This window comes from Myripristis murdjan, chromosome 5, assembly GCF_902150065.1.
Source record: "Myripristis murdjan chromosome 5, fMyrMur1.1, whole genome shotgun sequence".
NCBI classification, from domain to species: Eukaryota; Metazoa; Chordata; class Actinopteri; order Holocentriformes; family Holocentridae; genus Myripristis; species Myripristis murdjan.
Window position 1 is genome coordinate 16967517 of NC_043984.1, and position 71050 is coordinate 17038566.

The window sequence follows — 71050 nt, forward strand, 5'->3', positions numbered from 1 at the left end:
CTCAAGTTGTGTGCCCACAACAGAGCCCACAACAGATATGTTTTGTTATGTTTTGACAGAAGATTTAAGACTTCAATCTCTGCACTCACATGCAAATGAACTTTGTAAATTGCTGTTTGGGGGACATGTGTGAAGTTAAAGATTGTAATACATTAGGGAGCAATAAATATATACAAATACAATAATAATATGTACAGTATGCTTTGAGTATTAATATACAAAGGCTGTGCAGGGAACTCATAACATTTTGAAGGAGATAATGAAGGCACAGACAAATAGTGTGATGACCAGGTGATCTTTTTCGGATCAGTGTGAACACCAAAGGGAAAAAAAAAAAAATCAATTGTTATCTCTGATTTGGGACACATTTCTATGTAATTTTATTTCCAGTGCATACCAAGTACATGGCAATGCAACCTGAGTCTTACTGGTCACATTTGAATTGGTGCACCAAAGAAAAAAGATGTCACATAATCCTAGTCTCTCTCTACCATTTACTTGACATTTACTCTGCCATTTTAACTAGTCATCATCCATGGTTTGCATCTATATGTGTCCTTACCCTTATTTGCCCAGTCTTAGAGATGCACAAAAGGACAGAGGCAAAAATTCAAAATGTGCTGTTTCTACACTGTGATTGCAATGATGTCCAACTGAAAATAAAGTTCTGTTTTTCTTAAAATAGCTACCCTGGTATTTTTCAAACGACTATGATGGGAAATTATCAAAAGAAACAATCAGACATATTTGGATGCATGCATTTATTTGACTACATTTATAATTTTAGAAGCATTTATAAAATATGTACAATGATGACATAAAATTGGCCAGCAAAATAAATGCTGACCCACAAAAAAATAAAATGCCAACACAGAAGAACAGAGCTTTTTAAAATAATTTTCATACTGTATTGTAGTGGTATAGCATACAAGCCTGCTATGAATATACATGTATCATCAAAATACAGGAAACACCAGGATAAAGGCTTCCTTTGCTTATGGTGGCTCTGTGATGCTGCGTGGTTAGTCTGAATATTCTCTACAGGGCAAGTTAGTGGAATCACTACTAATCTAAATTCTGAGTCCTTGTGCTGGTGGTGCTATTAGGGCTGATTGGACTCACACTCAGGTAACACACCCCACATTTTATAGAAGCATAAGAGCCTCTCACTGATGTTGGATTTGCAAAGGTGCTTCCTTTGTTTTGACAGTACTGTGAAAATTGCTCTCCTTCTCTTGAGGTGTTCCAGTGATGCAGTAGCAGCCTGTCGTAATCTGATAGAAAGTCCTTGAGATCCAATAAAGAGTGATGTCAGTCTCTGTATTGAAATGTTAAATGTCCATGTGAAAAATCCATCAGAGTTGTTGTGAGTCTTCTAGGCTTGAGAAACAGAGGACACTTCTGTCTTGCTGGCTGATACTGAGGTCTCATCCTCCACCATGCCACCCATTCCAACAGTACTCAGCATGCAGTTACGGAACTGGAAACAGAGCATATAGTACAATCAGATCATGAAGAAGCAGTGCACTCACCAAACAAAAAAACTTTACATTACATAGAAGGTACTGTAGTAGATCCTGGGTGCACAGGATAAAATTATCCTCCGGTGAAGAAGCATTTTGTTATCATGTAGAACAAACTAACCTATCCTCCCTAAAGGAGCCAAAGGTTTAAGTCAAGCTTGCCACTGTATTCTACACTCAGCAGGTGAGGATCTGCCTGCAAGCCCTCTAGAGATGAGCTGCAGCATATCTGTTTGCTCATCAGCACATAGATAATAAGATTGGACAAAGCTGTGCTCTTTAAGAAAAGGGAAGCAGGTGTGGCTGAGAATGTGACTCCCTTGCTAAAGAAGATCCATGCAGCAAAGCTGCATCACGGTCCAGCCAACGAGGAAGCCACTACCATCAAGGTGACATACATGTAACTTTAATTTCATTTGCAAATGAATTAATTAATGATTTTAAAGCTGAATCTTTGCGTCCTGACCCTTATCTTAACTACAGCCATAACCAAGACACACCAGACCAAAACCACAGCCTGGGAAGCAGTGCTGTCAGTCAACAGTGGGGGCAAAAAATGAAGAAAGCGGCCACTGGTATCCACGCTTCTGTCCTCCTGCACATCGTCCACTGAGCACTATTCACAATTTAACTCCAATTACTCCATTTAGTTTGTTGATGTTACAACGTAGATCCCAGGCGTTAATGCAATTAATGGTTATTACTGAACACTAGTAAAGCAGACTGATACATAATAGGAAATTGAGCCAATCAGATTTTACCACCAAACAAACTGCTGTATAAAGTACTCTCAAGTAGTCTTCTCACTTCTGAACCATGAATTACAATCAAAACCTGAGCACTTTGTCTTTTGTTTCCATCTTTCTCAAATGATAGTGTTTCAAGCTAAGATATTCAATTTATCCCTGCTGTGGGAGCTGCTACAGCAATAAAATGACAAACAACTGACCTGTTTATTCATCAGCACGTAGATGATAGGATTAAACAAGGCAGAGCTTTTTGAGAAGAAGGCAGGAATAGCCATGGCTGTGGCCGAGAATGCGGCTCCCTTGTTGAAGAAGATCCATGCGGCAAAGCTGGCATATGGGGTCCAAGCTACCAAGAATCCCAAAACCATCAGGAAGCACATGCGTGTCACTTCCTTCTCAGCCTTCTGGGTGGATGCTGAGTCTTGTTGCTGAGCTGCAGCCTAAAATGTGTTCAAATAGACCAGCACAGAGGAGGATAGTTAGACTGACAGGCTCACTGTTTTGGGCAGTGTATTATAAAGTCTGGGCTGCGTCCTGTGATTCATTTGTACAAGTTCTATGGTGTGTTGCATTAAAATAAGGATTCGGTGAAAAATCAATCAACATTATAGATGATGTGCTCTAAAGCTGGCATATTTTAGTAGTGGCACTACAAAAAAAGAATTCTTAGTAATGCAAAGGGATCAATCTACCCTGTACGTTGTAATAGGGAAAGCTATAAAATAAATAAATAAACAAATAAAAAACGAGCCAGCTGTTTGACAGCTATTTGCTCAATAACATGATCTGAGCATCCGCACTAAACTTTAGGTCATTTTTATATTCCTAATTTTCCTATAATATTTATTATAAAGAATAGCAGCCTTACAGCTTTGACTGTCAGCACAAGGCTTCCATAAGTGAAGAAGATGGTGATAACTGGAACACAGAAGTGGCAGCTGAACATGTACATGACATATGACTCATTGTTGAAGCCTGGGGCCAGGGTGTAGTAGTCAGGTCCACAGGAGCACTGCATTCCTTCAGGAATATACCTGTTTGAGAATTCAGAGGGACAGCAGAGAGAAGAGATCAGTGGTCACAAATACGCTCAACAAAGGAGCTCTGAGAATAAAGCTATGCATGAACAATGTGTTAAATTTAGAGGCAGCTGAAGCTGATACCTGGACCAGCCAACAAGTGGAGGAGCAGCACAAGATACGGCCATGATCCAAGTAAAAACAACTCCAACTCCAGCATGAGTTGCAGTGAACTTGAAACTTCCCATTGGTTTGCAGACCACAATGTATCTCTCAATGGCCAGCACTACCAGTGACCACAGAGAGACTTGACCTGTTGATAAGAGACAGAACAAAAGTTATGTTGAAACACCATAAAATCATGCCATGCATTGCACCTGCTTAAGCTGATTAAACTGTAAGGTAGATTCAACCTTACAATATTACATTCTAGAGTCATAGAGAAGTTTATTGTGATCAGTCAAGCAGCATAAGCCGTGCTTTTTAAATGCAATAAAAACTGGTAATAGTGATGAATAATGATCCTTTTTTTCCAAAGCTTACCTCCAATCGTAGCAAAGAAGCCTTCAATAGCACAGGTCATTGGCCCCAAAGAAAAGTAGCCCATCAAGGAAGTATATAAAGTGACTGTGAATCCAAAACACACCATAACCAATCCAGCCACAGCCAGGTTGACCAGGATGAAGTTTAGAGGTTGCCGGAGCTTCTTGTTCTGAGCTGTGACCACCAGCGTCAGAGCGTTGATAGGAAAACCAGTGCAGATCAGGAAAAACATGTAAGCAGCGAGTAGTTTGAATTGCCATGGATCTGCCAGGTAGTACTGTGGATATTCATAAGGACTCCTCACAAGCCCTGTCCTGTTGTTCATGGGAATGTAGAAGTTCTTGCCCTCGGTGCCGTTCTCCATTGTCCTTGAATCCAAAGACAGACTCTGTACTGTTTTGCTCGTGCAGTGATGAGGCGCTCTATAGATGCAGTTACAGTAGGTGTTAGTTTTATACCTTTTCAAAAGTGGATTACATGAGGATTAAGGTCTGAAGTTTAAGTCTAGCAGTTAACTCAATTTAATCCCGGATGAAAGAGCCTTATATCATGACCCTCTTGACTTCTGCGATGAAAAAAAATATTCTACGACCCGGCTTCTTTTTGAAATATGGATGAAATGGAAGGAACAGGCATTTCTTTACAATTTTTAATCACAATGATGAATTTTATCCTGAAAATCAGGATTTCAATTGTCATTGTCAGGTATACCATAACATTTCTTCTAGTAAGTTAATTCATATATTGGCACTGATTATTGTTTTCAATCATCAGTTTGAATTATAAAATATTGACATTTTTAATACAGATTTTTCACACTGTGTCTGTAAATTTAGGAGATAAACAGATGAAATATTGTAAATATATTTGAAGTTTTATTCTTGGGAGGAGCTGAAACTATTTTTTCTTTGCTTTGAGATTTTTTCTACGTTTGTTTCAACATATAAGAAATGTTGTCTAGCTCCGAATGAAATATCCTGGGGTGCTTGTATTTTCTGTGCAATTAGATAGATAGATAGATAGATAGATAGATAGATAGATAGATAGATAGATAGATTGACTGATTGATTGATTGATTGACTGATAGATAGATAGAGTTGCTTGTTGCTGTTGCTCTCGCACTTTCCCCTACATTTCTTTGATCTGTCTTATTTATTTTAGATTGGCTGTGTAACTAATTAGGTTTAAAGTTGAACTGTCCATTGATCGTGCGGTTTGAGGGAGTTTTGACCACTTTTCCAGTTGTGAGAATACTTTTTTCCCTTTCGTGATGTCGCCGGCGCAGAACCACTCCGCTGGCACAGACATTGTTTAGAGTCGGTATCAGCTCATGGGGGTACGACCGGCTGGCATGGCCGACCACACCCACCAAATCCCCGAGGAGATTAGGGGAAGAAGGGGTAGGGGATGGAGGACGGGACAGCGGAAGGCAGCGGCACGGAGGGAAGGGAGGAGATGCATGCCATGTCCCCCCTCTCTCATCATGGGCAATGTGAGATCACTTGCAAATGCTGTGGACGAGCGAGGGGGATAACCAGGAATCAACGGGAGGTCCGTGAGTGTAGTTTTACGTGTTTTACTGAGCCGTCGCTACACCAAGACATCCCGAACAACAACGTTTCCATCGACGGCTTTCAGACCGTCCGGCGCGACAGGGACTGCACTGAGAGCAGATAGCGGAAAGGTGGGGGCTTGCCGTGCTCATAAATGGTGCAATCCTGGATACATTAAGGTCGAGGAGTGTATTTTTTTTTTTTCAGGACAACTGGCTCCCAGACTACTTTTCCACTCCAGCATGACAACTCCAACCACCTCCCTCACCTACCCCCCACCCCACCCCCCAAGTGAGGCTCCCATTCATTCCCCCTCTGGACCAACTTTGGCAGGTCCCGCCACCCAGTACTGGGCATCAACTTCAGAGGGTCCCCATGCTGTGGAAGACATCCTGCCTCATTCATGTGCCTAAGACAGTGCATCCCAGCAGCTTAAAGGACTGCTGACTGGTGGCACTGACCTCCCACATCATGAACACCCTGGAGAGTCTTGTACTGGAGCCACTGTTGGACCTCCTCCCGTTTGCCTACCAGCCCCAACTTGGAGTTCAGGATGGCATTATTTACCTGCCAAACGTCTGGACAAACCAGCAAGCACGGTGAGGGTCATGTTTTTCGACTTCTCCAGTGCTTTCAACGCTATTTGGCATACCCCCTGTTTACATCCAGGGGGTTAGTGTGGACATCATGGAGGACTACAAATATCTGGGAGTGTACATAGACAATGAACTGGACTGGGCTAAGAACACTGAAGCCCTCTGCAAGAAGGGCCAGAGCCGGCTCTACTTTCTGAGGAGCCTGAGGTCCTTCATCATCTGCCAGATGATGCTGAGGATGTTTCATGAGGCTGTGGTGACCAGCGCTGTCCTGTTTGCTGTGACGTGCTGGGGCAGCAGGTTGAGGGCAGAGGACAGCAACAGACTCAACAAACTGCAAGGCTGGTGACGTGAGGGTGGAGCTGGACTTTGGCAGTAGTGTCAAGATGCACGCACTTCATGGCACACTGGCACAGGAGTGCCTTCAGTGGAAGACTGATCCCACCATGCTGCACCATAGAGCACCACAGGAGGTCTTTCCCTCATGTGACCATCAGACTTTTCAGCGCCTCCCATGAAGAATCAGATAGTAAGAGTTAAAGGACTATTATTATATAAACTATTTATTTAACCATTTAACTGTGCAATAATTTATACCTGTAGGATTTGACAACAATATATACACACACACACACACACACACACACACACACACATATATATGCTCATTTTCTTATTTCTGTATTTACTGTAATATTTTGTAGGATTAATGCACATATTTAGATTTTATGCAAATAATCCACATACTTTTGATACAACTTTATACATAATGCACATATGTTTTTACAAAGTTGTAATGTACATATTTTTATATTTCTTATTTCTTTTCTATTTCTTGTAATTTAATTTAATTTTAATTTAATTTCTCTTGAGAATTGAGGAGCTGCAACTAACCCAGTTTCCCCTCGGGGATCAATAAAGGATTTCTGATTCTGATTTGAGATATGATTGTTCTGTGTATAATTAATTTCTTGTAAGCAATTCTGGGCATCTTATTATTCCATAGAATCAAATGAAAAATGATTTAGTGTTTTCAAAACCAATTTTTAGCAAATTTAAGAGGGATACATGAAGTGAGGAGGTATAATGCCAATTCCTGGATATTTCATTCCATTAGTAGATATTTCACTCCATAAAATAACTAAATTCAGAGCAGCGGGTATAGAAGCTGCTGGCTTCCTTAAGGTCTGCAAAGTATCAGCATACACATTCAATTTAAAATTGTGTCCATGGAGGGCCACTCTATGAGAGCAAATAGTACTACAGTTTTTCTCGATTGCTAAGACACATTTCTCGCAAGTTGCTCTCCTTTTCTCTAAACTGTGAACACAAAACTCAATTTTCATGCTACATTCACAAAATCTCAGACTCCTCTTGCAAAACCAAACTTTCACCTCAAAACAGTTCAATCTGTGCTCAAAACTGAACTATGTTGTCAAATTGTGCCCCGAGTCAATCAAAATTACAGTTTTTTTTTAAATTGCTCATTTCAAACACATTTCACAAAACTTTCCTCCATTTTCCCAAAACTCTAAACACAACACACTTTTCTAAAGCTACATACACAAAACCACACCTTCTCTTTTCAAAACTCAAAGTTTCACACCAAAACAGCTGTTCAAAGCCTGCAAAAATTTACAGTTTTTCTCAATTGCTAAAACACTAAACCCTATTGTCTGAACCAAATGCTCCATTGCCTGAACCCACTGATTGAATCACTCACTCTTTTGGCAAAACCATAAGCACGTTTCACCTGTTTAGACACAACTTACCAACACATTTTCATTGTGATGCACCTGTGTTGCATAATGTTGACCACTGGTGGCAAAAGTCAAACACAAGTAAAGCACTGGTGTCACTGGTTGAACACAACAACTCAAAATTGATTACACTTGTGGCTAATGATGTGAGGGAACATATATAAGCCAGTTCAGAGAGCACTGCTGTGTGAGGCACTACAATGGATAGAAATCTGAGGGGAGGAGTTTGTGTGAGAGGTTGTCGAGGAGGTCAAGGTGGTCGAGGAGGTCGACCCAGTACGGAGAAATGATGCTGTGGCTGAGTAATGCACTTCTCATTTGTATATTTTTGTACTTTATTTTTACGTAGGCTTACTGTATACAAGTGATAAATGCACACAATTTCTGTTTGTTTTTGTACTGTGCAAGTGCTACGTGTAAATGCACAAGATTTCTGTTTTTTGTACTTTTTTTTTTTTACTATGTACAAGTGCTAAATGCACAGGTTTTTTGTTTTGCAACATGCATTTAGCCTACAGTGAACAATAAACATTTATTTCTACAGCTTCATGTCCTGAGCATTGTGTTTTCTATTTTTCTATGTAGTATTTAGTGACTGCTCAGTAGTGTTTTTAATTTTGATTGACTCAGGACACAATTTGACAACATAGTTCAGTTTTGAGCACAGATTGAACTGTTTTGAGGTGAAAGTTTGGTTTTGCAAGAGGAGTCTGAGGTTTTTGTGAATGTAGCTTGAAAATTGGGTTTTGTGTTCACATGTTAGAGAAAAGGAGAGCAACTTTCGAGAAATGTGTCTTAGCAATCGAGAAAAACTGTAAACACTGTACGCATCATTACACACTACAACAAAACAACTGAAAACAGTGTTCAGTGTGTGAGAATGTTCTTTTTACATTTTTTCACAACTGCCAAAGCACATTTTTAGAAACCTTACAGTATCTGTTCTCAAAATATATTACTGTAGAGTATTGGGCATTCATAGATTTCTGTGTTTCATATGAACAGTATGTAAATCTACAGAAAATACAGTATGTACACTACTGTACTGTATCACAACTCAATGTAAACACTATAGAGGATCCATTGCACACAACAATACTCGTTGAAAACACAATGTTCAGGGTGTGATTGTTTGTTTGTTTGTTTTTTTGTTTTTTTTTTTAATTTATGGAACTATACCACACACACACACACACACATACACACACACGCACATCACAATCATTGTGCGGCATCACGTCATCAAGCTGGGTTGGGCCACAGGACCTCATCTACATCACAGGCAATATTGTCCCTTGCCAGGCAACGTGGGAAGAACGCCCTGGCATGGCGGATCCAGCCTTGGAAGACCTCCACAGGCACATTGTCACAGGCCAGGTCCATAGCCCTGAGAAGGTTCTCTCTTGTGTAAGGCTGGCAGTCATACACCTTCCACCTCCATGTGGCATTCTTTCAACTCTAGAGGAACAAATATGCATTACAGTACTGACTTGTATGTACTCTGTTGTAAAAACAAAAACAAAAAAAAAAAAAAAAAAAAAAAACATGCATTCAATAGAAGCATCAATGGACATGTTTTGCAATATCGCAAGGATACTGAGATGAAACCAATTGTACTCCACTATACTGTAAAAATCTCCTGTAGTGACCAACACAGCAATACAGTACAGTACAGTACCTGTTGCGTTCTCTGAATGCCTGGATAATGGTGGCCAGTTTGGACGGACTCTTAGTGCTGCTTCAGCCATTGTCATGCCATGGACAATGACATGGTCAATGACTGTTGCTCGCATCTTGTCTGTAATGACGGTGCGAGTTTGTCTTGCTCTCCCTCCTTGGCCTGCTCCTCTCCCTCCTCTGACTTGAACTCCTCTTCCTCTGCCTCTGTCCATTGTGGTGTACGTTTGGAACCTTCAGCAAACTGTGCACTCTGAACTGGCTTTTATAGGTGTGGTCACATCATTTGCAACAAGTGTCTTCAATTTTGAGTCGTTATGTTTATGAATGATGCCAGGTGTGTTCGTTGTGTTCAAATTTTGCTGACTGTGGCAAGCATTTTGCATGACATGAGCTTTAATTTGAGAATTTGAGCAGAGTTTTTTGCAACTTGTGTTTTAGCAAGACAAAGGCTACGTTTACACGTAGAAACAAATATTTCCCTCCCTCCGTTTTCCAAAATAACATCATGCACATGGCATCGTTTTCAAAAAAATGTATGTTTATGTGACAGGGTCAGAATTATGGCATGTTGTTTTATTGCATGTTGTGTTATTTTACCTGAGTGCTGTGTTTTTATTATGCATGTAGTGTGTGTTTTACTTCGTTTGCTGTGGTTATCATATTTTAATTATTGGATTGTTTTGAGTGTATTTATTTATTAAGTATGCATGCTGCTTTTACTTTGAATGACCCCTGCGAAGCCCCACCCCCAATTACGAACTAATCAGTAAACAAGCCACAGGTGTGGGACGCTGAAAACAAAGGCACGGACACTGCTTTTATTGACGGAGCGAGCTGCGGGAAGGGAGCGAGCAACGACGGAGCAACGAGCGAGGAATAGCGGAGGGTCGACAGAGCGGTTCGGCCGAGAGAGGGAACACGCAGCGGTTCGGCGAAGACAGTCTACCACCTGACGGAGCGGTCCCCCAACGTGAGGACGACGGAATAGTGCCGGGAAAGGCGTGCGGTAGCCTAAAGTCCGCCACCGCTAATTTACTCAGGCCTGGGCCGGCAGTCCACTAGCTGTCGCCCGGGACAACCGTGAGTATACCCGACTTAATTCGTGGCGGACACGGGGGCTATAAGAGGGTCGTCAGTGGAGTAGCTAAGTTGTAGTTGAGCACCACACTCGCCAGGTTTTCCTGTGTTCCCCGCAGGGACGAACGGAGTGAGGGAGACCCGGCAGCTGGTGCGGGGAGGCTACGAGCTACGTGGAGGAGCCGCAGGGATACGCGTGGACTGAACTGGCTAGACTGAGCTTTTTACCGTTGAGAAGCAGCATTTTTATCCTTTAATTTGCATTTATTTTTATTATTTTATTGTGTTTAGCATTTATTCTCCTGTGTAAATTATTTTTGGTGGTACCACCCTTGACTTCTTTTATTGTAATAAATCTAGTTTTAATTGGACGTTTTGTCCCCGTGTTGGTTTTTAACTCTGCTCCCCTGATTTTAAGAACCTGTGAGTCCTTTTTTATAGAGTCCTAGGGCTCTTTTAATCATCCCTAGGTGGCGTTGTCGTTTTAGTGATTTTTTCCTATTTATTTATTTGTAATTTTAAGTGCGGCCTTTTGGGCCCGGCCACATTTACATCAACCCGCATAAATACGCCGTCGAGCGCCATCATAACTACCCCAAGCCTATGGGCGGTGGTGTAGAAAGAAGGAGAAAGCCATGCAAGCCAATCAGAAGCCAAACCAGACAGCAGTCTGCCCAGGTCGGACCCAAAACCGGCGATGCTGACGGTGCCGCGGACTGGCTCTTTGTGTTGGAGGGAGGAGACTGACCTCTGAGCCCTCATTCATCTCTGCTCCTCACTATAAAAAAAAAGCAGCTGTATTGCAAATGCAAACATATGGAAAGTGTCTGCACCAACAGAAATGCGACTGCTACTGTGAATGCATCCATGATCATCACCATCATAGACAAAATATACGTATATCATGTCTATGATCACCATAGCCAAATGTAAACATTGCGCGCACTTTTGGCGCATAATGTGACGTCGGCTGCCTGAAACTCTGTATTTCTCCGTTTTTCTCAGTTTACATGCAAACGCGAAACAGGAGTTTTCCTAAATCTCCACTTTGGCCGGAGATTTTAGAAAGAATCGTTTTCAGAGGCAAATTCACCGTTTGTGTGTAAATGAAGGGCACAAACAAAGGGTAATGTCTCCGTTTTTAAAAATACCCGTGTACGTGTAAACGTAGCCAAAATGTGTTTAGATTTATGAGAAAAGAAGGATTGCGATTTGTGAATTGTGTCTTCATGTGAAATGTGTTTATGGTTTTGGCAAATGGGGGTTAGTTTTATTAAATGTGTTTAGAGAACTTTAGAACAATTTAAAGAACAATTTAAAAAAAAAACTAAACACTACATAGAAAAATAGAAAACACAATGCTCAGGACATGAAGCTGTAGAAATAAATGTTTATTGTTCACTGTAGGCTAAATGCATGTTGCAAAACAAAAAACCTGTGCATTTAGCACTTGTACACAGTAAAAAAAAAAGTACAAAAAACAGAAATCTTGTGCATTTACACGTAGCACTTGCACAGTACAAAAACAAACAGAAATCGTGTGCATTTAGCACTTGTATACAGTAAGCCTACGTAAAAATAAAGTACAAAAATACACAAATGAGAAGTGCATTACTCAGCCACAGCATCATTTCTCCGTACTGGGTCGACCTCCTCGACCTCCTTGACCTCCTTGGCCACCTCTCACACGAACTCCTCCTCTCAGATTTCTATCCATTGTAGTGCTTCACACAGCAGTGCTCTCTGAACTGGCTTATATACACTACTCACAAAAAGTTAGGGATATTCGGCTTTCGGGTGAAATTTCCAGATGAACCTAAAATGCATTATAACCTTTACAGGTGAACTTAATGTGACCTTCTGTAAACTTTTGAATGCACATGTCCAACTGTTCAGTGTTTCAGTACTTTTTGCACAAGTTGCTGTTCTCTAACAAGGAGCTTAACGGCAAAATTCACAACAGGTGTTTGATCCATGAATCAACCAATAAATTTCCTGGTTCAATTAGAATTGGTATTTAAACAGTCTTCCTCATCATGCTGTCCACATTTTGACATCATTTTGACCAAGACGACACCTAACAATTGATCAACAGTACCTCACCATTGCAAGGCTTCAAACAGGATGTTCTCAGACGGAAGTGGCCACTGAGCTTAGAGTGTCACAGAGTGTCATCAGCAGGTTGCAACAGAGATACAAAGAGACTGGAAGAGTCACAGAAAGGCATAGAAGTGGACGTCCTTTGGCCACATCCCACACTGATGACCGCTTCATTGTGAACAGTGCCCTGCGGAACCGGATGATGAATGCCACTCAACTCCAGGCACGTTTAAGGGAGGTGAGAGGCACCCAAGTGTCACGTCAGACCATTCGAAACCGTTTACATCAGCATGGTCTGCGTGCTAGACGACCTGCAAGGGTACCTGACACACCACCAGGCACAGGTGTCATCGTCTTGCATGGGCCAGGGGGCATTTACGCTGGACGAGGGACCAGTGGGCCTCAGTGCTATTTTCTGATGAAAGCAGATTCATGTTGAGCAGAAATGATGGCCGCCAACGATGTTGGAGACATCAAGGAGAGCGCTATGCATCAGCCACTGTTGTCACCAGATGAGCCTTTGGTGGTGGTGGTGTTACTGTGTGGGCAGTTGTGTCTAGTCAGTACAGAACTGCCCTACACTTTGTGAATGGTACAGTGACAAGCCCATACTACCTGAATAACATCATTAATCCAGTCATTGTGCCCCTGCATGAACAACACAGGCCTAATTTCATCCTCATGGACGACAATGCTCCAGCTCATCGAGGTCGCATCATTAGGGAATGGCTGCTGGAGACTGGGGTACCTCAAATGGAGTGGCCTGCACTTTCTCCAGACCTGAATCCCATAGAAAACCTATGGGATCAGCTGAGTCGCCGTGTAGAGGCTCGGAGCTCTGTACCCCAGAACCTCAATGTCCTGAGGGCCCCCCCTTCAAGAAGAGTGGAATGCCATGCCTCAGCAGACAATAAGTCGACTTGTGAACAGCATGAGACGTCGTTGTCAAGCTGTAATTGATGCTCAAGGGCACATGACAAGTTATTGAGACATTGACATTTTTTGTTGTGGTATATCCACCACTGTTGTTGGCTTTTGTTTCAATAAATTGTTTGAGATAAGGAAATCACCAGTGTATGCTTCTACTTAAATGCCCTACTTTCATGATATAATATCACTGTAGCGTGAACTTTTTACATTTTCCGTAAATTTCTCCCGAAAGCCAAATATCCCTAACTTTTTGTGAGTAGTGTATGTTCCCTCACATCATTAGCCACAAGTGTGATCAGTTTTGAGTTGTTGTGTTCAACCAGTGACGCCTGTGCTTTACTTGTATTTGACTTTTGCCACCTGTGCTCACCATTAGGTGCATCACAATGAAAATGTGTTGGTAAGTTGTGTCTAAACAGGTGAAACGTGCTTATGGTTTTGCCAAAAGAGTGAGTGATTCAATCAGTGGGTTCAGGCAATGGAGCATTTGGTTCAGACAGTCGGGTTTAGTGTTTTAGAAATTGAGAAAAACTGTAAAAATGCAATTCTTGCATTGACTCCAACTGTTCACATGAGAGCAAAATTCAAAATGCTGTCAAAAATTTAGTTTTTGAGATAAAAATCTGAAATTTGCCACACATCATCTACCATGACTCCAAAATTGTGTCCATTTTTTTCACGTATATTGAAGGTTTATTTACCAAGAAAATGTATGTTTACAATACTGTTTACAGTCAAACATTTTGCAGTGTAGGCTGTGTAGGACAGTCTGAAGATGCTCTGTAGCAAGTTTGGTGACATTTGAGCAAAAATTTTGGGAGGATATAGGTTTAATAGGTTTTACAGTTTTTGAAAAACCGAATGATGGATTTCATAATTTGCAATTGTTATGTTTCACTGTCTGTTTAATATTTTATTTTCTCCCTCATGTTTCATGTCTTGCATTTCCTGTTTTATTTTGTGATCACTCACCCCTGTCTCTGTTCCAGGTTCCTGTCTGCCCCGCCCCTTCCTCGTCTGTGTTCACCTGATCCCTGATTGTGTCTCCTACACCTGTGTCTAATCACTCCCCATTAGTCCTGCTTATATTCCCCCTTTGTGTCTTGCCTCGTCGCCATTGGCTTGTGTTTGCAGCTGAGGTAATCTGGCATGGGACTAGACCTTTGTGCAAAATTTGGTGATTTTCTGCACATGGGAAGTAGGATTTCCTCAGAAGAAAGAAAGAAGAAAGAGGAAGAAGAAAACGCAGGAATACAAGAGGGTCCTGGCATCTTAGGCTGCCCGGCCCCTAAAAATGGTCTCATTACAATGAATGTGGCTAGTATGCTATCATCATTACACATGGATAAAATTGGGCTAATTTTCACAACAGTCTCAGATTTTCAGTCCGACCAAATTTATGCAACTCCAAGACTGTTTTGGCCCCAGTATGCAGAAATACACCATTTTAGAATAGGTGAACACATTGGCACTGCATGCAAAAAACTTCATGGTTTGTGCCCCAACTTGCGCAGGACCAGTGTAAGGTGAACATGAAAGATACACCTTAGCACCTACTAAGCTATTATTGACTTATTATTTATCTCCACCTGTAAAGCCCCTGTAGGGAGGACCTGGCCCCTGGAGCCAGGCCATGACACCACCCCTAACACAACTTCCTTTAGAGAGGTCCACAAAGCTCAGATTATAACACAAAACCTGTGTACTAGCGGTTACCTTGGGTGCCATGGCAGCTGCCCTTGCACTGACCTCACTTAACCCTCCTATTCTGTTCATTTTGGGCTAACACTCATGAGGTTCCCGGTCACATGTGACCGGTAACATTGTATTTGATTATAAATCCACTATAATACATATTATCACCTAATGTTGTGTTAGATCTTTTTATCAACTTCTGCTCTTGTGAAAATGACAAGTTTTGAACTTCTATTTGCTATGTATGTGCTGTAGGCCTAATTTACCTGAGATCATACCATTCGTTTTTTAGGGAAAAAAACATTATATAGATATTATTTTGACTATAACAAATACTCAGATGAAACATATTGTAGTATTTATCACAAAGTACTTCATTTCAATGTTTTCCAAGGACACTGTTTTGAAACATTTCAATTTTCTAAATAGTGGCAAAAAATAGCATCTTTTGTGTTCCCGTCAGCATTGACCACTATGATTTAGCTAGTCATCCTCATGACATTTTCACATGGAAGCTGACCGTTCCTCTCAGGTGGGGATGAGGTCCAGGAAAAATGACCATTTTTTGGACCGAAAGGTGACCACAACTTCAGCTGGGTCTTCTTCCTGACACCTGACACCTGTCAGGTGACAGGTGTCAGGTGTCAGGTGTTGGCAGTTCCCGTGGTAGGTTCCCGTGAGGGTTGCCATGGAAGCCAAAAAGGGGCAAAGTTGTGTGTGTCTGTGTCCATGTGTGTGTGTGTGTGTGTGTGTGTGTGTGTGTGTGTTTGTGTGTGTTTGTGTGTGTGTGTGTGTGTGTGTGTGCCTGCTCAAAGACACCTACATGTTGGGGTGTGGGAAAGAAGTCTGAGAGATACTTTCCCGTGGTGGTTGCCATGGACGCCAGAAAGGGTTATAAGGTGTGTGTGTGTGTGTGTGTGTGTGTGTGTGTGTGCCTGCTGAAAGAGGCCTACATGTTGGGGTGTGGGAAAGAAGTCAGAGAGATACTTTCCTGTGGGGTTGCCATGGAAGCCAGAAAGGGGTATAAGGTGTGTGTGTGTGTGTGTGTGTGTGTGTGTGTGTGTGTGTGTGTGTGTGTGTGTGTGTGTGTGTGTGTGTGTTCACACACATCTGTGTCTGCTCAAAGACACCTGCATGTTGGGGTGTGGGAAAGGAGTGTGGGAATGTGTTTAACTCTATTTTATACACTAATTGTAGTCTTACCCATTCATTTCTAATGACCGGTCATTTGTGACCGGGAACACGATGGGTGTATGCAAGTTAAATAAAACATAACTGCATTTTTTGGAGAGAAAACTTGTACACCGGTCAGATTTGACCGCGAACACGACAGGAGGGTTAATCCTGGTTCAGATAAGGCTTTTCTGATTAACCTTTTTGCATCCTCTAGTAATGTACAGAATAACCCCCAAGATGGTAAGCTCCCTTCATGTCAGAGTAGCTATTTTTCTGTAATGCGATGGAAATATCAGGGAGCAGCCAGCTTTGAGGGACTCAGGGAAAAAAACAATTTTAAGAATATACCTACTCTCCTGTCTCCTGTGATATATTTTCCATCTGTGCTGCAACAGAGAACAGTGAGAAACAACATGGACTAGACATATCTAGGATAACACAATGAGATTAATCAGAAATTCAAAATAATGCTAATGTTGACTTTTGGTACTAAGGGTGTTGCTTGCGGAAAAATCCTACTGATGACAAATTGACAGGGTTCATTCTCTGAGGAGCATAACGGTGCTGACCAAATTTCATGGCAATCTGCCCATTAGATTTCAGAATGTGTTACCAGTCATATGTGCCCAGTCAAAGGCTTGACTAAGGTGTGTATGCATTGGAGAAACAAGACTTCCCAGTCAATAAACACACGTTTCAAAGAACCAACCTGTATCTGTCTTGTTGTGAAGAGAGCTACATACAGTATTATTGCAACAATATTTTTGCAATCCCTGAAATGTTTATCAAATTAAACAATCAGACCTGTTTGGATGCATGCATTTATTAAACTACATTTAAAATTTTTGAAACATTTATAAAATATGTACAATTATGACATACAACTGGCCAACAAATTAAATGCTGACCCACAAAAATGAATGAATAAATAAAATTCCAACACACCAGAACAGAAACTCCAGAATTTCGAAATCATTTTCATACTGTATTGTAGTGGTATAACATGCAAGCTTGCTCTGAATATACAGGTATCATCAAAGTATAGGAAACACCAGGATAAAAGCTTCCTTTGCTTATGGTGGCTCTGTGATGCTGTGCAATGTTAGTTTGCATATTCCCTACAGGGGAAGTTGGTGGAATCACTACTAATCTAAATTCTGAGTCCTTGTGCTAGTGGTGTTATTAGGGCTGATTGGACTTACACTCAGGTAACACACCCCACATTTTTATAGAAGCATAAGAGCCTCTCACTGATGTTGGATTTACAATGGTGCTTCCTTTGTTTTGACAGTACTGTGTATATTGCTCTCCTTCCCTTTAGGTGTTCCAGTGATGCAGTAGCAGCCTGTCGTAATCTGATAGCAATTCCTCGGGATCCTATGATTAGTGACCAAGTCATAAAGTCAGTCTCTGTATTGACATGTTGTCATAAGTCCATGTGAAAAATCCATCAGAGTTGTTGCAAGTCTTCTATGCTGCAGTGGACACTTCTGTCTTGCTTGTTGATACTGACATCTCATCCTCCACCATGCCACCCATTCCAATAGTAGTCAGCATGCAGTTACGGAACTGAAAACAGAGCATGTAGTATAATCAGATCATGAAGGAGCAGTGCACTCACCAAACAGAAAATCATTACATTACATACAAGATACTGTACTAGATCCTGGGTGAACTGGATAAAATTATCCTCCGGTGAAGCAGCATTTTGTTATCATGTAGCACAGAATTGGGATAACCACCCAGATCAGTCCTGTCTCCTAAAAATTATGTTCTCATGCAGCTAAACTGAATTCTCAATTATATTTCACCTTATCCGCCACCAGGATAGGATGGCGGATAACGGGTGGGTAACAAAGTGTTTTTATGCCTAAACCTAACCCCCTTCCCTTGCTTGAACCAAGTAGTTTTGGTGGCTTGCGGTAATGAAACTGGCTAAAATACTGTCAGATATGATAATAAAAGATATGGTGATTTTAAAAGCATTGGTGACACAACAGAAACAAACAATTTCCAATAGAATGAGTTTCCCCCAGTTTAGTTATATTTTTAGGGACTGTTAATTTTACTGTATTTTAATTATATAAAGCACTTTGAATTGTGTCTGTATATGAAATGACCTGTATAGATAAAGCTGCCTTTCCTTGCCCATTTTTCAGTAGGGTTCTTACTTCTAAACCATGAATCATGATCAAGTCCTAAAAACATTGTCTTGAACATTGGCAATCATCTCTCCATCTTTCCTAAATTATGTATAAAAGAGAATTGTAGATCTGGCTGCTGTTATAAGCTAAAAAATTCAATTTATCCCTGCTGTGGGAGCTGCTACAGCAATAAAGTGACAATAAACTGACCTGTTTATTCATCAGCACGTAGATGACAGGATTAAACAAGGCAGAGCTTTTTGAGAAAAAGGCAGGAATAGCCATGGACTGAGCAGTGAAGGCGGCTCCCTTATTGAAGAAGATCCATGCAGCAAAGCTGGCATATGGGGTCCAAGCTACTAAAAATCCCAAAACCATCAGGATGCACATGCGTGTCACTTCCTTCTCAGCCTTTTGGGTGGATGCTGAGTCTTGTTGCTGGGCTGCAGCCTAAAATGTGTTCAAATAGACCAGCAGACAGGAGGATAGTTAGACTGACAGGCTACAACTTTCAGTACAATGTGGAACACTGTCTTGGGCAATGGATTATAAAGTCTGTGCTACTATTAAACATTTCTGTTCTCTATTGTCTTGAAATTATCTCCAGCCTACTAAAGCCGGTACATATGGAATATGTAACAGAGTGGAGAGATGGTCTCTTCACTCAGAGAACCAAGGTTACAATGTAACCATAAATTCTCTATCATCTTGTAACTCTCTCTCCTCTCCCTTACATATTCCATATGTACAAACTTTAGTAGACTGGGGAGATTGTATAGCAATCTTACAGCTTTGACTGTCAGCACAAGGCTTCCATAAGTGAAGAAGATGGTGACAACTGGAACACAGAAGTGGCAGCTGAACATGTACATGACATAGGATTCATTGTTGAAGCCTGGGGCCAGGGTGTAGTAGTCAGGTCCACAGGAGCACTGCATTCCTTCAGGAATATACCTGTTTGAGAATTCAGAGGGACAGCAGAGAGAAGAGATTAATGGTTGCAAATACACTCTACAACACAGGAGCTCTGAGAAGTAAAAATATACATAAACTACATGTTAGATTTAGAGGCAGCTGAAGCTGATACCTGGACCAGCCAACCAGTGGAGGAACAGCACAAGACATGGCCATGATCCAGGTAAAAGCAACACCAACTCCAGCATGAGTTGCAGTGAACTTAAAACTTCCCATTGGTTTGCAGACCACAATGTATCTCTCAATAGCCAGCACTACCAGTGACCAGAGGGCAACTTGACCTGTGGTGAAATAAAAAAAATAAATGTCTGTAAACATTTTTGTATCATGCATATGTTTTAATCACTGCATGCATCTGAGAGCTTTTCATATATATTTCTGTAGAATACTAAATACGTTATGGAAAAAAATATTGTATATCCTTTTTCCCATGACGAGAACAGGAGTGTAGTATGGTAAAAGTTAATATTTCATACCTCCAAGAGTAGCCATGAAGCCCTCAACTGCACAACCCAATGGTCCAAAAACAAAATAGCCATTAAGAGCAGATGTGATGGTGATGGTGAATCCAAAGAGGACCATAACCAACCCAGCCACAGCCAGGTTGACCAGGATGAAGTTAAGAGGTTGCCGGAGCTTCTTGTTCTGAGCTGTGACCAGTAGCGTCAGAGCGTTGATAGGAAAACCAAAACAGATCAGCATAAACATGTAGACAGCAAGTAGTTTGAATTGCCATGGATCTGCCAGGTAGTACTGTGGATATTCAAAAGGACTCCTCACAAGCCCCGTCCTGTTGTTCATGGGAATGTAGAAGTTCTTGCCTTCGGTGCCGTTCTCCATCCTATTTTAATGCAAAGACAGACTCTGTGCTGTTTTGCTTGTGCAGTGATGAAGTGCTCTATAGATGAACTTACTGTAGGTGTTAGTTTTATACCTTTTCAAAGGGGGATTACTCAAGGATTAAGAATAGGTCAGAAGTTTAAGTTGTTAATTCATTCTAATCCTGGATAAAAGGGCTTTATATCATCAATGTCTTGACCTCGGTTTTGAAGTAAGATCCTACAACACAGCTTCCTTTTGAATTTTTTGGACAGAATGGAAAGATTACAGCAATTACATAACCAGCATTTCTCTCCAGTGTTTAATGAAAAGTATGGATTTTATCCTGAAAATGAGGATTGTTATTGTCATTATCAGGTACAACAAATATAACATAACATATCTGCTGGTAAGTTAATTCATTTTTACTTGTTTAATCAGAGGCAATTAAATAGATGTAATGTATTGATCTTATGTTTTGTGTATTTTTGATATTTTTGATATATTGCCAATGATTAGTTGTTGATCCTTTAATTTGAGTTATAAATTGTTTCCTTTTAAAAGATTTTCTTTTACACACTTATTATCTGGAAAAGTAGAAAATAAAGAGAGTCAGTTCCGTTTTCTTTTAGGGAAAAACTGAAACCTTTTTGTCTTTACTGTGACATTTTTCCACATTTGTTCCATATTTGTTTTGCATCATATTTTTGCATGTGCTCAGCTCACTTGGGACCTCAACAGAGGAGGTTCCAAAAATAGTATCCACTGTCAGATAGTATCCCAAACATTTCCCAAACTCATCTTGCTGCATATTTTAACCCTATAAAGCCATTTGTATCATATATGATATACGTTATCAAATAACACTTTCCGTTTCAGTTTAATCAATACTTGACCAAAATACTGTTGTATACCTTTGGACACTTCCCCTGTTCACCCTGGACCATACCATTGGCACTTCAAGTACTGTCATATATGATACAATAGAAAAATCGTATGTAATAACATATTTTTTGAAAAATCTTTTTTTTTTTTTTTTTTTACATTTTGTTATGGGACTAAATAAAGGGCTCAGTTTCAAAAAAATGGAATTTAGAATATATTGGAATATGGTTAATAATACAAAACATTATCTTTTATTGTGTTTCCGAATTAAACATGTTTAATGCATAAAGTATCATGTATTATTAGATATTGGATAAAATTAGTGTTAGGAAGTTATCTCTTGCTGTGAAAACATTGACAAAGTTTTCCTTCAAACAACTATTTTTATTCAAGTTTCTTTTTCTGTTTATATGCAGCAAATTTTTACAAGATTACATTAGAACACATCATGATAACAGAATACATCAGCCTGACCTGGTACTCATCTTTACTTAATAGAGATCTAATGTAATTCAATGCAGCCTCACAATAATGAGGCGAGCCAACAGCAGCTGTTACACCCAGTCTTGTTGATCCAGTCCACTCTGCTATTATTGTTAGGTTGTTGCTGTAGCTGTCCATGGTGCTGAAATATCAGCAGCTTAACTGTGCCGTGTACGTATTGATAAACCCATGGTCCTGTCCATGGTTCTGAAGTGGCAGGCGGATTTGTAATTGTAATTGCACCTTTTCCTCTCAGTTAAGCCCCTCTGTCAGTTTCATCTTGGATCTTTGATATTCTCTATATTATAAATATTCAGTTCTATACTATATTGTAGCTTATATACTCTATAGAGTAGAGTCACCTTCATGATCAAAGTGACAAGTAGCAATGTGTTGTCACAAAAGAGCGCATATGTAGTATTCTTATAATATCCATCCTTCTATGATCATTCAGTATCATCTGTGCCACCTGCATAACCCAATATTTTAGGGGAGTCATGACAACAGATTAGAAAATAATTATTTTTGCATATTCAGAATACTGCATGTAAATTCTGTATCGTTGTCATCACTATTCAGTCTTTTTTTTTTTTTTGTACAAAGCAGGAATTACAGTCTGGCTGAAACAGGCTGGTAAAGGAATAGTCTACTAGGACTCAGTGACACTAAGCTTGTTCTGAAAGCCTGCATTTTCCACTACAGCATAGGATCTCATATCTGCAGCTATAAATGTACCAATCGCTGCAGTGATGTTGTCTGCCCTGTTGAATCAGTTGGGAATGGCTGTGCCTGCCAAAATACTGCAGTGATAGTTTGTAGCATGTGCATCGCGCTTTTTTTCGTTTTTGTCTAGCTCCACCTGTTGACACACTGGGGTGACATTGGCATTAATGAGTTGTCATGTTTGAATATTCCCACTGATGTAACCTATTATTGTATAGCAGATGTGACATACCGTTGTTTTTTAACTACCACTCTCTTGCCATCACCCTAATAATTCACAGGGAAACCAAAGCAGCTCTAAACACCAGACCTGGTGGTTATTGGAGGATCTGCTATCTTTCATATTGTAATGGCATTACAAGCCATATTGCAACAATTGCTCGGCTGCAATTCTGAAAAGCAGCTGCCAATGTGCTGACCACACCAGCACAGAGACCTTGTTGACCTGCTTCACCTACTTGCCTCTAAGTGCCCCTGTCTTTCCAAACAAACCTCTGAAAAACATTGTTGGATTGAGTTCATTATGTCTTCTCTTACTGAGAAGAAAACACAATAAAGGACAATAAAGGAAAAGGCACAACAAGAAAACTGTAAATCAGCCATCACAGATCACTGCAAACAGGAAAACCACGTCATGGACTGGGAGAAGGCCAGACTCATCCGCACCGAAGAAAACAAACATCAGCGCTGGATCAGGGAGGCCATTGAGATCAGGAAGCGAGGTTGGAGGACCATCAACAGAGACGAGGGAGCATACATGCTCTCCCACACCTGGAGCGGCATCCTGCAGGTGGCGAACAGTCAGCAGAAGGCGTGACCAACCTGTCAAATCTGACAGGCTGGTCACACCTTCCAAAAAACAACAGCTGATAAAGATGCGTCACATGTGACAGTCTGATGAAGGCGGAAGTCAAACGCCGAAACATGTCAGGTAAATAAACCATACATGTCTGTGAAAAAAGAAAACATATAGAAGAGCTCTGAAAAACAGGAGAGAGTGCAGATCAGTGCTTGTATGACTACATGTACCTATTATGCCCTGATATTGTAATTCAGATTTCGTTTCAACGATGCATATCACCATGTTTTACATCAGAAATTTTCATGGTGCAATATTTCATCACACCCCCAGTTTTTAATATATACTGACCTGAGAGCCCTGTATCAAACAGTTCAATACGAATTTGTGTATTATTACACCCCTGGTATATCCATATGCATGAGAATATGTCATGCATGTGCAGGTACTTAGTAAAAATGTGCTTTTAATTCTAGGCAGCTTTCCTCGATCCACAGAGCTTCGACACTGCTTCTCTCCACAGTGTTTTCTATAGCATTTCTAAAATATTTCTGTAGATAAAACACCGTAACTCTTGCGGACACTTGATGGAATGTTTATGTGGTAGTAGTACCTTGGTGGCACAGCAGATGCCCTGCACTGACCTTAATCTGCGCTCTGATAAGGCTTTTCTAATTAACCTTTTTGTATTCTCTAATTATGTAGAGAAAAACAACCTTAGTAGTGTAGCTCCCCTCATGTCAAAATCTTAGCTACAATATGGATATTTTTCTATATTACAATATGAATACAACGGAAAGGAGCATTTTAAGAATATATCTATTCTCCTCTCTGCTGTGATCTATTTTCTGTCTGGACTGCAATAGGAAGAGCAGCAAGAGGCAACATGGACTGAACAAGGCCTATATGTTTAGCACTAGGTCAAGATTGTGCTCACCCAGTCTCGTGTGCATTTTCCCAATAGATTTTGAAACGTTATAGTTGACATTTTGCCCTGAGAGTGGGAGAGTGGCACTAGGGAAAAACTCTTAGGGACACCAAAGATGACAGGGTTCATTCTCTGAGGAGCATGACTATACTGACCAAAGTTCATGAGAAACTGCCTATTGGATTTCAAATTGTATTGCCAAACTTTTGTGCCCATGTAGTCTTAGAAGAGCACAAAAGAAGAACTTTTATCAAGAGAAACAATGAGACATATTTGGATGCATGCATTTATTAAACTACATTTACATTTTTTGAAACATTTATAAAATATATACAGTGGTGACATACAATTGACCAGCAAAATAAATGCTGACCCACAAAAAAATAAAATGCCCACACAGCAGAAGAGAAACTTCAGAACTGGAAAATTATTACCATATTGTATTGTATTAGTATCACAAACAAGCTTGCTATGAATATACATGTATCATCAAAATATAGGAAACACCAGGATAAAGGCTTCCTTTGCTTAGGGTGGCTCTGTGATGCTGTGTGGTTAGTCTGAATATTCTCTACAGGGCAAGTTGGTGGAATCACTACTGATGTAAATTCTGAGTCCTTGTGCTGGTGGTGCTCCTAGGGCTGATTGGATTCACACTCAGGTAACACACCCCACATTTTTATAGAAGCATAAGAGCCTCTCACTGATGTTGGATTTAAGGTGCCTCCTTTGTTTTGACAGCACTGTGTATATTTCTTTCCCTTGAGGTGTTGCAGTGATGTAGTAGCAGCCTGTCGTAATCTGATAGCAATTCCTCGGGATGCCATTATGAGTGACCAAACCAGAAAACAGTCTCTGTCTTGAAATATTGTTATAAGTCCATGTGAAAAATCCATCAGAGTTGTTGCAAGTCTTCTATGCTGCAGTGGACACTTCTGTCTTGCTGGCTGATACTGAGGACTCATCCTCCACCATGCCACCCATTCCAATAGTAGTCAGCATGCAGTTACGGAACTGAAAAAAAAGCATATAGTACAATCAGATCATGAAGAAGCAGTGCACTCACCAAACAGAAAAAACTTCACCTTTTATACAAGCTATCCTCCATAAAGGAGCCATAGGTTTAAGTCATGGTACCACCTATCTATTCTACACACAGAATAGAGGATGTGTCTGAAAGCTCACTAGAGATGAATTGCAGCATATCCCACCTGAATTGTACCTTTTTGTCTTAGTCCCACAAGTCTGTTAGTTTCAGCTTGGATCTACAATATTCTGTAAACTATTTGATATCACTGATGATTGATAATATCAACATCATGATCATTCATTGGCATGTCTTTCAGCAATGTCCTTGGGGAAGTGTACATGGGTGTGTATGTATTGGTTGGTTATGAGGGAACCAGGGGGTGCTCCCATTGGGCCATCCCCCCTGTTATAAAATAACAAATCATCTACTGAGCCTATCTGTTTGTTCATGAGCACATAGATAATAAGTTTGAATAAAGTTGTGCTCTATAAGAAAATGAAAGCAAGTGTGGCTTAGAATTAGACTCCTGTGTTGAGGAAGATCAGTGCAGCAAAGCTGACATATGGGTTCAGCCAACGAGGAAGCCACAACCATCAAGATGACATACATGTCACTTCCCTCCCCAGAAGTGAGAGTGCATGCTTTAAAAGCTGAAATAAATAAATTTACGTCAATATGGAGCAGTTCTGATCTGAGAACATTTTGCTTCCTTAGTTGACATTAATACAACTATGTGATCTAGCCAGTTACCCCAAGACAGTAATCCCTTTGGAGTTACAGCACTATGGGTCTAGAGCTCAGGTTCTCAGGTTTACAAGTCTAGAGGTGTCGTACTTAAAACATGCAAGACAGAATTGAAAAGGTCTCGCACAGTATTTTTCAGAAGTGTTCTCAGTCCTAAATCATGAATCATGATCAGGTCCTAAAAACCTTGTCTCAGACATTGTCAGTCATCTCTCCATCTTTCCTGATATATAAAAGAAAGCTGTAGATGTGGCTGTCATTACAAGCTAAGAAATTATATTTATCCCTGCTGTGGGAGCTGCTACAGCAATAAAGTGACAATAAACTGACCTGTTTATTCATCAGCACGTAGACGATAGGATTGAACAAGGCAGAGCTTTTTGAGAAAAATGCAGGAATAGCCATGGACTGAGCAGTGAAGGCGGCTCCCTTATTGAGAAAGATCCACGCGGCAAAGCTGGCATATGGGGTCCAAGCTACCAAGAATCCAATGACCATCAGGATGCACATGCGTGTCACTTCCTTCTCAGCCTTCTGGGTGGATGCTGACTCCTGCTGCTGAGCTGCAGCCTAAGATGTGTTCAAATAGACCAGCAGAGAGGAGAACAGTTACAGGCTACAACTTTCAGTACAATATGGAACACTGTGTTGGGAAATGGATTATAAAGTCTGTGCTACTGTTAAACATTTCTGTTCTCTATTGTCTTGAGATTATCTTGAGCCTTTTACCCTGTAAAAAAAAGCTACAGAAAAACAAAACTTGAGCAAAAACAAACCGACTGTTTATTTGCTATGAAGAATAAAGTATAGCAGTCTTACAGCTTTGACTGTCAGCACAAGGCTTCCATAAGTGAAGAAGATGGTGATAACTGGAATAATGAAGTGGCAGACGAACATGTATATGACATAGGATTCATTGTTGAAGCCTGGGGCCAGGGTGTAGTAGTCAGGTCCACAGGAGCACTGCATTCCCTCAGGAATATACCTGTTTGAGAATTCAGAGGGACAGCCAAGAGCAGAGATCAGTGGTCACAACATGAGCTCTAGGATATCAGGGTATACATGAACTATGATTCAGAGGCAGTTGTAGCTGATAAAAATATCTTTGACCCTTTGTTTTAGTTTTTCTAATTTTAGCACAGGTGATCTGTATGATACCTGGACCATCCAACAAGTGGAGGAGCAGCACAAGCCAAAGCCATGATCCAGGTAAAAGCAACTCCAGCTCCAGCATGAGCAGCAGTGAACTTGAAACTTCCCATTGGTTTGCAGACCACAACATATCTCTCAACAGCCAGCACTACCAGTGACCAGAGGGCAACTTCACCTGTAATTGAATGAAAAATAAATGTCTGGAAATATTTTTTATATTATGTTGCATTGTACTTATGTTTCAATCATTGCATTGCAAGAGCTTTTCTCTTCTATTTCTGTAGAACACTAAACGCATTATGGAAAAATACTGTGTATCTTTTCATCATGAGAAAACTGTAGTGTACATTTACAATTAATAAAATTTAATATTTCATACCTCCAAGAGTAGCCATGAAGCCCTCAACTGCACAACCCAATGGTCCAAAAACAAAATAGCCATTAAGAGCAGATGTGATGGTGATGGTGAATCCAAAGAGGACCATAAACAATCCAGCCACAGCCAGGTTGACCAGGATGAAGTTAAGAGGTTGCCGGAGCTTCTTGTTCTGAGCTGTGACCACCAGCGTCAGAGCGTTGATAGGAAAACCAAAACAGATCAGGAAAAACATGTAGACGGCAAGCACTTTGAATTGCCATGGATCTGCCAGGTAGTACTGTGGATATTCAAAAGGACTCCTCACAATCCCAGTCCTGTTGTTCATGGGAATGTAGAAGTTATTGCCCTCGGTGCCGTTCTCCATCCTCCTTGAATGCAAAGACAGAGTCTGTACTGATTTGCTTGTGAAGTGATGAACTGCTCACTAGATGCACTTACTGTAGGTGTTAGTTTTATACCTTTCCGAAAGTGGATTACAAGAGGATTAAGAATAGGTCTGATGTTTAATTCTATTTGTTAATTCATTTTAATCCCGGATATAAGAGCTTTATATCATTACCGTCATGACTTCTGCTGTGAAAAAACACAACCCAACTTCTTTTTGAAATTTTTGGACAGAATGGAAGGAACTGGCATCTCCCTCCAATTTTCAATAACAATGATGATTTTCATACTGAAAATGAGGATTTCTATTGTGATTATCATGTGTACCATAACATTTCTGCTGGTAAGTTATTTTGTTATTACTTGTTTAAGTGTTTGCAATTAAATTCATTTTGAAGAGTGCCCATCCCATATATTTTCAGTACTCAGTATATTACTGGTTAAAGTTTGATCCATCAGTTTGAATTAAACATTTTTAAACATATTTTTTCACAAAGTGTTTGCAAAAGAAGGAAATAAAGAGATTCAATATTTTAAACATATTTTTCTTTTGGGTAAGAGCTGAAATCATTTTGTTGCTGCTTTGCAATTTTTCTACATGTTTCATATTTGCTGCAACATGTAAGAAATGGTGTACAATCAAACGTGTTAACTGCAAGGGTCCACTGCATTCTAAATAAACTTTTTCCATAAAATAGCATGGGATACTCTCATTTGCTGTCAAATCTAATAAATAGATAGATAAGGGGGTAGGACTGGCTGTCATAAATAATCATAAAATAATGGATCTCAAACTGGATAAAGGGTAAGAGTTCATTTCCTCTGGTACCTTTATCTCTTTATTTGGTCTTCACCCTATTTTTCTATGGTATTTCTGTAATATTTCTGTAACTCTCATGGATAGTTGATGGCATGTTTACATGGTACTAGTTGTTACCTTGGTTGCCACAGCAGCTGTCCTGCACTGACCTCATTTAATCCTGGTTCTGATAAGGCTTGTCTAATTAACCTTTTTGCATTCTCTTAAAATGTACAGAAAAACACACCAGATGGTTACCTAGCTTCAACTCAAAATGCTAGTTACAATATAGATGTTTTTTTTTTTCTGTCAATAGAGGAAGATAGCATTCCAAAAAAAAATGAACCACATCTCAAGCCTTCATTCTTCAAATCTCTATTATCACATATTTAAACACTGCACTTTAAATGTGTGATGATAAAGAACTGTAGAATAAAGATTTGAGATAGTCTATCATTTATTTTATTGGCACCCACTGTGAAAATACTTGTCTGATAATTGTTTTCTATATTGCATTAGAAATATTAGTGAACAGCCAGCTCCTTAACACACTGAGATTAATTTCACCACTGAAATTTCAGAAATAGCCTTCCCTTTTTAATTTGTAATAATAAGAATTACTCCCCCTTTACCCGAGAGCATGTATTTCAAAAGTAGCTGTTATAGCCGGTGTGCTTTTTGCAACTTACTTAACCCACAATAAAAAAAAAAAACAAACTGGGGAAAGCAAATAATTCATATAATAATTCATATAGAAATGCAGTCGATATAAGCACAAAAACCTGTTGATTTGTGTTTATATAAAAGAAAAATAAAAAGAAAATGTCTTCTCCTGATCATTCCCTCCCCCTTACTTTTGAAATGATGGCCACACCTCTATCAGAAAGACTGATTGATAGACATATAGAAAAGAATTTGTGGCTCATAAATCTCACAAATTATGATAAAATAATTGGTTAAATTTAGTTTTATTCTTAAATTCCATTATTTTTTTCAGGTACTCATAATTGCCTAACAGGCTTTAGTTTTGTTGCTGGTGTGGCATATGACAGGGGAAGGGAAGTTGTGGATGGTTGAGGGTGGTTCAAGGGGAAATATTATAAGGTTACCAAAATGAATGAATAAAATGGGGAGTGTGTTATGATTTGATGAAGGTATGTTTAATTAAGTCAAATGTTTAGTCTACAAGGTCACCAGAGCTGACAGGGAGTGTGCGCTGGCTTTCAGGATTAGGCTCACCCAGTCTCATGGATGTATTCCCAACAGATTCTGAAACATAAAAGTTGACATTTTATCCTGAGGGTGCTGTTAGAAGAAACGTTATAGGGATGTCAAAGTTGACAGGGTCCATTCTCTGAGGAGCATGGCTGTGGTCACCAAAGTTCATGGCAACCTGTCCATTAGATTTCAAAATGTGTTGCCAATCTTTTGAGCTCATGCAGTCTTAAAGGAGTATAAAAGAGTAGGGACACAAGAAAGAAAGAAAGAAAGAAAGAAAGAAAGAAAGAAAGAAAGAACGTCTTTTTACCACAGTATTATTGAACCAATATTATTGTAATGCTACCAAAATGAACAAATAGTTAGGAGGAATAGGGATGCTGTGATACTGTGATCTATTGTGATTAAAAAAAAAAAAAAAAAAAAAAAAAAACACCAGGGTAAAGGCTTCCTTGACTAATGGTGGTCCTGTAATACTATTATTAATGCATGGTTTAAGTCATTCTTTATTGGATGACGTTAGTGCAATTACTACTAATGTAATTTTGAGTCCTTGTGCTGGTGGCACTCTTAGGGCTGATTAGCTTGATGCTGTGCCAAGTAACACACCCAACACTTTTAAAGAAGCATAAGAGGCTCTCTTTAAGAAATTCAGTTCATTTCTTCTGGTGTTCTGTTGTTGCCTTTTCTCTGTGTTTGGTCCTAATAAATAAAACAACTGAAAACAACATTGGTGTTTTGCATTTTATTCCACAAACTTTCCTCCATCCACAGAGCTTCAGCACTGCCTCTCTCCTGAGTATTTTCTCTTCTGTAAAAATTTGTGTAATATTTCTGTAAATTACACACAGTAACTCTTGTGGACAGTTGATGGCATGTTAACATGGTACTAGTTGTTACCTTGGTTGCCACAGCGGCTGTCCTGCACTGACCTCATTTAATCCTGGTTCTGATGGGGCTTTTCTAATTAGGCCTAACCTTTTTGCATTCCCTTAAAATCTATAGAAAAAACACACCAGATGGTTACCTAGCTTCAACTCAAAATGTTAGTTACAATATAGCTATTTATCTGTCTAATATGTTTCTATTTCTAATAATAAGCATTTTCCACTCTTTTCGCTGGAGCATGAATGTGAAAAATAGTTATTTTAGCCGGTGTGCTCTTTGCAACTTACTTATCCCACCATAACAACAGTTTTTGGGAAGTCAAATAATTGATTTAAGCACACAAAGCTGTTAATTTTTGTTCACATATATAAAAAATAGTCTTCTCCTGATCATTCCATCCTCCTCACTTTTGAAATTGCCACACCTCTGGAAAGATAGACAGACTGATTGATACACATAAATGTGTCATACATTATGATGAAATAATTTGTTATAATTGGTTAAATTTGGTTTTATTCTTAAATTCCATTATTTTTACAGGTAGCCATAGTTGGCTAACAAACTTGGGTTTTGTATGGCATATGACACGGGAAGGGAGGTTGTGGGAGAAAAGGTGGTTCAAGAGGAAATATTATACCAAAAGAATAAAATGGGGAGTGTGTTATGAATGTTTGTGTGAGCATGAACTTATGAAAATAAATTTTTGCTTCATGTGGGTCATGCTGGGAGGTTTCATTCTATTGTAGACATAGGTCCAATCACCAAACAACCTGGCAGTCTATCCAGTCAGTTAGTCAAGTTAGTCAAGATATATTTAATCAAGTCACGCCTATAGGTTCAGCACTACGTCAGGACATTTGCAGGTCACCAGAGCTGACATGGTGTGTGCCCTGGCTCTCATGAGTGTGCTCACCCAATCTTGTAGGGCATTTTCCCAATAGCCTTTGAAAATAAAAGTTGGCATTTTATCCTGAGGGTGTTGTTAGAGGAAACGTTCTGGGGATGCCAAAGGTGAAAGGGTTCATTCTCTGAGGAGCATGGCTGTGGTCACCAAAGTTCATGGCAATCTGCCCATAAGATTTCAAAATGTGTTGCTAATTGTATGTGCCCAGGCAGTCTTAGGGCAGTACAAAAGAGCAGAGACAACAATTAGAAAAAAAAACTGTCACAAAAGTATTGTTATAACAGTGTTATTGCAATAATGTTAAAATGAAAGAATAGTCAGGAGAAGAATAAAAGATGCTGATATAAAAAAAAAGCATTAAAAAAAAAAATAGATTGGTATTTTTGATCTACTGTCATATGAAATTGTACTTTTTCCCCTCGAAACTTTTATCAAAAGAAACAATGACACGTATTTGGATGCATGCATTTATTGAACTACATTTACAATTTTAGAAGCATTTATAAAATATATACAATGATGACATGAAACTGGCCAGCAAAACAAATGCCGGCCCACAAAAAAAATAAAATTTCAATATCACAGAACAGAAACCTGAGAATTTTAAAATTATCATCATATTGTATTGTAGTCGTATAACATACAAGCTTGCTATGAATATACATGTATCATCAGAACATAGGAAACACCAGAATAAAGGCTTCCTTTAATGATAGTGGCTCTGTGATGATGATGATGATGATGACGACGATGATGATGATGATGTGTGTGTGTGTGTGTGTGTGTGTGCGTGTGTGTGTGTGTGTGTGTGTGTGTGTGTTATTTATTTATTTATCTATTTTATTGCATTGTTCAAGTTGTTCCATATAGAACAGGTAAGAGCCTCTCACTGACGTTGGATTTACAAAGGTGTTTCCTTTGTTTTGACAGTACCGTGTATATTGCTCTCCTTTGTGTGACACGATCAAGAAAGAGTCCTTGTCCACTCCACACCAGGCACACTAAAAAAGACATTACCATTATGGTGCCTTACATGTGTTGCCTGGTTCACATACTGTATCAGAATAATAACATTCTCAGCGTCAAATCCTACTGTACTGTACCTGAGGGAATACCTGAAGCAGCCTGTCGTAAACTGATAGCAATTCCTTGGGATCCTATTACGAGTTTCCAAGCCATTAAACAGTCTGTGTGTTGAAATGTTGTTAAATGTCCATGTGAAAAATCCATCAGAGTTGTTGTGAGTCTTCTAGGCTTGAGAAACAGAGGACACTTCTGTCTTGCTGGCTGATACTGAGGTCTCATCCTCCACCATGCCACCCATTCCAACAGTACTCAGCATGCAGTTACGGAACTGGAAGCAGAGCATATAGTACAATCAGATCATGAAGAAGCAGTGCACTCTCTCAGTGTAGAGTGCACAGGACAACATTTGTGAACTAGACTTCATAAAGAAACCAAAGGGTTTAAGTGAGCCTTATTGCCCCTGTTTTCTACACACAGCAACAGGACGTGAAGCAGCAGTGCACACACTAACCAGAAAATATATGCATTATGCACAAGGTACTGTGCCAGATGCTATGGTCATTTACATCAATTAAGATCAATCTCTTTACACTAGAATGTGTTGGTAAGCTTGAGATGAGCCACAACATACCTGTTTGTTCATCAGCACATAGATAATAGGATTGAACAAGGCTGAACTCTTTGAGAAGAAGGCAGGAATAGCCATGGCTGTGGCTGAGAATGCGGCTCCCCTGTTGAAGAAGATCCATGCAGCAAAGCTGGCATATGGCACCCAGGCCAGCAAGAAACCAAAGACCATCAGGATGCACATGCGTGTCACTTCCTTCTCAGCCTTCTGGGTGGATGCTGAGTCCTGCTGCTGAGCTGCAGCCTAAAATGTGTTCAAATAGACCAACAGAGAGGAGGAGAATTAGACTGATAGGCTCACTGTCTTGAGCAGTGTATTATAAAGTCTGGGCTGAATCCTATGACTCATTTGTACAAGTTCTTTGGTGTGTTGTATTTAAATAAAGAATTCTGTAAAATAAAAAAGTTATTTTGAATGATGTTAAACATTTCTGTTCCCAATAAAAGTTATTGTAAGTTACTCGCATACTCTAAAAAGCTGGTGAGTTGGAAAATAAATCACATCTTGTATTAAATAAATTATATGTTACATGTTGAATATTGTATCTGCTATTGTAATACTGGTATGCTCAAAAGATTACATGTCTGGGACCTTAAATATTGCTCTTGCGTGTCAAGGAGTCACTAAGACACCAAATAAATGTCCAATTAATCAGACAATTTAAGCCCTTCAACACTTAAAGACCTTGCTTTGCAGGGCCACTGGACTTCGATAAATGTCTTACCGCTTTCACTGTGCACACTAGATTCCCATAGGTGAAGAAAATGGTAAAGACTGGAACACAGAAGTAGCAGCTGAACAAGTAAAGGACATATGACTCATTGTTGTAGCCTGGAGCCAGGGTGTAGTAGTCAGGTCCACATGAGCACTGCAAACCTTCAGGAATATACCTGTGAATACAAGACATGCAATCTTGATGCCAGCTGTAAATTATTTACAATATATATCAAAATATATGTAGCCTATACCAGATTTTGCAAACCAAGTACATTAGACTTGGTCGTGATGATATTTAACCAGTTACATAATGCCATTTGTAAATAAAATTAAACATACAGTAAAGGTGTGACTGCCATGCAAGTAACATGAGAAAATATCTTGCTTATTACAATTTAATTTAATCAAGGTAATTAGACTATACATATTCCCTCATGATTGCTTATGAACAGGTTCAGAGTAAAGTGTGGCTAGGTGGCAAATTCATAGAGATATGAATATCTACTGAGTAGCACCATTTGTAGGCATGGTGATGCATCCAATTAAGCTGGTGCAAATTTTGCAGAGCACTGTGTGAGGTTGAGCAGTCGAAAACAAGAAAGATAATGATGAAACAGTCTTGACAAACCAGGTGCATGCATCCTTGTGGGCCCAAGTCAATGCACTGGGTTTCACACTTGGCATAAATAAGTGCTAAGTATGCTAAATTTATATAATTATATTACATTGTTATATTCTGACATGTTTTCATAAATGAATGCCTGACTAATCTCTGTTGTCCACTGATATAATACAAAAATTCAACCTATTTCAAGGTCATGAGACCATTTCAGCTTTATACAGTCACAATCAGTTTCCAAGAATCACCAGTAATTTGTTTGGAATGAACTGGAGAAGTCTCCGTAGTTTGTATGAGCAGCAATAGCCACAATGGCTGAAAAGACAAGTGCATCTGACAAAATTGTAATGAACAGAAAATCTGCATGGTAAAAACATTGCTGCAGTTATTATTTGTTACCGACAACATTAAATGAGGAACTTGCGACTTGCCACTTTAAGCTCACTTGTACTAACACTTGTGATCCTCGTATTAGTGTTACTGTGATACAGACACAGGTGTCACTACAACTAATTGGGACATAAGCTTATTACCTGGACCAGCCAACAAGTGGAGGAGCAGCACAAGCCAAAGCCATGATCCAGGTAAAACCAACTCCAATTCCAGCATGAGTTGCAGTGAACTTGAAACTTCCCATGGGCTTGCAGACCACAATGTATCTCTCAACAGCCAGCACTACCAGTGACCACAGAGAGACTTGACCTGTTGATAAAAGAGACAGAACAAAAGTTATGTTGAAACACCATAAAATGTATTGCACCTGCTTAAGCTGATTAAACTGTAAGGTAGATTCAACCTTACAATATTACATTCTAGAGTCATAGAGAAGCTTATTGTGGTCAGTCAAACAGCATAAGCCAATCATTTTTTTCCAAAGCTTACCTCCAACTGTAGCAAAGAAGCCTTCAATAGCACAGGTCATTGGCCCCAAAGAAAAGTAGCCCATCAAGGAAGTATAAAAAGTGACTGTGAATCCAAAGATGACCATAACCAATCCAGCCACAGCCAGGTTGACCAGGATAAAGTTAAGAGGTTGCCGGAGCTTCTTGTTCTGAGCTGTGACCACCAGCGTCAGGGCGTTGATGGGAAAACCAGTGCAGATCAGGAAAAACATGTAGGCTGCCATTAGTTTGAATAGCCATGGATCTGCCAGGTAGTACTGTGGATATTCAAAAGGACTCCTCACAAGCCCAGTCCTGTTGTTCATGGGAATGTAGAAGTTCTTGCCCTCGGTGCCGTTCTCCATCTTCTCGAGAGGACTGATTGGCCAAATGCAGTGAGCTCTGAATCTGCAGCCAAAGATCTGCTGGCTCTCATTGCAAGTGATGCTGCAGCTATGGTTATATAGCCCACTAAGAAGACTCACATTGGATAAAGGAGATGAAGAAAGAGGATTTGCAGTGCAATTCATCCAATAATCACTTGTCACTCATTGGAGAGGAGTTCACACATTTTGTAGGTTGAGCTTCCGTTTGTAGATTCAACTTGGAATTATTAATGTCACTGAAGAGCAAATGGTGGGGGAGAGGGATACTCTGCAAGATTTTTTTTTTTTTTTTTAAATCCTTTAGACATCTTTATGCCCCACTGTTGTATTCGCTTATACCCACCTTTAGTCCATATTACAAGCACCTATCATGACAAAGTTGCATCATAACACACATAACAAAATGGTATGTGCCAATAAATATTTACTTTTGAATAACAGATTTGGCAAAATGTCTGTCTAGATTTCATATGATGGTGTAAGTCAAAGATATATAAAAAAAAAAAAAAAAAAAAATTGATCACTTTCATTGTCAGTGAACTTTATCATTGAATTTGTCTTCTCTTTGTGTGTTTATTTCATTGAACACTCCACCCCCAATATATTTATTTTACAGTGATATGAATGGAGGAAAAAAAGCAAATCTCAGCATCTTAGTGGTCTTACTGGATCTGTAATCAGCAAATGTTTTGGATTTTGCTTGATCAACTACTAAAACAACCAACTGAGCAATGAAAGTTTATACTAAACTTTATACTAAACTTTAAGTAAACTGCATTCTCAGTTTTTGTCACAAATAAATTTATTTCTGATGTATCACAAATATGATTCTAACCAACAGGTTATCATGTCAGGCAGCATTTTAGCTAGTTTTATTACCCTTGTTTCATTACCTTTTCATTACCCAAGCCACCAAAACTATTTGGTTAAGGTTGGGTCAAGGTTAGGTTTAGGCATAACATCAACTAACCTGGTAGCTTATCGTAACATATGTAATGTGAGCAACAAAGAACACCACTGTTGCTTCATGCTGGACTCAAACTTTGGTCACCTGGGTGAAAGTTGGTTGTTTGACCCATTCACCTCCCACCACCCCACCTGGCTTCAGACAAAGTCATTTACAACTTGTGATGTTACAAACAAACGTCATCCTTAACAAAATACATTCCCCTCAAAATGTAATTGAGAATGCAGTTTAATTGTATGAGAACAATTTTTTACAAGACAGGGCTCAAAAGCTTCTATAGCTGCAGTGTTATAGTTGTTAAAGTTCTATGTCAATACTGGGAAGCAGGCAGATCTAACATTTTCTTTGCCAAAGAAAATGTTGAAGTTCCTTGTCAAAGAAAACTTCTGTCTTGCTTGGCTGGTTCTCTATTGCAATTCTGCTGTTGCTGAACAAAGGCTTTATATACCATGTTAAGTAGATAAAGCTGGTGATTATAAATGTGTTGTCATAAGAGGATTGTGTTTGTAATCTATCTTGAACAGACGGCAGCTTTATTCCTCTGATATCTGCTTCGAACAACAGGGATATTACTACAAATTCAATCTGTGTGTTAAGTGTGAGTGGCAGACTGTAAGACTGATGCTCTTCTCTGTCCATCTACATTCTTTTCTCTATCTATCTATCTATCTATCTGTCTGTCTGTAAGATAATTGACAGTTACAAACTTTGTTAAGTTTACTATGGAATGCTAAAATACTGATGTGTGTGTGTGACCACAAAAGATCTGGTCCAAATGTGTAAAAATGGGAAAAAAGGGTATTTTTTTTCCAGATAGATAGATAGAGGGTTAGGGTTAGATAGATAGATAGATAGATAGATAGATAGATAGATAGAAAGATAGATAGATAGATAGATAGATAGATAGATAGATAGATAGATAGACAGACAGACAGAGAGACTCAGAGAAAGAGAGAGAGTGAGAGATAGAGAGATAGAGAAGAAATAGCATCACTCTTACCGTCTGCCACTAACCCTTAAATAAGTTTATCTGTCTGCCTGTCTATCAGCCTGTCTGCCTTCTCACTCAATTACTTTCAAGTTTAAAACAAACAAATAAATAAATACAGAAAATCAGAAGTCCATCGGTTCTATGTTTGTAAAAGTAAAACAAAGTTCAATAAAACAACAACAAAACCAAGGAAATATTTTTCATGCATGCATTTATTAATCTAGTTACATATTTTGTTGTTTTTATAAAATATTTACAGTATTTGGTCAACCTAGAAATAGCATAAACATAAAAATAAAGATTCATCAAAACCTGTCACAGAGCAAGATGGTGCACAACAGCATGTCTTCACCTGTTTAAATGTACTACTGGTGGCAGAGGCATGTCTCCTCTGAAATATGACCTGACCTGTTTAGTTGAAATCAGCTTGTGCTCCTCTTAAGCATAGAGCTTACTGCCACCGTTGAATATTACAGCTCATGGAGGCAAACAGATCTCAAGAGTGAAAGCAGTGCAAAGAGAGGTTAAACAAATGCCAGTTGAGGTTCACCTTCAGGTTGTGTCCTTTCTTGTGAGTTACTTTCATGTATGACAGCCTTTCCCATGTGCAATACTTCCCTTTTTACACCAGCAAAATAATGGAGAATAATTTCAAATTGTATTTAGCTTGATGAAGTATGAAACAATATTTATAAAAATGCAGACTGTCCATGCAAATATTTTTATTTATCAAAGTGAATACTGGGACTAAGTAGCCAATCCACACATTGAAGATGCCATTGTAGGGATCGTCTTTTGTCCATTTTATGCTGTGGACACTTCTGTCTTGCTTGTGGACACTGAGGTCTCATCTTCAACCAGATTTCCCATTCCAATAGTTGACAGCATGCAGCTCCGGAACTGGGGGAAAGAGAAAGTAAAGGCAGGCTTAGATTTTGTGACTTTATCACCAATTATACCTAGACAAAACAAGGCCAAACAAATTTTCAGACTTCTACCACAACAGCTAGGGTGTATTTTATCAAAGAAGTGAGGAATGTGTTCGATGCAAATAAGCAAAAATTTCTTAATTAGTGCAGGGGTTCATGACAAGGCCCCTGGGATGGAACTACCACCTGTGCAACAAGTTGCACAGGTGCAACTTGCACAAGTTGCACAAGTTGCACAGCTGCACCACGGCTCAGAGCTCCACAGGGCCCTTTGGACAATCCAGTGAATGGGCCACTCTGCTCAGGGTAATGTAATTGAGTACATTGTGCACTTGTACTTTTTTTTATTTTTTAAGGTCAGTAATTTTACTTTTACTTAAATACGTTTTGGCTTGAGAATTGTACTTCACTACATTTAAAATCATATCCATTACAGAGAACAAATGATCAATGACAGATCATGGAACCTTTCACATGGAACAGTCAGTCAGCAAAGATGAGAAGAGGAACCTGGTTCTACTTTGTTGGTTCTACTTTCTGTCATTTTCAAATTTCCAATAAAAGCTTCCTGATGAAAAACTGCAGAGGTCGATGGAAGTCAGAACCATTTAGAGCCAACATGCAAAATGTGGACTAAGTGTGGAAACAAGGGGAAACATATCAGTGAGTTGACCTAACGATGAGAACCATGTAGACCCAACCATCACTCAATCATTATGTGCTTATTCTACATTTGTCAGTTTGAACCATGTACTCTCATCCTCTTATAATTGCATGGAAAATATCACACCAAGCACTGTTACTGTTTAGAAAAAGTAACTGTCACTTTTTTTCTGAGTTCATTTTAAATGAGCTGCTTTTTAATTTACTGCAGTAGATTTTTACTAATTTTTACTTCTACTTAAGTAAAGTATCAACAAAGTAACAGAACTTCTACTTGAGTAGCAATTTGTAGAACACTTTCCACCACTGCCAACAAACAATTATGTTTTTTGTCATTATGAACCAGTATTAAACACTGCTACATACCCATTGTTCAGTGTTAACAGTATTAAGGGAAAGCCGTCTGTGGCGCAGACCACTGGTCACTGTTTGAAATATGAAAGGTGGCACAGGGGACCTTTAAATAGTGCCATTTCTCTACCTGTCATCCATATGCCTGCTAATTTGTATGGGCAAAGGCGGTAACAAACGTGTGCATGTGCAAAAGGGTCCAACTGATACCTTTGCACTGGGGCCATCGTTATCATGACACACTAATGCTAGGCCCATTGGTTATCACCCTATTAGCACAGCTTGTACAGAGATTCTGCATTTGCCTCTAAAATGCAAGAGCACCTTTTTGTAAACGTATTGTTTAGAAGATGTGTTGGGCTTTGTTGTATAGTGGTCACATCAACACAGACTAGATTTCTGATCATAGGCTGAAATGCTCATTATCCAGAATCCTCTCAGGTCTCTGGAAAACCACCAGTACAATTAAGATAACTGATTGATGATTCTGGATAATCAGAATATGTTACACATGCACACTGAAACATAGTCTGTTCTGATGACATTTCATAAAACAAGCGCAGTGTATTAAAATGTAAATAGTGTGTTTTGTGCATGAAAGGTTAGATAAATAGGCATCCCCAGCACAAAAGAATAAGCTAGAGGAGACATGTCCAGGGGTGCAACATCAAAGTAACGCAGTAAAAATCAAGTTTTTTCTGGTCAGAGTGGTGGAGGGCCACAGAAATTTGTCTTCAACTCTGGTAACTTACACTGGATTCCCAAAGGACCCTTCTATATTGTCCATGTTTATGTTCAATTTTTCATGTGGGACTCCTGTTTCCTATAGTATTCAAGTGATGTGTTAGTTTTATCTTGAAGAAGGTAATATGGGCCTTCCCTCTGCCCCACAAGTTTTCTACTGTGAATTAAGTTATCAGCTCATGCATTTTTTGTTTAGCCATGACAAAATCCTGACCCTCACCTCAACCAAAAGGTTTTAGTTACTTAAATGTAAAGGTAACTGGCGTTTTCATATGACAAACTAAATGTCCAATTGGTGCAATTGTCACATAATCCTTTTTGGGTAGAGGAAGGTAAACTTCACTCATGAGGGTGTGTGCATTTCACAAATTTTTATGACACCATGTTTCAAATAATATTTCTAAAATTACATTGTGTTCATATCCCACCTGTTTGTTGAGCAACACATAGATGATGGGGTTGAACAAGGCTGATGACTTGGAGAAGAAGGCAGGGACAGCCATGGCTTGAGCAGAGAAGGCAGCTCCTCTGTTGAAGAAGATCCATGCAGCAAAGCTAGCATATGGGACCCAGGCCAGCAAGAAACCAAAGACCATCAGGACACACATACGTGTGACTTCCTTCTCAGCTTTCTGGGTAGAGACTGAGTCCTGCTGCTGGGCTGCAGCCTGCAACAATGATACAGTATATGCCAACAATCAGTGCTTCATGAGATGACACCAAAGACCTGTGTCTTTGTATGTGTTGTGCATGCATGTAAGGGTATGCATGGATGTTGTGGGTCTTACCGCTTTGACTGTGCACACTAAGTTTCCATAAGTGAAGAAGATGGTGAAGACAGGAATACAGAAGTGGCAAGAGAACATGTACATAACAAATGATTCATTGTTGTATGCAGGGTTCAGTGTGTAGTAGTCTGGTCCACATGAAGTCTGCATTCCCTCAGGAATATACCTATCAAATGGGTATTGAATAGAGTATTTCAGTGAAATTTCAGTGTTGGAAATAATAATAATAATAATAATAATGATGATAAAAACTTCTAACTTTACTTCTGTGTTTCTTCTATATTTTCTCCAACAAGCCCTACCTGGACCAGCCAACCAGTGGAGGGACAGCACATGTTGATGCCATGAACCAGGTAAATGCAACACCAATAGCAGCATGATTGTTTCCAAACTTGAAGCTGCCCATGGGCTTACAGACCACGATGTATCTCTCAACAGCTAACACCACCAGGGACCACAGAGATACCTGACCTAAATACAAAAATACAAAAAAAGAATAAATGGTTTGCAGAGAATAGTAAGAATAGTCATGCACCACACACCAGCAATCTTCTGATCAACTATGGAACAGTATTTTGCAGGCATCATTCAAGGCCTAGCGTCAGTGCAATATTGCATACATCTATACTTATTATTCTCACCTCCAAGTGTGGCAAAGAAGCCCTCCATGGCACAACCCAAAGGGCCCAATGCAAAGTAACCTTTAAGAGAGCAGAAGAAACAAACTGTAAATCCACAGCACACCATCATGAGTCCAGCTGCAGCCAGGTTAACCAGGATGAAATTCAGAGGTTGCCGGAGCTTCTTGTTCTGAGCTGTGACCAGAAGTGTCAAAGCGTTGATGGGGAAGCCAAAGCAGATCAAGAAAAACATGTATGCAGCAAGTGCATAAAATTTCCATGGTTCTGCCAAGTAGTACTGTGTATATTCGTATGGACTCCTAACAAGCCCAGTCCTGTTGGACATGGGGATGTAGAAGTTGCTGCCCTCGGTCCCGTTCATCTTTGAAGGATCTCACTGCACTTAGAGACTCAGCACAGCTTAGGCTTTAACTCCTGAGGCTGGTTCCAGTCTCTATTGCAATTCTACAGTTGCTTAGTTATATACTATGGTAAGCAGATAAACCTGGTGATTATAAATTAAGAGGATTACCTTTGTAATCTATCGTGACTTGAACACATGGCAGCTTTATTCCTTACATATCATATCACTTTCAAATGACCGGGATATTTGCGTAAGCCCAACTTGTGAGTTAAGTGTTAGTGGAAGGCTCTGTATTCCTCTCTACCTCTCTCTCTCTCTCTCTCTCTCTCTCTGTCTATCTATCTATCTACCTACAGGTCTTTCTGTTGACTCTCTCTTCAGGAGTATTCTTAATTTGTGGAAGATGGGATGTTTAATTGAACAATGGGTTTATTGCCTCAATACCATCAAGACATGAGACTGACTGAAGAGTCTAACTTGATTAGGGTTGTTATCCATTTACTTCAGAGTCAACTAACCACTTTGTCCAACAGGATTAAAGCAGATTACGATAGCACATTAAGTAGAACTATAACACTAACATCAGTATTTTTTGTTTTGTTCAGATAGATAGATAGAGAGAGAGAGAGAGAGAGAGAGAGAGAGAGAGAGAGAGAGAGAGAGAGAGAAAAAAGAGAGAAAGAGAGAGAAAGAGACAGAGAGAGAAAGAGACAGAGAGAGTCATTAAATACAGCATTTAGTGATAAGTATTACTGAGTATTCTTAATTATCTAGCAATTTGATTTTATACTTGTTTAAAATGAAAAATAAATTTGAGCTATTATGGTAACCATTCACAATTAGAATAGAATTTTTATCATCTGAAAATTCATTTGTAAAACTTCAACTGATAACTTTATGAAAATCTATCGGTCCATTTATAAGTAATAACAGAGTTCTATATTTTTGTTAACAATTAAATATTATGTATAATGATTACTAATCTTTTGATCATTGTACAAAATAACTTTTTCATTATAGTTTATAATTCATTAGTTTGTTTAGTAGTTCATGAATGACTGCTGACCGACCATTATTCGGAAAGATTTCTGCCACCAGTCAGGTATTATTTTTTAAGTAATTTTGTGCATATTTGGAAAACAAAAACTGTCCAAATTTATTTTCAATATGGCAATGATAGGAAAACATGTTACAGGCTGGCTGAGAGTCACAACTCAAACATAAAAAATTTAAATACTGCAAATAGCAAGCAAAAACACTATTTACAATATCAACTTAAAACAAGTTCCCATTAATTGAGGTAAATGAGTAGATTAATTTAAAATATTTTTCAACAAACGCTTCATTATGATCCTCCTAAAAGTAACTGTCACCACCAGTGTATTCCATTCTGAGGCTTTCTGTCTCCTGGAAAGTAATTCCTCAAATACTGTAGATTGGAGCATACGGTAGCTAGAGATAATACTGTAAAGCATGCAGTTTGAAAACTAGATGTATACAAGCATATATTTTGTCAGAAACATTTTAACACTTCTAAAAGGTTTAGTTAATAAAAATGGTAAATTGACATGCATTCCTAATCAAAGGCATGTTTCTTATGAACTTAGATTATATTATCAAATTTTGGAAATCAAACACTATGTTAAATTTTACTCAGCCTTGAGTAATAATTGAACAAATATATTTATTATGACAGTATTGCACTGAATGTGCTCATGATGCCACAATAAGCTAGGGGAATGCATGTTGAAATAAAAGCTTGTCTACGAAGGGCAGGTTGTGAAACCAAGAGTTAAGCCTGTTGTTGTAAGACTGGGAGTAAGATTATTGTCCTTGAGAGCCTAATATAAAAGTAGAGCAGTCTTTCACATCATTAGTTTCTCTCTTTGTTGCTTAGGTCATCACATAAATGCATGAATAATAAATAAATTCTAACTATTAGGCTATAACCTTTGGAGTAATATAAATGTTGCACAAGCATATTTATAGATGTGCATGCACTCCACGGGTAATCGAGGTGGTCAGCAGACAGCTTCATAGGGTGCTGCAGTAAGAAGCTTACTGCTTGATCAGGCAGCACAAAGTGGTGTGGCCTTTGTTGTGACCTTTGACTCCTTTAAATGTAATTAACATTTAATATTAACACTGATGCCACATGCCTCAGCAGACCACTGAACTCTATGTTCCCAAATTAAAATGACCTTAAGGACAACAACTTATTGTGATACTAAAATCCCAAAATGTTAACAATCACACAAACAACATAATTGCTTTTGCTGATCCATTACATCGCTGTCTATTGCAGACAGCCGTCTACAACAACAGTGCAGACTTTGTCAAAGGAGTCAACACTGTAACACCTCTGAGTTTTGCCATGAGCTTCCCCAGTGTTTCCCTCAGCCAATCCTCTGTTTTCTTCAGTCTTGTGTTCCAGCCCCTTTCCCAAGTGTGTTCTGTTTCCTTGTCAGGTTCTAGTGTAAAGTCTTGTGTACAGTTCTGTCTGTGTCCCGTCATTGTTGTTGCCATGTGTTATCCTTCTGCTCTGAAGTGCTCTCAGTGTTCCTAGTGCTCCTTAGTATCTTGCTTCAGTTAATACATATTTAGCAGTCTATAATGCAGCCTCCCTCTGCTCCTGTGTTTGGGTCCAATTTCCTACCTACAAATGACAAGTACTTTCCCATAAACAAATCCTCTGGTCTTATTGTTTACTATCAACCACAGAATATCATCCATAATTACATTTAGAATAATTATTCCCTTTTATCTTGATATGTTGCACCAATACACATTCATAAAAGATGTTACTTAAGTAACAGATGCCACAAACTCTTAATGAGAGAGGTTTGGATAGACAGCATGTTATCACAGTGTGTGTGCATTTATAGTATTATAGAGAGGTGTGAGGTTTTTAGTGTAGTTCAACTGATTCCAGTCATGCCCATCCCCATCTTATCACCATGCATTTGCCAGCAAACTTGTTTTGACATTCCTGTAGTCAAAGCAGTAATGATAAATTGGCTAGTGGCAATGGAAACAAAGAAGTACCTGGAACACTCCTTAGCAGACTGTGTTGGTCCTCATCCTGGGCAGCTCACTGGGCTGTGGTAGCACAGACTGTTTCAATAACTCTTTCTACCACCACTGCTTCCAGTGAGTCCAACTGTCAGTGAGTGAGTCCAACTGTCAGTGAGTGAGTCCAAGCTCATCTCAGTAACAGAGCTACCTTTCTACCTTATTCCGCCTACACCATCCCCTGAATTAATATCACAGGGGATACTGGGATCAAAGTACCAATTTGGGGCTTTGTGTTTTTTCCTCATTAAAAAATATCACTTCCGCTATCATTATAATATTTCATGTGAACAATGGAAGCATGTGTCCTACAAATTCAAACTCAGATTGTGTCCCATCAATAAACACATCTGCAGTTTTTTGACAGCAGACACAAACTGTGCAGTGCTACTGTTGATAGTCAGGGCAGGCACACACAAGGAGAATTGTAGTTATTCTTGCATATATAGTACTTCACATACCATTCACAATTCAAATGATCAGTATGTAATACATACAACATTAAATGTTGCAAATATATGAAATCCAACCTTTTTCTGACTGGCAAGCCTAGTCATACACCTGTCTTTCTCACCATAATCCTTGCCATGCCTGTATACCAAACACCAAACAAGCACATTGGTAATGCTGTGCTACTTTCAGCTCCCTCCCCCCATCACTCCATGTGTTAGACTTAGGATAACACAAAACCAAGGCTAATATGGTACATGAAGCAGTCACTGATGTCTACGTCAAACCAATGGCCTAAATTTACAAAAACAAGTAAATATACCCTCTGATGACAGAAAAACACTTATGGTATCAGTATTTTATTTTTGATTTGGAATAAGTCCTTGAAAGTAATATTTAGAGAATTCTTTTTTTTTTTTTTTTTTCCAGAGAATCTCATGAGTGGAAATTACAAATATTTGCCAAGTTTCAAGCTCCTGGCATTTGTGTACCACAAATAAAAGCCTGTGATACAGCTGCCCCCTCTGCTATTTTTGTTCTGCACCTCCCCTACCACAATAGTCTGGTGGAGCATGCTCAGAAGGCTGTTGAACACATTGCATGACTAAAGCCTCCTCAAGAAACAGTCTACTTTGCCACTGGTTGTAGAAGGCACATCTTATGCCTTCTTAGGCAGAACTGATCATTGACTATTCAAGTTTGTTGTGCACATTGACTCACCCAAAGGACAGTACTTCTTACAAAAATACTTTCACCAAGGGGATGGGAGTCAAAACATCCTTGACATGATGCAGGTCCATCACTTGTTTAAATGTCTAATTTTGTCTTAGATGAGCTCAAGGTGATTCTCCTGGCACCACACAACAACTCAAGGAAGTCACCTTGGTCCCACTGCTTTTCTTTCTGTATATGCTGCCATTAGGTGACATCATCAGAGAGCATAATGTTAATGTCTATAGCTATGCTGATGACACACAACTGTGTATCTCTATAGGGTGGATCCAAGTGCTTTAACTTCCCTAGCCCCTTGTTTACTTGCAATAAATGAATGGATGAGTAATAACTTCCTGAAACTTAATTATCATAAGACTGAAGTACTGCTACTTGGCCCTTGGAAACACCAAGGCTTGTTACTTAATTAAGTTTTACCCACCACATAAACAAAGTCCTTGTCCATCCCAGAAATATTGTCATTCCTAATTAGTCAAGATGTTGAAAAAGCCATCTTTGCCTTTATATCAAGTAGACTTGAATACTGTAATGCCCTTTTCATTGGGCTTCCAAATACGTTTATTAACAGATTATGACTGATCCAGAGCTCTGCTGCTAGATTCTTAACCAAAACCAGGCATAAAGGCATACTACTTGTCTGCAAAACCCTAATGCTTAGGCCCAGTCTACATTGTAGATCTATTACTTCTATACAGTATGTTCCTGCAGGTCCTCAGGTCCTCCAATAATTGCTTGTTGATCTCTCAAAACCACAGTTGTAAAAACATTAGCATCTACAGTGGTGGAAAAACGTTTTCGGACACCCTTAAAATTTTACACAATCTCAAATATTATCATGAAATATTTGTGGAAAAATCTTTTTTGTGTTTCAAAAGGTTTGGCTGCATTAGACAGATACAAACAAATACAAATTGTATTTTTTTGTTGTTGTTGTTTGTTTATTATTTACAAGAAAAACTAACAAAACTAAATTCTTGACAAATTCTTCTGACCACAGAATCTTCTTCCAATTCCTGGCTGTCCAGTTCTTGTGTGCCTGGGCCCAACGACACCGGGCTAACCTCTGTCTCTCATTGATCAGGGGCTTCTTGATAGCCTTGTAGGACCTTAAGCCATGATCTAAAAGTCGGCCACGTACAGTGGAACACTGGACACCAGTTTGGTTTGACTACTGCTGCTGAAGCTCCTGTGATGTCATTCGGCGGTTTTGCCTGCACATGCAGATCAGGATGCAGTCATTTCTTGCTGAAGAAACCCTTGGACGCCCTTCCCTAGCTGTTGGTTCGTCTGTATTTCTGCAGAGTGTATCCAACTGCTGAAGGACTGCATCTGCACTTCCTGGCTATCTGGCGGCAGCTGTACCCTTCCTGGCTGAGAATCTTTATCTTCAGGCGTGTTTCCTGCGTTAGGTTCCTTTTTATAGCCATTTTTGTGTTTGAAGAACTTTCAAATGTGCTGGCTTTATATAGACACGAAGCTTGGCAACAAAAATTGTGTCTTTTAATAAAAAGAATGACCTTCATCACTAGTACCAAAATGACCCAATACTCAAAATGTCTTATGTATTTTTATGGAACCAATCAATTTTAAGTTTTTAATGGCTTTTTTAGGATTTGTTTAGTATTTTGGCTGTGACTGTACTAAAAGAAACTGCACTTGAAGACCTAAGAGTGATTCTTAATGCAATATTTCACAAATGCATGGGGTGTCCGAAAACTCTTTTCCTCCACGGTGGAAGACCACCCCAATAAGCTCCTTCAAATGCCAAATAAAAATGTACGTCTTTAATTTAGCTTTTAATTAATATTCAATGTACTGTTTTGATTACAGTTTTAAATAGAGAAAGGGAATGATAAATAGACACATACACTATATTACCAAAAGTATTCGCTCACCTGCCTTTACTCATACTATGAACTGAAGTGCCATCCCATTCCTAACCCATAGAGTTCAATATGATGTCAGTCCACCTTTTGCAGCTATTACAGCTTCAACTCTTCTGGGAAGACTGTCCACAAGGTTGAGGAGAGTGTTTATAGGAATTTTTGACCATTCTTCCAAAAGCGCATTGGTGAGGTCACACACTGATGTTGGTCGAGAAGGCCTGGCTCTCAGTCTCCGCTCTAATTCATCCCAAAGGTGTTCTATCGGGTTCAGGTCAGGACTCTGTGCAGGCCAGTCAAGTTCATCCACACCAGACTCTGTCATCCATGTCTTTATGGACCTTGCTTTGTGCACTGGTGCACAGTCATGTTGGAAGAGGAAGGGGCCCGCTCCAAACTGTTCCCACAAGGTTGGGAGCATGGAATTGTCCAAAATGTTTTGGTATCCTGAAGCATTCAAAGTTCCTTTCACTGGAACTAAGGGGCCAAGCCCGCTCCTGAAAAACAACCCCACACCATAATTCCTCCTCCACCTAATTTCACAGTCGGCACAATGCAGTCTGAAATGTACCGTTCTCCTGGCAACCTCCAAACCCAGACTCGTCCATCAGATTGCCAGATGGAAAAGCATGATTCATCACTCCAGAGAACGCGTCTCCACTGCTCTAGAGGCCAGTGACGGCGTGCTTTACACCATTGCATCCGACGCTTTGCATTGCACTTGGTGATGTGTGGCTTGGCTGCAGCTGCTCGGCCATGGAAACCCATTCCATAAAGCTCTCTGCGTACTGTACTTGGGCTAATCTGAAGGTCACATGAAGTTTGTAGCTCTGTAGCAATTGACTGTGCAGAAAGTCGGCGACCTCTTTGCACTATGCGCTTCAGCATCCGCTGACCCCTCTCTGTCACTTTACGTGGCCTACCACTTCGTGGCTGAGTTGCTGTTGTTCCCAAACGCTTCCATTTTGTTATAATAGAGCTGACAGTTGACTGTGGAATATTTAGGAGCGAGGAAATTTCACGACTGGATTTGTTGCACAGGTGGCATCCTATGACAGTTCCACGCTGGAATTCACTGAGCTCCTGAGAGCGGCCCATTCTTTCACAAATGTCTTGTTTCACAGTCTGCATGCCTGAGTGCTTGATTGTATACACCTGTGGCCAGGCCAAGTGATTAGGACACCTGATTCTGATCATTTGAATGGGTGAGCGAATACTTTTGGTAATATAGTGTACATAAATGGTATTGGCAGATATAATTCATGTATTATTCAGAAAACAAACTAACACTGATCAAATGCACTCAACGTTTGCTGCACAAGTAAATATGTGGACACTGCCTGATGCTACAGCTACAGAGTCCAGACTTGGACCTTGAGACAGCTCCCGCCACAGTAAGAGGATTAGCCGTTTGTTTACAGTAAGCAACTTCAACTCTAAACTTCTCCTCAGCTCCCCTCTTACTGATTGTAAGAAATTCTGACCGAGTTCATGTGTTTCTGTACACTCATTTAAAGTTTTCAAGATAACCATGATCAATATTAGACTATATGGCATTACAAACAGAACGATATGTATTATATATGTAGGTATAATACACATTATAATTTAATATATAATTAACACACACACACACACACACACACACACACATATATATGTATATATATATACACATATACAGTACAGGCCAAAAGTTTGGACACACCTCATTCAATGCGTTTTCTTTATTTTCATGACTATTTACATTGTAGATTCTAACTGAAGGAATCAAAACCATGAATGATCACATGTGGAGTTATGTACTTAACAAAAAAAGGTGAAATAACTGAAAACATGTTTTATATTCTAGTTTCTTCAAAATAGTCACCCTTTGCTCTGATTACTGCTTTGCACACTCTTGGCATTCTCTCGATGAGCTTCAAGAGGTAGTCATCTGAAATGGTTTTCACTTCACAGGTGTGCCTTATCAGGGTTAATTAGTGGAATTTCTTGCTTTATCAATGGGGTTGGGACCATCAGTTGTGTTGTGCATATATATATGTGTCTTTTTATTAAAAGACACATATATATGGGTGGCCCAAAAACACAAAAGTTGGAAAGTCTAACCTCCTAACCCCTAAATTGGTTGCAATACATGAGAAAACTCTGCTGGTAAAATTTTTTCTCAATCGTACAACATTTACCCCTCTCTCATCGACCTTGAAGTTTAGCCATACACTTAACACAGTCTTTTTTCACACTTGAATAGGGTACAAATTTTATCCTATAGATATCACCATGAAACTTACTAAGTTGATTACTTACAATAAGCCAAAGAAAAATGTATTACATGTTCTTCTTTGTTTACATGAGCAAATTTCAAGTTGATCTTTAGCCTCAGTTGCAACATTATCCTTTCTCGAGAATGAAGGTGAAATTGAATGAATAAAAACAACAATCCTTGAAAACAAGTGACATTTATTCCCAACATGTTAGAATACAAAAAAGATAACTCAAGAAAAACTTAACAAAATATCCTGATATAACTAGTTATATTTATATTTATAAAACCTGGAACAGAAGGAAACATTTAACTAACAAACACTGATCTGGTTATTTTGATCATTTCTTTTCTTTCTTTTTTGTTTACTTTGTCTGAGAACATATAAATGTTATCTTGCACCTTTTCTCTCTAAATGAGTTGCCAACTTGGAATAAGATTAATAACTGCGCTTGCGGAAAAGGATCATGTTTAAAACTGGCTAAACTTAAAGTTCAACTTGAAATTTGCTCATGTAAACAAAGAATTTCAAGGAACTTGAGTGTGTGTGTGTGTATGTGTGTGTGTGTGTGTGTGTGTGTGTGTGTGTGTGTGTGTGTGTGTGTGTGTGTGTGTGTGTGTACATATGTGTGTGTGTGTGTGTGTGTGTGTGTAATGTTTATTGAATGTATTATGCAGAAAAATATTTTCATAAATGTCATAACCAGACCTCGAGCCACTAGACATTGACCACATCAATCACTGTGTGGAGGCAGCTTGGGTAATACAGTTGGCTAGTGACCTTCTTGAGTCGAAACAGATCTGCCTCCAGAGTGGCTCAGCACGTTGGAGGTATTTTCAGCTCTCCTCTCCTCTCCTCTCCTCTCCAAGGAGCCTTGGAAATAACACTGATGCTATGACTGATAGAAACTATTTGCTAAATTGCATGAACTCAAAAAAAAAGCCTTTGAATAGATTTAATTGTTGTGTAGTATGAATATTGCCCACTTCAGTATCACTAATTTTGAATCAAACACCTTGTCCTAAGAGGAATTGTAGTGAACATCAACGGAAATACAGCATACCGACTGTAATCAATGACATTGTCCAAATAGATTGCATTGGAATGACTCAACTACTCCAAAGCGTGTCTCTATTCTTGATGCCCTTTGTCAGCTCTTATGCTGATATTACCCATTTTGCTAGTGCCAAATTCATAATTACATCCATGGTTTGTTCATTTGGACTTATCAAGCGCACTTGAGATTTGCAGGATAGACAGCATCCCCCATCACAACATGCTTTTCAGATGCACAGATGCAGTTCGGACAAGCTGTTAAGCAAAACATGAGCAAGAATATTTCCTCACAATTTGTGAGATACTGGTTTTGCAGTGGTGGTTTCCAATATCTTGACCCTTGTTTACCAAGAGAAACATTCATCAATGTGTGCCTGTGCTAGTCTTTGCTAGTTTTGTGGTAGACTTGATTTTGTATTTGTTGTCACTTGCCAAAGACAGTAAAATCATGTAATCGAGGACACAAGTTACATGTTATATGGACCCCAGGAAGACTAGCTGGATGTTATGGCATCAGCTAATAGGGATCTTATAATAAACAGGTAAAGAAATTAGAAAGTCAATGCAGGAGGATGTTGGGGCTGCTACCAAGGTGTTTCCACCATCTGTGTTCCATTAAATAAACCATATATATATATATATATTGTTATTATTGTTTTTGTTTTTGTTTATATCTTGATTTTGTTTTGCTCTGAAGTCATTATAACAGCATTCAACAATGCCAATACAGGATATATAATGAAGACACACATACATTTAGAATCATCCTAGTACTATTACAATAGAATGATTGATGGATGTTAGGATGTACTGCCTAATGCTTTGGTCTTTTACTGTGCCTATTAAATTGTTATTACTTAGTGGCCAGTGTTGGTCCAACATCAGTTTAATCCTTTAGAATGTCAGAAGAATGGGGGGCTCCTTCAGCAGATAATGGAACCAGTTTACTTAATTAGGTAAGCCAGAACCCATTACCTCATTATCAAGTGTTTGTAGTTTACGCTAACTCGCTGTAACCCAATTGTACAATTAAGTGACTAACTTGTGACAGTAAAATGCAGGTAATTCTAGTTTGAAGAACAGCTTGTTTTTACAAGCACAAAATGGATAAACATAAAACATTCCCAGATATTATTTACAAACAATATGAGAAGTTCTGTGTTTATTTTTCAAACTTGCATGAAACTTTTCAGTACTGTACTCCTGTAACACCTCAGAAATGGTGCATTTAAGAGCATAAATGTGAAGGCCTGCTGTTTCCACCATACACATTTACTGTTTCACCTGAAACACATGGGCCATGTGAGTTCAGAGGGAACAGCTTCAGCTAATAACAGCCTAAGTAACGGGTAGCCAGCGAGGTGTGAGGTATGACTTGCACATACTGGCCTATTGCCATAACTGCAAATTGCTCAAATTATAGATGAACACACCGGGCTCTAGTTTCCCAGCGCAGCGCGGGGTGGCGCAGTGAGGCGAACCCCGCGCAGAGCTAGTTTCGACCGGCGAAACGGCAGAGGCGGACAGTCTCCAAGTTTCGCAGGCGGAGGTTCGCCGAGATGGGAGTGGCGGCGCAGCGGGGGGAGGTGCCGACAGATTCGGCTTGGCGCAGTGACAGTTCCGTGCCAAAAGGCTTCGCCGAGGTGCGCCAAAAGCTCGCCATCTGAAACCACGTCTACTTTCAGCACAAGGCGGAGCGGAGCCGGCACAGTGGAAGTTTGGCTGGCTGGCGCACATCACCAAAACCTCTCAATCAGCACAAACGGTGCCAATCTCCTTTGATCTGACATCAGCTGTGACGGGACAGTTGATATGGAGATATATGTATGTACTGATTGTGATCGTAGCATTGAATAGTGTTTTTTTCGGTATTTATTGCATCGTTCATGTGCCTGACATTCCGGAAGCCTGCCTGTGAGGTTTTGGTGACGTGTCCACACTGATCGCTGGTCTCCGCTCCGCGCCTGTCTCCTGAGCTCCGCTCCGCCTGCGGCAATAGACCTCCATGTCAGCTGTGTAAACTTTCATTACGCCTTCACGCAGCGCATTTTAAAGGCAAGGACAGGGGCTCATTTGATTGGCTACATGTGAATCGGCTGTGTCAAACCCACTCCATGCCTTCTCTCCTCCCTTGCGCCGGTAGGAGGGACGGCGGAGTACTTGCGCCACCGAGAACGCCGTGCCAAACTTGGAAAATCCGCCTGGCCACACCCAGTTGGCGAAGCGCATCTGCGCTACGCCCCCGCCTCGCCTGGTCTGCGAAACTAGAGCCCACCCACTTTTTCCTTAATGACCAGATGGAGAGATAGATGGTAAATATCAATCATGCATTATTCAGACAAATTAATATTGATAAAATGTACTAACAGTTGGTTGCACAAGTAAATAAGTGCCTGATGCTATACTGTTTTCCTCTCGCCTTGGACCTCAAGACATGGCAGGAGGCAAACACAGTGTGTGCTCATACACCAGGCAGTATGATATAAATAAAATAAGCATCAATCAACTCAAGGCTAATGCGCTGTACATCCACACAATCCACACTAGGAAGTAGAAGGGAAATTTGCTGAATGCTACATCAACATCCAAATTCAAAACAAATTCAACACAAATGCATTTTACATCAATGTAATCATAGTTTTTAACTTCATAGTTTTTAACATCATTGCAGTTCACATGATTGCAGTCATGCTCATCCCCATGGAATTATCAGTATGTATCACTTGCATAGACAGTAATACTTTGGTACCTTTGCTGTGCCACACTAGGCCTTAACAAGGCTTTGTCTGCATGACTGTTTAGTCTTGTAACAACTGGCCAGTGTGGGTGCAACCTGAGTAAATCCATTTATTACAAAGTCAAGGGAGCCTACTACAGCAGATAGAGGAAACAGTTAATTTACTTAATTAGGTAAGCCAGAACCCATTACCTCATTATCAAGTGCTTCAAGGCTGTATCAGCTCCTACAGTAAACCAATTGAACACTTAAGTGAGCAACCTGTGGCAGCAAGGCTTAAAATGTAAATTATTCTCATATACAGAAAAGTGTAGAAAATAGGCAGAAAATGGATTTTGGATTATTTCAACCTGTTCGTGAAAATTACTATGAATAAATTGACACCTCTCATGAGGCTCTGTATCGCTTAAGTTTAAATATCAAAGTCCACTGTGTCTAGAGCCATCTTTGACGTAATGAAATTAAAAAAAACTTTTTTCTGTCTCTCACTGAGCACCCTAAATCTGTTTTAAATAACCAGATCACCAGCTGAGTTTCAGCTATTCTGTCTTACAATTAACAGTGTTTGAGGCTATCTAAGGTAATCCATTTACGAGAGGCTCTAATTGCTGGTAATAAGCGTAGTGCCTTCTTTTCATTAAGCAATCAATTGAGTTCCTGGTTACTCAGGTGGCAGCAAGATTGGATTTGTGAAAGGGTTTACACGGCTGAAGAACAGATTTGTTAACGAGTAAAAATTAGCACTTCTTACTTGACCCTTGACCTTTGCTCATTAAATATGTCTTAAATATGGTATATTTAACTTTTTCTCTCAAACATTTTATTTTCAAACATATATAAACAACTGGAAAGTATTATATGTAGTTTGCTCTTTGCACCTGGCCTTGAAGTTCTTCGGATGAACAGGCCTCCTGGCCCTAAAGAAAGGTGAGCTGTGGATCTTGTCACAACTGTTTCCACTGTTAATGACACAGTCAGTGTGACAGACCGTTCGACTGTTCACATAACAGTTGCATCAAAAGATGCAGTGAAGGAAAACTCAGCTGAAGTCAGTCTATCCACATTTATAATTTGTTTATATCTATCTATCTGTCTATCTATCCACACACACACACACACACACACACACACACACACATAGATAGATAGATAGATAGATAGATAGATAGATAGATTACAATATGTCTGCCCCACTTAAAAAACATTTTAAGTGAAGGAATTCACACCACATCACCTTTATTCACATCACCTTCATTCAAAGGTCAAATTTCAAAACAAGTTTTTACACTCTGGCACTCGTTCTGTATTTTCTTTTCTTTTCTTATCTAAATAGAACACAAGAGGCCTGATCGTCACCTCTGTGTTGATCTACAGCGCGAGCTGGCCACATGACAGTGCTGATGTTATTTATTATAAAACACAGGCCTCAAGTGTTTTGTGTCTTTTCTGCAACAGTTATGATTTTGTAGCAACAATATCGTTTTTATCTCAAATAAAATGCTGAAACAAAGTTATATTACAGTTTTTAGCGAATTGCCAAAAACTATAGTTCCTTAAACTAAAACATCCCGGGGCTGTTGACTGTTTTTAGCCTACAAGCAATATTACATTTGCTACAATATTAGTTTTTAGGCAGCTGTTAAAGCAGTTGAGGACCGTATTGTCTGTCTTGTGGTAACCGCCTCATTTCTTCCCTTCTCCAGTTCATTGATTTCAATTTCTCTGGCTGTTAGCAACTTGCGAGGAGTTTAATCGATAACTTTATGAACAGCAACATTTACATTGTTTTCACTTTCCTATTCAAACCTCTAATCCAAATAAAATCCTACATTTAAAATAGTATTCATTGTCAGCCACACAGAGGGTGTTGTTTGAGAAGTTGATAGCTGTCTTAACAGATAGATAGATAGATAGATGATAGATAGATAGATAGATACTTTATGCATCCCGAAGGAAATTCACAACAGAACAAGAACAAGAATCACCTGTTAGTGATAATCAGCTGTTACCTTAGTAACTGTTTTAGTAGAATAATATTAAAGTCCTGTGATCTTATAGTAAATAACACACGGCTCTTCACCAATCACATTGATTGAACCGAAACATCTGTTTTATATTTACATAGTATTGTTGTTAATTCAACAAACAATGACAGTCTGATAGATTAATATTACATGTTTATTATTATAATTTTATCATTTTTTCACACACATGGCATGCTATGACTGCATGGGATGACCCACCCCCATCTGAATACTGGGGGACACACATCCCCTAGGTTCACCCCAATATCAGCGGCCATGTTAACTGGAGCCATCTGTCACATGGTCTTCACAAGTATGTCAGCACCCACAAGAGGGATTTCCAGACCAAGAAGCTTGTGTTTATCGGCTTAGCATCCAAAAATTGTCACTAGCAAGCTGTTAAACCGGAGGGTTTGTCCCTTTCTAATCTCCAATCCTCACAAATTGGATTCACGCCTTCTACGCAATTCAGAGGTGTTGAGTAGGTTGTCTAAGAGCCAAGCTCATGTTGGAGGTGACACCTGTCTCCCTCAATTCCAACAGTCTGCAAAGGTGATTACAACAATGATGCACTGACTTCTGAGGTCAGAGTCCTCAGGTAATCTCTAATAGCAGCAATAAAGGACAGTAACATCATTTTGTTATATTTTGGTGCTCAGTAATTCTCATCCTGACATTTGACAGGAGTCAGCAGCTCAGGCGATTGCTTGGCATGCTCTTCTATTACTAAGACATTACAAATAGCTTTATGGGCCTATGCAAAAAAGTCAAATATGTAAGAGCATGATATGTCCTAAGGGTATATCATATTAATCAATCTGAATCACATATTACAATTTTTTCAGTGAAGCAAACACCCAAAACACCCCCCACCCCCACCCACCCACCCAAGGTAAGGCAGAGACTGGAGCAGTATAGTTATTTCATCTAATGTATATATTCACATTAAAATGCGTTAAAATGCATATTTACAGTTTAAATGTTTATATACAAAATGGTTACTAGATAGTACTAGATCATATGTGTAATAAACTATTAAGTAATCATCACATCAGTAACTGTGTATGTAAATTGTAAGCAATTAAAAACACTTGCAACACTATTTGAATTGCACAATAAATTTCTTTTTTATAAAGATGATAATGAAAAATATTTGTGATTCGTGCTATTAGTGCGAGTGAAGCAGTAAAATGTAGTTAAATGAATTTGACTGAAAATAATAGTTCTGATAAAACTAAAAATAAGAATATTGCAATATAGTTTTTTGTTTTGTTTTGTTTTTTTAGCTGTTTAGCCTCCTATTTAGGGATGGTATGTGCTTTTATCACCGAACATATTCATTAAATCACATCATGCTGAATCCCATAATTTGGCCTGATCTGCTTGAATTTTGAACCTAGCAATAATTTGATGCTGAAAATATTCAGTAGCCAAAGAATTGCCTCGTAGGCCAAGGATATTAATAATATTACTGATCCAATTATTCTTCATTTGTTACACTATTACATTTGTATATACAACAAGGCCATAAAACCTGTTTTCATTTGGTTAAAAGGTTAGGATGATTGCGTATTTGGGGCACCTGGTACAACTAGACTGCTGGAGCTGAGCTCCAAATGGGATTGGTCCTGAGGCTTGGAGGTGCTCATAAGCCTGAGGCAGGTGAGAAGACTAAAAAAGATCAGATCAATAGGATGCCGGCCGCGTGCCTAAAGTCACACGTCACGTACCGGTAATTGGGATTAGCGCCCTGATTTACAGCTAGGTAAGTACTTAACACAGTCCTGTGGAGGCTAAGTGTGTTGAAACTGTAACAGGAAATTACTGTGACAAACAGGAACTGAAGCTAATTCATTAGTAGGTCAGGGAAACTCGTTATGTGACTGAACTAGAACATATTGTTCTGCATGAACTATCACCCAGTTATAGGGAAATGATCTCCTGCATATCATATTGAACAAAATTACATAGATAGATAGATAGATAGATAGATAGATACATACATACATACATACATACATAAACACATAGATAGATAGATAGATAGATAGATAGATAGATAGATAGATAGATAGACTACACTACACTATGAGATTTTATTAAATTAACCATCGGTAATGCCTGTATAATAACTAAGTGGGTAAAAGCAAATAACAGAACAGCTAGAGCAGTCTGATAAGTCCAGAAAATGTATCACTTTATGGCAATTTAGCGTTTAAAAAGAGGAAAAGACAAAATTTAAGCTATCACGGTATTACAATGTCCAACATCCTTGTTGATATCTAGTGCCATATTGCAAAATTTCTATAATATTGATATATCGCCCAGCCATATGTAGATATATAGATGCACAGATACTAGATACTAGAACATATTGTTCTGTCATCCAAATAAAGGAAAGTACTTTAATGCATATCACACTGAACATAGAACATTTAGATAGATAGATAGATAGATAGATAGATAGATAGATAGATAGATAGATAACATGTAGTAATTTATGCCCTGTATTGATGCATCATCACAGCCTCACTAAGCAGATAACCCTGAGAGGAGAAAGCAGGAAATGACCTCTAGAGGATATGTGGTGGTGGGAAGATTCAGAGGAATTTCTCATGTTCTTCCTCTCTGCATCATCTTAACAACTGCGGTACGATTTCCCTTATATCGGTGTGAATCATATTTGTGTTTGAGTCATACATTGAAAGTAAAGTTCAATATCTCTTTTTCTGGACCCATTCTTACTGGCAGGCAGTTGAGGACACGTCTTGCTCTGCCTTCTCTTATCCCATTACACTATAATCTCTGCCTGGACACCAGCATGCACCAGATTAACCTATCCCACACTTTCTTCTGATCTCTTTCCTTTCTCTCTGTCTCTGCATAGATACTGCATCAATAATGGCCACACTACAGTCTAAAGGTTTGGAATCACTAATATTTTTTTGTTTGTTTGTTTATTTTTATTTTGAAAGAAAATGATACTCACATATTCACTCAAGTATCATTAAACTAAAAATGAAGCCAAGAAATTGATGAAGAGCAAAGAGAAGTGGAAGGTCTAAATGCACAGCTGCACAACACATGTAAATTAGATTAAATCAACAGGTTATTTCAGTTATTTCAAACAACAGTGATTTGTAACATTATCAATGTCCTGGCTGTGTGCTCGATCAATTTAATGGTAACTTGGTTGATAAGCACATCAAGTCATTCAAAAACACACATTTCTCAGTGATTTCAAACTTTTGAATGGTAGCGTATAGTGCCCCATTCAGCTGATTCTTCCATTTTTTGAAGATATTGATTTGTACATCTTCACCTCACCGTGTTGCACTATGACAGACTTTAGTCCAGAGGCGCCCTCTGGTGTTGGATGTCCCAGGTGACTGTATGCAGCGCCTGCAGCTTGCTGAGAGGCGAGCATGTGCTGTGTATTACAGTTTTTCTCCATTGGTTTGGCTCATTTCTTGAAACTGAAATGACATTCTCAAAATAACATAGACAAAACTCCAAACCTCTTGGCAATTGTTCAAAACATACTGGAAGTTCTCATTCATTTCATGAAATTGCAAATGTCTTAGTACATGTCTCAATGTCTCACATTGTGTCTACATCTTTGCAAATGATTTAGTACAGTTAGCCTACAGTTAGCACAATTTCCAAGTGAATAGATCTTGTTGATCTAAACTGACTGTTGGGTTCTCAGTCTAATGGTTGTTCTCTCCAAAACATGTCAGCATCATTTCATTGTATAAGTCATCACATGCACAATAGTCTGTTCAATTGTCAAAATTAGTCAAGAACATAATACCATGAATAATACCATATATGAATCTCTTGGAACATTTGGTAAATTGTTTACAGTTTTTTTCAATCATTTTTTCCAGTATAATGAAACTGGGATCCACTTTGTCATCATCTTCACCTCCAAACCACAGAAGTTTCTTTTGCAAATGTGTTCATACCTTTTCATTGGAGTCATTTTTCAGGCTCTTTTGCACAACACTTCTCACATGTGTCATTTACATGGCCCTGACTCCATTGACTTTACTGTGGTAGTCAAAAGCAAAACATATGCTCACAGCTGATAGAAATGACCTGCATCACTGTGAAATCACTAGTGCACCTGCATCACTACCCTTTCCACAAATTACCATTCACCGATCAGGATGCACCTACAAAAAAAGGGCCTATAAATTGTATTCTGTATTTTGTTTTTTCAACTCCTTTGAGTTTTTCTGTGCAATACTGTATGTGAATTACAGTATTTCAGTTTTTCCATCAATACAATAAAATTTCACTTCAAAGTCTTTCTGAGTTTGGATGCAGTTCTTTACTGTAAGTTCACATTTGAATGTGTAGCTCACAGGAGAACCTTGTTCAAAGTGATAGCTGTATTTTGTATTCTGCTGTCAGCTGTGTTACAGTATAGTAGAGCTGATTGAAGGAATCTAATCATTTGGGCAGAAGTTGAGTTGTTTGAGGGAAATATTGGCTTTTGCTACTTGCTTTACAATATGTAATGATGTAAATTGCCCCAAAAATATGACTGCAATACACACAGGAAAAAGTAAAGTGGAACCTGCTCAGACTGAAAAGGGTGTGTTGCATTTTGGTGTTGAGTATGAAGTGAGTGAGTGGCTGGGTTAGTTGTATTGGGCGGTGACAAAATGTGCTTTTGCTGCATGTTTGAAATGTTTTGTCATGGTAAGAGCCTTTTGCAAAAAAAAATGTGTTATTTTGGGAAGAGCGCCTCTCATTAGGCCGATGGATTTATCGTTTTGATTTCTCGTGCGCACGAGAAACATATCTAAAAAAAAATTTTCCCCATGTCCCTTTAGGGGTTCCGTACATACTTCCTCATCTTTTTTCAATTTGACTTTTTTTAATATCACAAATAAAGGAACTGCTAAAATATTTAAATTTTCTCTCTTTTTTGGCCTGGCAGCTATACAGATCTTTGTTTCCAGCAAATGCTGCATTTTACTATGATGCCCAGTATGTCTTGATTAATTTTAGATGAGGCTTGAAAGTCCAGTGCTGCCTTTGTGGGAGTGAATGAGGTGCTCAGGTGTATGTCGACTGGCAGGATATGAAACTGCATATTTTCGCATGATATGAAATTACTTCTGATTTCTTGTGAGTGTCAAACAAATAGATTTGTTTTTAGATGGTTGTATGCAAGAACAGTAGTGTTTAAGTGACTGTTAAAAACATTTTACAGTTTAACCCTGTTCAGCCTCAGATCTGTATTTCTGGAAAATAATAGTACAATTGAAAAATCATTGAAGTGAGAAATTTGTGTGTTTCTGTAAACATTTTCTTTCTCATTTTATGATGGCACAGCCTGGTGTCCACCTCATATTTTGCACTACAATATAAAAACTTGTGTATTGGTAAATAACTCACAACAAACATATTGATTCTGAACATCAAGGTTTCTAAATAAAAGCATTGTTGATAATGCATCATCATCAAAATGTGTTTTGGTGAGGATGTTATCTGTGAGGAAATGTGTTCTTCATAATCACTAAAAATCCAAATTGAATATTTATGAGATGGGACACCAATAATCAGAGGACTCAGAGTCAATATGCTCAAAGTGATAAGGATACTTCCCCGTAGGAGGAGAGTGGGAAACAAACTTGACAGAAGTTTTTGAGCTCTCTGCTGTTCAAAGCACATATGAAAACTTGAATAATTTATACATATCATGAGGCATAAACTGTCGAACAGGGTGAACCTGCCTCGACAAAAGGAAGCAGCAACACTGATTCTTTACTCAAGTTAAAGATCACCTCCTGCAGGTTAATTTTAACAATTTAGCAAATTTAAAAATATGTGAGGAAGATGTTACCTGTCCAAGTAACTGCAGTGCAGCACTTTTACAGACTAAAACAGAGCAGACACATGTTCTTATTGTAATTTTGATGCTGATATTCACATGTTTATTTAGAGTGCAAGTAATAGAGGATGCCTGCTAACACTGTCCGCACTGTCAAAATAAAAAACAGAAACACAATGCCCTTTCTTACTCACAGCACCAGTCCTATTGGGATGACACTGACACTTCAAAGGAGGGGTGTATAACTAGTTTAACTATCCACAAGAGGGCAGTAAAAGCACAGGTTCTACTGTCTGCCTCTTTTTCTACACAGAGCTGACTTATCATATCATCATTAACCAACAGAGGCTGTTTTTTTTTTTCACATAAATTGATTCACATAAATTGATTCTGTGTTTTCAGTATTTATTTTATTTTGATTTTTCCGGCAAACCTTTCATTTTGAGATCACATCTGTATGGACCCAAGTGGTGTTTGACTGCAATTTCACAATATCAACAGACAAGAGGGAATGTCAGGTAAAAAATTTTGTGCTCACAAACTTCCACACCTCATGTTCATAGTGAGGCAGTGTGGTGCAGAGTGAATCAACGTACACAACTTACACTGGGCTTGTTTTCAGCCCAGTTGCTTGTTCCTGCAGTTTGTTTGAAGGTACCACCACCTACTGGTCATGTTCACACATTACACAAAGGAAAAGGGGTTCTTTGGTGTGGGTAGCAGGTCTGTGTAGAACAGGGGTCTGTGCCATGGAGGGCCAAGAGGCTGCAGGTTTTCATTCCAACCAAAATCTCCACCAGGTGATTTCACTGATCACCCTACCTCCAAACAGAGAGGCGGGACTAATCAGTGAAATCACTTGGTGGAGTTGTTGGTTGGAATGAAAACCTGCAGCCTCTTGGCCCTCCATGGCACGAGTTTGACACCTGTGGTGTAGAAATATAATGACTTAAAGGGCCATGTGACATGTCAAAATCACTCATAAAAAACAAACAAACTAGGCATGGTGTTATAAATACCATTTATTAAAGGATTCTGTACAACATCAACAGGGTCTGTGCTATGGTGTAATCCTTAAGAACCATTTCATGAGGCTATGTAGAAGAGAACACAGAATATAAGTGATTCAAAACCAAATATAGACCAGGGGACACATTTGTGTTTGAACAGCTGTCGTATATTATGTATATGTTGTATTTTATTTATTTATTTATTTTTTTTTAATCTCAATGGGACATCCTGATAAAATAAAGGCAAAATAAAATAAATAATTTAGGACTGTGTTTGTGTTTGGAGGTTGGTTGGTGATGGTGACAGTGTGATCTATCTTTATCAAATGTAGGTTTTAGGTTTTCTGTACGGCAATCACACTAAATATGACATTGCTTAGATTTATGCATTACGTTATATTCTGTTGCACTTTGTAAACATACAATGTAAAGCTTCAGATTATCTTAAGCTTTGGATGTAACTGTAATTCCACTACATACAGTTGTAAAAATCTCCAAGATCTTATAGTAAATGTCTTAATCATTATGTTAACCTTTACTGATGCAACATGTGCTGTTATAGTCTGTGGCGCACATTTCCCAGTGTCCCTGATACAACTTTTTGCAACCATACTAGCAGGTTATTTTGGCTTGGTTCTGCATCTGTCATTGTGTCTTGTTCCCATTTAAGATTTTTTTTCTTTTTTACTTTAACTTTATGATCAAACAATGGTTGAGTTCTGTGGTCTGGGAGTGTCAGTCGTGCGCAGTGTGTAAAACTCTGTAAACGTCTGAAATGCCTCATGGTTGAGAGCCACCTTTGGAGTTGCACTGGATAAGTCCTTTGCCGGAGTGCAGAGGTGTCTCACTCTCTGAGGAGGGACAGCAAGACATTAATATCTGTATTAATCATTAAAGTAACAAGTAATTTATAAGCTGGACTATAATTTAAAAAAAAAAAGGTACAATTCATATATATATATATATATATATATATATATATACACTACTCACAAAAAGTTAGGGATATTCGGCTTTCGGGTGAAATTTCAGGATCAACCTAAAATGCATTATAACCTTTACAGGTGAACTTAATGTGACCTTCTGTAAACTTTTGAATGCACATGTCCAACTGTTCAGTGTTTCAGTACTTTTTGCACAAGTTGCTGTTCTCTAACAAGGAGTTTAACGGCAAAATTCACATCAGGTGTTTGATGCTCCAGCTCATCGAGGTCGTATCATTAGGGAATGGCTGCTGGAGACTGGGGTACCTCAAATGGAGTGGCCTGCACTTTCTCAGACCTGCATCCCATAGAAAACCTATGGGATCAGCTGAGTCGCCGCGTAGAGGCTCGGAGCTCTGTACCCCAGAACCTCAATGTCCTAAGGGCCACCCTTCAAGAAGAGTGGGATGCCATGCCTCAGCAGACAATAACTCGACTTGTGAACAGCATGAGACGTCATTGTCAAGCTGTAATTGATGCTCAAGGGCACATGACAAGTTATTGACACTGACATTTCATTTTTTGTTGTGGTATATCCACCACTGTTGTTGGCTTTTGTTTCAAGAAATTGTTTGAGATGAGGAAATCACCAGTGTATGCTTCTACTTAAATGCGCTACTTTCATGATATAATATCACTGTAGCGTGAACATTTTACATTTTCCATAAATTTTACCCAAAAGCCAAATATCCCTAACTTTTTGTGAGTAGTGTATATAAACACTTTGTCCTCGGGGATACACTAATGTCCTATGTGAGCTTTGTGCTTCCTATGAACATTTTCTGTTTTTCATTTTATCGCCTCCTTTACTCTTTAACTTTTAGCTCACAGTAACAATCCATGCACATACCTGTCTCAGTGTGCCAGGAGTGACAATCATGGCATACAGCATCCACAGAGGAACAATGAGTGTTGACGAGAGAGTAAAGAATCCACCAATGGTGTAGCCCCACCAGGGGTACTCATAGGTGTTGTTGAATTTGAGTGGGGTATACTTAACCAAGGAAAACACCAACGTGCACTAAAGGAGGAACGACAAAGAGACAAGACAACCTTATAAATGACCCATAAACGTGCCTGATCACTTAAATATCATGGATCCCATCAGTCAATAAACTTGACAGTGAGCATGAACACAAAAACATAACTGACATGGCTGCTAAACCAGCACATAACTCAGTAAAGCCTCATAGGGGTTTCCATATAAAAACACAAATTTGTATCTGGTCATTGAGATTACAATTGTGTATTGTGATTGGTTGAAGTGGGCATCTCAGGCATCAGAATCATGCAATAAGGTATTGCAGCCTGTGGATCAAGCTGCATTTGTAAAATCAGCACTACATTTGACAGCCTTGTCTGAAAAGGAACTTCATGTGCATTTGTACCAAATTTCATGTAAGTTAACCCTAAGAAGGTGCTGCAGTGACAAAGGACGGACATTTCAGGCAAAAATGCTACTTCATAATCATGGGAAAGTATCTGACAATTTGCCAACAAACAGCAAATTTGTTTGATGATGTTGGCACAAGCCTTTCAATATTTGCACAGTGCTCATATTGTGCTTAAACTTCATGAGGTCTTGAATCACTGCTAGTGGCAATATTTCAGTATGATTTTATACTCATCCGAAAGAGTAATTGCTGTCACTAAAATGAGAGACATTGCCATTCAAAAAGTCTTTACCACCATAACACCATACTCCATCCATCATGAGATGAATGTGATCTCTAAGAATCCCAGTGACTGGTAGACATGTTTGCTTATAAATTGACCGTTGAAAATAAACCATGTCATATAAGGTTAATTCTGCTGTTTCACCTTGCTTTTTGATCCAATGACTCAAAGAAGCTTCATTGGCAACAACTTTTCATTCATAGTAAAGCACTTGGGCTTTCAGTGTTTTTTGGATATGCTCCTCACACTCAGTCATAGACCTTTTAGACTGGAGAGGAGACATCACTCATCTGCCTTACACCTTGCCTCTGCTTTCAAGTTAATTCTAGTTCATGTAATTACTGCATCACTGAGTAAACTAAAGGATTATTTACTAAAGCCTCATGAAAGAATCCTATTATACTGGGCTTCTGAAACAGCCTGTCCAGCCCTTGAAATTAACATTTCAGTCAAGTGATTCGCAGTTGTTTCACCTTGCTTTTTGATCCAGTGACTCAGTGCCAAACCTTATGTTTGCATTTTATCACATAAAGCAAAGAAATTTCTTGAAATTTTAATGGCATTGTCTTATAGAGTATAATTGCTGGAAATGGGTTATGGATTTTCCTCTCATGTTTCTTTCTTTTTTTTTCTATTCAATTTCACTTAAACAAATCAAAGCTGTTTTACTGAGAGTTGCATTCCTAAGTTCTTTAAACCATGATTTAATTAAATGTTGCTTCAGCAAAATAAATAATTATTTCAGTCAGTGATGTGCTAAATAAATGCACTGATTTTCTAAAACACAAGTCGCATTTATTTGAAAACTCTTGGTGTAAATAACCTGGACCTCCTCTACAGTATTAATTCACATATTGTCTTCCATCTGGTTGAGACATGGGTCCTTGCAATCAGACAGAAGCCACTGGCAGCTGTCAGACACACTTGTTAGACTACTGTGAACAAGTTAAACGCAAGCTACTAAAACCCTTTATATTAGCCATGTATCTCATCTTTACTAAGTAGGCATGCCAATCGTAAAATTACCTCCAGTACTTACAGTGCAGATAGCTGGTGTGAGGTACTGCCAACAATATTTCATGAAAGGCCACGGCCGATAGCCAATCATGTCCTCTATGTTATCATACTGACGATCTGCACCTACAGGAAATAATTCTTGTTAGCCGTGTTGGCCTTATGGTGCAAGAAACACATTTCCACTCAGCAGTATCAGCTATATTGAAATTAATTAATGCATCTTACCATAGACCCATCCTACACAGGCAGACTGGAGAATGGCAAAAACCAGGAGTGTCATTCCACTACAGGCGTAGTAGTCAAACAACTGAAAAACGTAAAGGCCTCCCTGCAAATACAGGAAAAAATGAATGCTTCTCTGAAAGGCATATTTGTCGTTGTCATCCAGTGTGTCTGTCTGTGTTTACGTTTGTTCAACAAGAGATAACCACAAAGCTGTTGATCCCTCACCTGTGTAACCATCGCAAGGCCAATGAGGAAACTTCCCACACAAATGGCGAGGAGAAGGAGTTTACGGCGGCAGGGATTTTGAAAGAAGGAGGGATACATGTCAGAAATCGCTGTGACCAAAGCCTCATGATATACAAACTGTAATGACAAGAGAGATTGAGAGAAAATGACTGTATTGTAATTAAATGTCAAAAAATTAACCCCATTTTTTTCACCATGCCAGAGTCTGAATGAAATCATTGTATTTCAAACAGGATGCACATGTAGTCTTACCTCACTATCTAATCCCAAGAAGATAATCATAATGAAGAAGAAGATTGCCCAGAGCTGTGGAACCGGCATTAGGGCCACTGCACGAGGATAAGCAATGAATGCCAGGCCAGGACCTGCAAATGGTGCATTAAGCACATCATTTAACAATTACAGAATTTCTACACAACCTTCTGCATAACATGCATTGTCAATAATTCATACCTGACTCAGCTACCATTGAGATGTCCATGCCTTGTTCATATGCCATGAAACCAAGCACAGAAAAGATAGCGAAGCCAGCCACAAAGCTGGTTAAACTGTTCAGCAGGCACAGGTAAACACAGTCTCTGTAAGTGAAATGAGGGAAAATGAGCAAACTTCCACTTTAATCCAGCAGACAAAAAAATGTCACAATTTTGCAATGGGATAAACAGCTTATAAAGGGTAAAACTATATGTGTAACAACCTGTAGCAGTTGTTGGTGTACTTGTTGTAACTCCCCAAAGCTGTCAAAACACCTGTGCAAACTCCATAGGAGTAGAAAATTTGGCTACCGGCATCCATCCATACCTGAAAATATTGGGACAATTCATCTCAGTTTAAGTTTGTAATTGCAGAAGTGGTGATTCAAATTGATTATTACTAGTAGTACCTCAGGATCAGTGAGGCGGGATGGGTCTGGGTAGAGGTAAAACATGATTCCTTCTTTGGCTCCTGGTAATGTAAGGCCACGAACTAGCAACACCAACAGCATCAGATATGGAAATGTGGCAGTGAAGTAGACCACCTGAGAAAACACCAGCATCCAATTACATTTTTGTGTCACTTTATTAATTAGAATATTTTCTATAACATCAGATATACAAAAAAAGAAATAGAAATATGTTTCCATACCTTTCCTGTGGTCTTCACTCCATTCCAGATGCAAAAGTAACAGATTACCCAGGCAAGTAGCAGACAAAGGGTCAAATCCCACCGCAGATTACCAATTTCTTCAATACCACTAGATAAGCCCAATATTCTTCTCCTGCAATAAAGTTTAATTAGGAAGATCCAAACATCTATCCAAACATCCATATCATAAAATAAGCACTCTTACATGATACCGTCATTAGTACTACTTACTCCCAAAACTCGATGACTGATGATGTTGTATTTCCATGGAGTTGCTCAGTGAATGTATGATTCTGGCTGTACACAAAGCAGCCATCTTAAAGTGTGAAAAATATAAAAGAAAAAATAAAACACATGTTATTTCTGTATTGCTTGGAAAACAAATTAGAAATGTGATTATCATATTGAACACAAGTTGTATGTGTTAAAGTTCTAAAATAACATATTGGTACCTGTGTTCCAACTGTTTTGACAATTTGCCCAAGGAAGCTTGGAGCTGAAGGAGGAAAACAGGTAGAGGAACGCCCAAGCCAGTATGATGATGTAATACACCCCAGTGTACAGGACCACCACTTGGCTTCCATAGCCCAAGCCTGTTGAGAGATGCTGATGGTTTACTATGACACTGAAGTAATGACACAATGCACAATACCTTTCAGTTTGTTCTCAGGTTTTGTATCTGATCTACAGTAGGTGACCACATGAAAATTTTTCTCCAGTGACAATGTGCCTCCATTTTTTCTGGACTCAGAACCCCTCCAACCCAGAAGACCAAGGCTGAACCCACTTAGCATGATAAGCTTCTTAGGACAACTATAAAATAAGAACCAAAATTTAACATGCTTGTCATACCAGATTGTCCTGTAATGATGCAGAAACAAATGTGACATCTGATACTAAGGTAACACGAGGGATGTAAATTCATGTGCTACAATTACACATCAAAACAAGGTGATAAATCTGTCACCTGTCACCTGACAGCATGTTTGCAATGCACCCCGTTGGCCACTATGTATAATGCATGCCACGTACTACTGAGGCTTACGTAGCCGCAGCAGCCTGGGGTCAAATCTAGCCTCAGCTCTTTGCTGCATGCCACCCCCTCTCTCCTAGTCCATGAGCTAAAGCCTAAAATTTCACTGGGCAGCACAACTCAAGGTGACAAACCTTACTTATGATTTTAGAAAATTCCATGCCTGTAGATGATACACACAGAAAAATAAAGGTACTAACTGGACCCAAAAATGGTTCTTCGTGATGCCATAGAATAACCATTTTTGGTTCTACAAAGAACCTTTTAGCAAGTGGTTCTTTAAAGAACTATTTTTGTAAATGGTTCTTTAAAGAACTCATGAAGGTGCCTCAAAGAACCATCACAAAATGGTTCTTTAAAGAGGGTTTTTAAGAACGTTATGTGTGGACCCAACTGGTTCAGTAAAGAACCTTTTTTTAAAAATGGTTCTTTAGTAATTTTAAAAGGTTCTTTGCACACTTTGAATCAAATTATTATGGTTATAAGACAAGGTATTAAAAATATCAGCTGTGATGGGCATTTTCTACTGGTTTCTGAGGGTTTATAGACTAAGGCATTAATCTATCCATTGAGAAAACAATCAGCAGATTAATTGATAATGAAAATAATTGTTATTGCAGTCCTACTTTCATGCTACCACCACAAAATAACTAAAAAATGAAGAACCTTTAGTACTTTAAAGAACCACATAAAGTGTGTGAAGAACCAGACCCTAAATAAAGAGATTCCTCAGCTGGTGATGGGTCTTTGTAGAAACAGAGAGCCGTAAATAGCATTGGTGCATAGGTTGGTTTAGGGTCATGGTCAGGACCTTTATCAGTATTTTATAATGTGTTTAATATATTTTTTCTTCTCAGCTTTTATGGAAGCCCAATTGTGAATTTTTCTCAAAAATGCTTGAGCTCTGCAAATCATCAGTGTCCAGAGATATATACTTTGTATTAACCCTGTGGCATCTAGGAACACCAGAGACACAAAATTTAAGGGAAAAAAAAACTGAACACTCACAGGACCCTTAAGGATCAGCAGATGTTAATATGCTATTTTACTGTGAGATGTGAGTGAGGGTTTTAAGCAGCAGTTGTATTTCTCAGAGAGATTCACAACTGGGCTTGAATGAAAACTAAGAACATACCCATTAAAATAATACCAAACAATATCATAAAACATTAATAAATGTCTACCCCAGGACATGCACCAACATTAAAATGTGATTAGGGAGTGGTGGCTAACTTCATGAGCTCATTACCCTGACAAAGCTGCCACTGGGGACTGTTTATCATAATAAATTATATGATCTACAGACATGCAACTTTTCAAAAATTAGATTTACCACCTT

The 71050-nt window shown here is 39.0% G+C and overlaps 6 protein-coding genes and 1 long non-coding RNA gene across 11 annotated transcripts in view; 1 reads left to right on the forward strand and 6 right to left on the reverse strand.

Moving 5' to 3' along the window:
* Positions 1-1021: 1021 nt before the first annotated feature.
* On the reverse strand, positions 1022-7816 carry LOC115359183 (green-sensitive opsin). 2 transcript variants are annotated; one of them, XM_030051531.1, is made up of 7 exons: positions 7756-7810; positions 4139-4256; positions 3835-4008; positions 3436-3604; positions 3141-3306; positions 2473-2712; positions 1022-1480 (listed from the first exon to the last, which is right to left on the reverse strand). In XM_030051531.1, the coding sequence occupies exons 3-7, from the start codon at positions 3938-3940 to the stop codon at positions 1376-1378; spliced, it is 786 nt and encodes a 261-aa protein (XP_029907391.1). In that variant the 5' UTR covers positions 3941-4008; positions 4139-4256; positions 7756-7810; the 3' UTR covers positions 1022-1375. The 2 variants fall into 2 exon arrangements, with proteins under 2 accessions (XP_029907391.1, XP_029907390.1); XM_030051530.1 differs by having other exon boundaries at positions 3835-4256; positions 7756-7816.
* A 2269-nt stretch (positions 7817-10085) lies between these two features.
* On the forward strand, positions 10086-10871 carry LOC115359189 (uncharacterized). Its single transcript, XR_003928232.1, has 2 exons — positions 10086-10503; positions 10620-10871. It is a non-coding gene; the product is annotated as an uncharacterized LOC115359189 (long non-coding RNA).
* Positions 10872-17404: 6533 nt separating this feature from the next.
* Positions 17405-20360, reverse strand: LOC115359186 (green-sensitive opsin-like). Its single transcript, XM_030051535.1, has 5 exons — positions 19997-20360; positions 19633-19801; positions 19334-19499; positions 18756-18995; positions 17405-17970 (listed from the first exon to the last, which is right to left on the reverse strand). The coding sequence occupies exons 1-5, from the start codon at positions 20358-20360 to the stop codon at positions 17872-17874; spliced, it is 1038 nt and encodes a 345-aa protein (XP_029907395.1). The 3' UTR covers positions 17405-17871.
* A 4069-nt stretch (positions 20361-24429) lies between these two features.
* On the reverse strand, positions 24430-27880 carry LOC115359185 (green-sensitive opsin-like). The gene is made up of 5 exons (XM_030051534.1): positions 27463-27880; positions 27090-27258; positions 26751-26916; positions 26262-26501; positions 24430-25171 (listed from the first exon to the last, which is right to left on the reverse strand). The coding sequence occupies exons 1-5, from the start codon at positions 27824-27826 to the stop codon at positions 25073-25075; spliced, it is 1038 nt and encodes a 345-aa protein (XP_029907394.1). The 5' UTR covers positions 27827-27880; the 3' UTR covers positions 24430-25072.
* Positions 27881-32108: 4228 nt separating this feature from the next.
* On the reverse strand, positions 32109-35891 carry LOC115359187 (green-sensitive opsin-like). The gene is made up of 5 exons (XM_030051536.1): positions 35528-35891; positions 35179-35347; positions 34034-34199; positions 33313-33552; positions 32109-33009 (listed from the first exon to the last, which is right to left on the reverse strand). The coding sequence occupies exons 1-5, from the start codon at positions 35889-35891 to the stop codon at positions 32905-32907; spliced, it is 1044 nt and encodes a 347-aa protein (XP_029907396.1). The 3' UTR covers positions 32109-32904.
* Positions 35892-38089: 2198 nt separating this feature from the next.
* opn1mw1 (opsin 1 (cone pigments), medium-wave-sensitive, 1) lies at positions 38090-42347 on the reverse strand. Its single transcript, XM_030051537.1, has 5 exons — positions 41987-42347; positions 41648-41816; positions 41346-41511; positions 40986-41225; positions 38090-38770 (listed from the first exon to the last, which is right to left on the reverse strand). The coding sequence occupies exons 1-5, from the start codon at positions 42345-42347 to the stop codon at positions 38675-38677; spliced, it is 1032 nt and encodes a 343-aa protein (XP_029907397.1). The 3' UTR covers positions 38090-38674.
* A 21092-nt stretch (positions 42348-63439) lies between these two features.
* LOC115359693 (sodium- and chloride-dependent GABA transporter 2-like) overlaps positions 63440-71050 on the reverse strand; it is a 15396-nt gene continuing 7785 nt past the window's right edge. For all 4 annotated transcript variants that reach the window (XM_030052275.1, XM_030052277.1, XM_030052274.1 and 1 more), the window contains 12 exons: positions 69131-69271; positions 68910-68994; positions 68679-68811; positions 68437-68571; positions 68251-68354; positions 68007-68131; positions 67806-67918; positions 67533-67670; positions 67308-67410; positions 67105-67205; positions 65239-65409; positions 63440-64256 (listed from right to left, as the gene is read on the reverse strand). In XM_030052275.1, the coding sequence (XP_029908135.1) occupies positions 64107-64256; positions 65239-65409; positions 67105-67205; positions 67308-67410; positions 67533-67670; positions 67806-67918; positions 68007-68131; positions 68251-68354; positions 68437-68571; positions 68679-68811; positions 68910-68994; positions 69131-69271 (1499 nt within the window). In that variant the 3' untranslated portion in view covers positions 63440-64106. The remainder of the gene's footprint in view (positions 64257-65238; positions 65410-67104; positions 67206-67307; positions 67411-67532; positions 67671-67805; positions 67919-68006; positions 68132-68250; positions 68355-68436; positions 68572-68678; positions 68812-68909; positions 68995-69130; positions 69272-71050) is intronic.

Coding starts and splice junctions, on each gene's coding strand:
- LOC115359183 (XM_030051530.1), bottom strand. CDS start 4,198: ATGGAGAACGGCACCGAGGGCAAGAACTTCTACATTCCCATGAACAAC. Junction 3,605..3,834: donor CTTCTTTGCTACGATTGGAG/GTAAGCTTTGGA, acceptor TCTTATCAACAG/GTCAAGTCTCTCTGTGGTCA. Junction 2,713..3,140: donor TTGTGCTGACAGTCAAAGCT/GTAAGGCTGCTA, acceptor AACACATTTTAG/GCTGCAGCTCAGCAACAAGA.
- LOC115359186 (XM_030051535.1), bottom strand. CDS start 20,360: ATGGAGAACGGCACCGAAGGCAAGAACTTCTACATTCCCATGAACAAC. Junction 19,802..19,996: donor CTTCATGGCTACTCTTGGAG/GTATGAAATATT, acceptor ATTTCACCACAG/GTCAAGTTGCCCTCTGGTCA. Junction 17,971..18,755: donor ACGTGCTGATGAATAAACAG/GTCAGTTTATTG, acceptor CTCTGTTTTCAG/TTCCGTAACTGCATGCTGAC.
- LOC115359185 (XM_030051534.1), bottom strand. CDS start 27,826: ATGGAGAACGGCACCGAGGGCAATAACTTCTACATTCCCATGAACAAC. Junction 27,259..27,462: donor CTTCATGGCTACTCTTGGAG/GTATGAAATATT, acceptor ATTCAATTACAG/GTGAAGTTGCCCTCTGGTCA. Junction 26,917..27,089: donor CCACTTGTTGGATGGTCCAG/GTATCATACAGA, acceptor ATTCTCAAACAG/GTATATTCCTGAGGGAATGC.
- LOC115359187 (XM_030051536.1), bottom strand. CDS start 35,891: ATGGAGAACGGCACCGAGGGCAAGAACTTCTACATTCCCATGAACAAC. Junction 35,348..35,527: donor CTTCTTTGCTACAGTTGGAG/GTAAGCTTTGGA, acceptor TTTTATCAACAG/GTCAAGTCTCTCTGTGGTCA. Junction 33,010..33,312: donor ATGTGCTGATGAACAAACAG/GTATGTTGTGGC, acceptor CTCTGCTTCCAG/TTCCGTAACTGCATGCTGAG.
- opn1mw1 (XM_030051537.1), bottom strand. CDS start 42,347: ATGAACGGGACCGAGGGCAGCAACTTCTACATCCCCATGTCCAACAGG. Junction 41,512..41,647: donor CCACTGGTTGGCTGGTCCAG/GTAGGGCTTGTT, acceptor CCCATTTGATAG/GTATATTCCTGAGGGAATGC. Junction 41,226..41,345: donor TAGTGTGCACAGTCAAAGCG/GTAAGACCCACA, acceptor TCATTGTTGCAG/GCTGCAGCCCAGCAGCAGGA.